This window comes from Cyprinodon tularosa, unplaced genomic scaffold (genome assembly GCF_016077235.1).
Source record: "Cyprinodon tularosa strain WSP-4 unplaced genomic scaffold, ASM1607723v1 ctg1021, whole genome shotgun sequence".
NCBI lineage: Eukaryota > Metazoa > Chordata > Actinopteri > Cyprinodontiformes > Cyprinodontidae > Cyprinodon > Cyprinodon tularosa.
In genome coordinates this window covers 11,949-84,037 of record NW_024037807.1, presented here as the reverse complement: position 1 = coordinate 84,037, position 72,089 = coordinate 11,949, and the positions used below count along the sequence as shown (strand labels likewise).

At 44.2% G+C, this 72,089-nt stretch overlaps 1 long non-coding RNA gene across 1 annotated transcript; it reads left to right on the top strand.

Moving 5' to 3' along the window:
• The first annotated feature begins 45,823 nt into the window (after positions 1 to 45,823).
• LOC119780043 lies at positions 45,824 to 46,391 on the top strand. The gene is made up of 3 exons (XR_005280331.1): positions 45,824 to 45,883; positions 45,978 to 46,186; positions 46,257 to 46,391. It is a non-coding gene; the product is annotated as an uncharacterized LOC119780043 (long non-coding RNA).
• The last annotated feature ends 25,698 nt before the right edge of the window (positions 46,392 to 72,089 follow it).

Genomic DNA, 72,089 nt, shown 5'->3' with positions numbered 1-72,089 from the left:
CCATCTCATCCCTCTGAGAAAACTTCCCACTGCTTTTCAGACAGCTCTTCTTCTAACCAAGCACGTTTTCAGGTTACACGGCACTCCACAGGAGATTCTGTCTGACAGAGGACCACAATTCACAGCCCAGGTTTGGAAACATTTTTGTTCAGCTCTTGAAGCCAAAATCTCACTAACTTCTGGTTACCACCCTCAGTCTAACGGCCAAACGGAACGCATGAATCAGGAGCTGGAGTTCACCCTCAGGTGCTTCACTTCCACCAACCCGGCTGACTGGAGTCAGTACCTGCATTGGGTGGAGTATGCACACAATGCGCATGTCTCTTCTGCTACCGGTCTCTCCCCCTTTGAAATCTCCTGAGGCCTACCAGCCTCCGTTATTTCCTGCTGATGAGAAGGAATTCTCAGTCCCTTCAGTCCAACACCACATCCGCCGATGTCGCAAAGTCTGGAGCAACACTGTTGCAACTCTGAACCGTTCATCAGAACAGAACCGCCGATTAGTAGAACGGAAAAGACGTCCAGCTCCCACCTACTCACCAGGGAAGCAGGTTTGGCTTTCCACCAGAGACATACCATTGAAATCTATGTCAAGAAAGTTGTCTCCCCGTTTCATTGGCCCATACAAGATCGACACCATCATCAATCCTTCTGCTGTCCGTTTACATCTCCGTCCTTCATTCCGGATCCATCAAACTTTCCACGTGTCCTAGATCAAACCCGTCCTGACCAGTCCTCTTTGCCCTCCTTCCGACTCCCCTCCTACCCCCCGATACATTGATGGGCATCCTGCATACTCCGTTCGCCGGATCGTAGACTCCCTTCGCCGTGCCGAGGTTGGCAGTACCTGGTCGACTGGGAGGGCTACGGTCCGGGGGACCGAACTTGGGTTGCCGGTTCTTTTATTTTAGACCCTGCTCTTATTTCAGATTACCATGCTTCTCTCCCTTCCTGTTTTTTTGGACCACCAGGTGGCGGTCGTTGAGGCGGGGGTACTGTTGGGATCTGGAGGCTTTGTCCACCTTCTCCACCAGAGGGCGCACGAGATCTCCTGAGGGCATGAGCTGACTGCGACACCTCTCTTCCATCTGCTCATCAGGGAAGCCCTATTTAAGGAGGAGGAGGCTTACACTTCCCTGCCAGAGTGTTTGCCAGTAATGGTAAAGCGAGACATGAGCCAACCAACCTGATCTGTATCTCTGATTTTTGTGAACCTGCCTGACCCTGTTTCTCTCTGCCTCACAGACCGAGTCCTGTCTGAAAACCTGAAATCCTGGAGATTTATCTCTGTCTGGAATCTGCCTGCCTGCAGTCAGTTAAGCCTCTGCCTTTGCCCTCAGCCCTCTGCCTGCCCACTAGCCTCTGGACCCTCAAGGTTACCCCCCTGCATCTCAGTTCCACCTTTTAGAAGGTATTTACCCCATCATCTGAAAACTGCAGTTAACCTGGATAAACCCTAACTCCTCTGTCCTCCTCAGTGGTGTTCCTCCCGTGACCTGTCTGCCGAGCCAAGAACCTGTTCTGAATAACTATAAATTTGTAAATAAACCTTTGAACTTTTTCTCTGTTTCATGAGTGTTTCTGCATGTGGGTTAGACGCCCAGAACCCAACATGACAGTTTTTTTCCCACATCAGTGCCTGAGGTGGGAAAACTGAAGCTTAACAGGTACGTACGTCTGAAAAAAGAACTTCAGGATGGTCTCTTTGGATGCTCTTTCAGAGAGAGGGAAAGACACAGAACTTCTTACCTGTATCTTATATATGTCAGCGCGAGTTACTTGGGGAAAAATCAGACAGAATTATTCATCAACATTTCTCCCTCTGACACAAGCGTCTTTCTGAAACTGTTTCAGAAAGTTTCTGAAAATGTTTCACAGCCATGTCAGAGAGATGCTCCTCTGTTGCACATTCATCTATGTGCATATATTGTATCTCATAAATCTGACTAGTAACAAGCGGAAAAACTTTAAAAAAGCAAGTGAAACATGCGGACATCCAAATAAACAAAAATCAGTCATTGTGTTGTGATATCTCCATTACCTGTGCTCGCTGGCTGTCCTCTAATTGCTTTCATAACAGGGGAGGCGGAGAGCTTGGCCTTTTGTTAATCCATTATTCTTTCCACCACACTACTATCTCTTGACATCTCAGTTCCTTATGAAACTCATATTTAACATTTCTCGCTTGGGGGCTTATTTTAAACTTGATATTGCTTACATATTGTCAAACCTCTGACCTCAGGTCCTGCTTGTCTTTGCTGATGGAGGAACAGCTTTTAAGAAAAATAACATTGTGCTCTGTGAAAAAATCAGATCTTGTCTCACTTTTAATTGCTCCATCTCTGAACTGTCAACCTGCCACACATTGCAGAGTTGGAGACTGATTGCTGCCATTCTGCAAACTACTGGGAATTTCGGGAAGCAAATAAAGCAGGAGTTTCTGGAGAAGTTCATGCACTAGACTAGACTAGAACTAGAACTAGAAATAGGCTTCTTGTTGCCGCATGTAACCCCCGGAAACTGAACAGAGACAATTTCCCCTGGATTTTCTCCAGCTGGATAAAACTACATTTATTAGCTTCTTGCTGCAGCGACATTACATGTAGTTTTATTACAAGTGTATTGTTTCTCTGGAGCACTTTACCAAGAAAGCAGTTTAGTCATATAGAAGCAGCTGCAAGATAAGAATAGATGAAGATGAGACAGACAGCTGACTGGCAAAATAAATAGCCTCATAAATCCCCTCCACTAGCGACTGCTGGCATATGTGCGTGTGTGGAGGTTTGTTCGCATGGCCCCAGGGAGATAAGTTATTGGTCATAACAGAAGTCGGTTACTAGCTCAGTATCTGTCTGCATTCCTCAACGAGTCGAAACAACACAAAAACAAGCATCCCTTTCCACAGAGACAACTCGAGTGGCAGCCGTCACAAGGATGTACTTAAAGTGGCATCTTGTCTCATTTTATCCCATCATGCTCTCTGGTAACGTCTGGTAGTAAAGTTTCAAAATCTGCATTTTGCAGATTTATGTGTCAGAGGTTTAAAGCAGCATTTAGCCATTGAGGTATTTCTATAATATCCAAAGCTTTTAACATGCTGATTAAGTATAGAGAACCTCCATTAGCAGAGTTAGAGAGGTTCTTCATTCTTATTTACTTAAGTAGCTTTTCTCTGTATCTTTATTTAAGTAGTTATGCCTCTGGTGATGTTTTTTCTTTTTACATATCCCCACATTTGAACAAAATATCTTAGACCTAGACAGATTTATTTTGTAATTTTGTATATACGAGTGTATACAAAAGGAAATTTAGTTTGAAACAGCTCTAGAGAATTTCATTTTTTAAAGTGCAGCTTTGAAAAACAGTAATAAATACCTACAAAATTAGAAATATATATAATTTAGTAGTATATATATATGAATGTATATTTACAGTTCTAACATATTTTTTTATATATAAATAAAATAATCAATTTTACACAACATTCAGAAGCCTACAGGCTATATTAGATCACAGGCGAGTGTTATTCCCAATCAGGAAGAAATATATTAGTGAAGGCATCAGAGCTACAGTAGCAGTTGACAAACTTTATATTAATGGTCAGTTGTTCAGGGATCAGAAGATCACTCCTTGGCTTTATAAGATGCACAACGGGTGGATTTAAAGCATGTGACACCTGATTAAAGTTTATAGAACATTTTACGGTGATAAATGAAATATATGCACAGCTCTAGAGCACGTTTACACGGAATGACTGTCAGTTATAGCTGGGTACAGAATGCATGGGCTGGGGTTTTTCTTCTTTCACCTTTTCTTACTCATTGCACTCTCTTAATTTTCTGTCTTCCTTTTCCTTATTTGTCTGCTTCTTCCCTGTGGTTCACACAATCATAAGCACACGGTTTGATGCTACCTGGGTCTAGGTATAACTTGTTATTCAGAGGCATGTACTTTTCATCTTCTCACTCACACCTATGGTGAATGTAAGGCTTGTGACATGGAATGTGCATGGAGCTGGCACCAGAGAGAAACTGCTTATTTTTAACCAGCTTAAAAGATTAAATGCAGATGTTGTCTTATTGCAAGAAACCCATAAATCAGCAGCAACTATAAGTGATCTTAACTCCCCTGAGTTCCCTGATGTGTTTGCAGCCTGCTATAACTTTAGACAGAGAGGAGTACCAATTTTAATCCACAAAAACCTCAGTTTTAATTTATTAGACAAAATTATAGATCCTAAAGGCAGATTCATCATAATTAAAATATCTATTCATAACCAAAAGTGGTGTATTGTCAGCATATATGGTCCAAATGTTGATGATTCCTCATTTTTCCACAAACTTTTTCATGCACTTTCAAAGCACTGGGACTGTTCTCTAATTATTGGGGATGATCTCAACTTTGGTCTAAATGCAGAAATGGACAGGTTGAATACAACAGGGACTCAGCGCAGTTGGCAATCATTAAATATAGTAAAACAATACATGAGTGATTTTGGTCTTTGCGATGCATGGCGATCTCTTCATCCTAACAGTAAGGAATACACTTTCTTTTCTAATGTCCATTATTCCTACTCTCGTTTGGACTATTTCCTAATCAGCAGCTCGCTGCTGTCTGATGTCTCAGATGCTGTAATCCCGCGGTTCTCAAAGTGTGTGGCGCGACCCACTGGTGGGGAATTGAGACGTGACAGGTGGGGCGCGCCAAGTTCCGGTGTGTGTGTGTGTGTGTGTGTGTGTGACTATAAATGTAGAATGTGTGAGAGCAAACTGTCCTTATAGCTGTATGTTGCCGCTTTTTAGACCAATCAAACCCACAAAGTAATCATTACTAGCCTACATGCAGTCTAATTAAAAGAACATTAGATATGAGAAAAATTTCACCTGGAACTGAAGTGCCAAAATAATGATTGACGTGACGTCGGCATATTATTTGTAACAGAATAAACTTTCGCGCCCCAGTGTTGCCAACTCAGCGACTTTGTCGCTATATTTCAGACCCCTCCAGCGACTCTTTTTCAAAAAAACAAATCTAGCGCCTTTTGGAGACTCTTACGTGAAAGCACGTATCGTTCCTTTTCTTGTCCTCCAGCGGCAGGTGCTGCCGTGGGGCGCCTCCCCCGTCCCAACCCCGTTCTCCCCCGCTATTGCAGGAGTCCCTATCAGCGCTGCAGTCAGAGCAGAGACACAGCATGTTTAACTTTTGCGTCCAGACTGCAAATAAAGCGCACATGCGCCGGGATTGACGGCGCAGGTTGATCATAAATAACTGAATTTGAAATATTTTATCTTAAATAAATAACGGCGTTTGATTCACACAGCCACATGTTCATGTTTCTGGTTAGGAGTGGAGAGCGAGTATCCACTCATCGGGCAGAGAGCTGTGTGCATTCTTCTTCCCTTTGCCACATCATATCTCTGTGAGATGGGCTTTTCAGCTGCTGCTTCAATGAAAACAAAATACAGATCTCAGCAGAACATTGAGCATGACTTGAGAGTGGCAGTATCAAGCCTGCAACCCCGTTTTGAGAAACTGCAATGCAAAACAGGCTCATTGCAGCCACTAATGCAGGGATAAATAGACCTGTCTTGCCAGATGGATTTCACTTCTTTTCTTTTATTAACAGATTGCAGAGTGGCACTTTAATTTTTTCTATCTTTGAGCTTGATACAAATTTTGACACAGCTGCATTTTTATTTTCTTTATTTTTGAGCTTGCTGTTATTTGATGTAGATTTGTATTTAGATACTACTTGTTACTTCAATAAAATTGGAACATTTTAAGATTGTTGAATATTTCATTAGCATTGTGTTGGGGCGATGGGGACAGGCGGGGCTTGAAAATTCCCCCTTGTCCAAAGTGGGGAATTACAGAAAAAGTTTGAGAACCACTGCTGTAATCCATCCTATTGCTGTCAGTGATCATGCTCCTGTTACTTTAACCCTAATAAATAAAAAAAAATAGCCCCACAAAACAAGAGCTGGAGATTAAATATATCACTGCTTAAAGATGAAGAGTTTCTCAAAATTTTCTGCTTGCAGTGCTTGCAGATCACAGGTTTTGAGTTTCCCTTCCGACTTGGTGGAGGCAGAGCTTGCTGATCACAGGTTTGAGTTTCCCTTCCTTGACAGGTTAGATCCTCCAGGGTTCTTCAGAGATCCAACTAACTGGTTTCCATCTGAGAAACTCTTCCAGGTCTCAGGGTTCAGGCAGGTTCAACCTGGGAGGCAGAGAAGACAAAAACAGATTAGGTTCTGGTTTTCAGGGAGTCAAGATTCAGACAGGCGGGTTGCTCAGGCTTGCTAACCATAACTGGCAAAACACTCTGGTGCTGGACTGTTGCTCTGTCTCTCCTTAAATGCTGGTCTCCTGATGAGCAAACGGGCCGCTGGTGTGAAGTCAGCTCCAGCTCCAGGAGACCTAGAACGCCCTCTGCTGGAGAAAGGTGGACAGACCCCCAGATCCCCACAGAAACACAAACTCTAAGAAAGGGCGCCCCCTGGTGGGCAAGCCTCAGGATCCCAACAGAGCCCCCCCCCCCTCAAGGGCGGATTCCAGACACCCTCAGAACAGTCCATAACAAAAAAAAAAACCACCCAGGGTGGGCGGAGGGGGCACCAGGCAAGGAGGGCAAGAAAGAACAAAAAACAAAAACTGAGTCCAAAACAAAAAACGACCCACTTAATGTGGGTGATAGCAAAAAAATCTCAGAAGTTTTGCTAGGTAGAGTCTCTGGAGGTAGGCCGTGGGTTCTAATGCAAGGAAGGGTCTCAGGAGGCCGGCCGTGGAGCCGAAGGCTAGGCAGAGTCTCTGGTAGCCGGCCGTGGGGCCGGCAGTGAGGCAGAGTCTCAGGTGGCCGGCAGCGAGGCAGAGTCTCAGGTGGCCGGCTGCGGGGTCGAAGGCAAGGCCGAAGTTCCAGGGGCCGGCTGCGGGGCCGGAGACATGGCAGACGCTCAGGAGGCCGGCCGTTGGGCCGGAGACAAAGCAGAGTCTTAGGAGACTGGCCGCGGGGCCGGGGATGGGGCCGAGTCTTTGGTGAACGGCCGCAGGGCCGGAGGCGAGCCAGATGCTCTGGAGGCCGGCCGCGGGGCCGGAGGCGAGGCTGACGCTCTGGAGGCCGGCCGCTGGGTCGGAGGCATGGCAGAGGTTCTCGAGGCCGGCCACATGGCCGGAGACGAAACAGAGTCTTAGGTGACCGGCCGCGGGGACGGGGACGGAGCTGGGTCTTTGAAGACCGGTCGCAGAACCGAAGGCTTGGCGGGGGTTCTGGAGGTCGACCGCGGGTCAGGCGACGTAAGAGGGTGACATCTCCGCCGCTGCAGAATCTTCAGAGGAGGACGACGTCTCTGCCGCTGCAAGAAACTAGGAGGAGGACGACGTCCCAATTTCAGCAGGTAGCCCCAAGGGGAACGCCGTCCTCTCTTCAGCGGCTCAGCAAGAGTCTCAGAGGGGGCCGCGGACTGCGGCTCTGGAAGGGGGTCCGAGGAGGCCGTCGACTGCGGCTCAGGAACAGGTTCAGAAGGGACCGCCGACTGCGGCTCCGGATCAGGAACAGCGGAGCCCGCCGATTGCGACTCCGGATCAGGAACAGAGGAGCCCGCCGATTGCGACTCCGGATCAGGAACAGAGGAACCCGCCGACTGCTGTTCCGGATCAGGAACAGAGGAGCCCGCCGATTGCGGCTCCAATTCAGAAACAGGGGAAACCGCCCATGGCGGCACAGGTTCAGCCCCTGAGGTGGCTAGAAGCGCCCACAGAGGGCACTTGGATTCTTGGAGCGCCCGCTGAAGGGCTCCTGGAGGTGTAATTCCACAAACCCCGAATTCTGACACCTCTTTAAAAATCTCCTCCGGGGTCTCTGGACGGCACAGAGCAAGCTCAGGGGTCTCTGGACGGCACAGAGCAGGCTCAGGGGTCTCTGGACGGCTCAAAGCTGATTCTAGATGGCTCAGGGCTGGCTCAGGGATCTCTAGACGGCTCAGAACTGGTTCAGGGGTCTCTAGACGGCTCAGAGCGGGCTCACGGCGACGCCGTCTCTTACGCCGGGAGGTCTTAGGAGCTGGGCTAATGAGTTCTGGTTTTAGGCTAAGTGGTTTTGAAACGGATTCTGACGCTAGACTAGGGCTGGGCGATATAGAAAAAAAGCTTATCGATAAATAAAAATGCATATTGATCGATATCGATAATTATTGAAAAGATTTGAAACCATATTTTATGTGCAGCTCTGCCTGGACTTTTTATAATATTGCTAAATGATTTAATTTTAATAAAAAACACAAACACAGACTTCGAATTAAATCTTTATTTAACCAACTTTTTTAACCATAACAGAATTGTTTTAAAGAAAAATAACTTAAGAGACCTGAGTTATGTTATTAAATACTGACAAAGAATGAACTAAAGTGACCAGAAAAGTGACCAAAATAAATATAACAAATAAATAAATGCCCCCCCACCGCCGCCCCCGTTTCCTGCTTTAACCTGAGTTATTACTTTGAAGTTTCTGGCCCCTCAGCATTTTTATCTCAATTGTTAGAACTACGTGGGAAACTGCCCAGAACTGAAAATATATATATATATTTTCCGAAGATTCCTCGGAGGAGAGTCGCACCGGGGCCTACACAGCTCGTACTCCTGCGGCTGTGAGCGGCTGAGATGATAAAAAAAAAGTTGGTTTCATTATCAGACTGGTTTTCACTGGTTCCCGACACATTTTCCAGATGACTGTGGTTTGTTTTTGGTCCGACTTGCCATGACCGAAATACTGCCAGACTGCCGAACTACAAAAACCTTTCTTTGAAACAATTTCCTCCGCCTCTCCTTGCTGCACAGCTTCATGTGCTCTGTGTTGTAGTTTGAGAGGGCGGCGCTTGGTGACGGCATGCCTGGGTCCGCAATTGTGATTGGTTGGGAGGAAGTAGTGACTAGCATAAACCTACATGCTAGGCTACAATTTGAAGGAAGGAAAACTGCGTTTCTTTTTTATCAAACTTTTATCGACCCTCTTTTTTTCTATTGCGCCACATGTCTATCGATTGATATATATCGTTATTGAATTATCGCCCAGCCCTATAATAAACTGTTAAACTGTCCATCCCTGTGTCCGTCAGTGGTGTTCTGCATAACTGGGTCTCCATTTGTGAACCCATCATGACAGAACACTGCGGCCAGACTCAAGGCCCAGCAGATCACCTCACCCGTCGTTTGGAGGAGCAGGATGCTCAACTACAAGGACAAACCCAAACGCTCCGTGAGTTATACCATCTAGTTGGAACTCATAATCAAATGCTACAGAGTTGTGCTAATTTCCTGAATAGCGCTAATGCTGCTCCACAATCACTTCCGGGTCCAGTCCCTCCTCCGAGGTCACAGGCTGTGACGTCATCAGAGTTCCGTCCTAGTCTCCCAGAGAAATTCTCCGGTAACATGAAAGATTGCAAAGGATTTTTATTTCAGTGCCGGTTGATCTTTCAGAACTCCCCTGGTAGTTTTTCCACGGATCACAAGAAGATAACTTTCATTCTCTCTCAGTTAACAGGAAGAGCCTTGGAATGGGCTCAGGCAAGATTTGCCGCCGACGACAGTTTAAATTGCTATTTTTCTGACTTCATTGCTGAATTTACCCAGGTCTTCAACCAGGAAACTGACCAAACAATTGATTCTAGAGCTCTTTTCAACATTAAACAGGGAAATTCTTCGGTGGCTGAATTCTCAATTAACTTCCGGGTTAAGGCGGCGGCTTCCGGATGGAACCAAAGCGCCCTGAAAGGAGCCTTTTTCATGGCATTAAACGAACAGATCAAAGATGAACTCGCAACCCTCGACGAACCTGCCTCCCTCGAAGATTTAATTCGCCTCTCCATCAGACTAGATAATAGAATTCGAGCCAGAAACAGTTCTAAGAAGCAGAGCAATTTTTCTTCTGCCTCACATAACGTGACTGTTTGTTCTCCCTCTACAGAGCAGATGCCCACTCAGAGGTCTAAGCCCCAGTCTCTACCTTTGCCTGTTCAGGCCTCTCATTCGGGCGAAAGGGATTTCGAACCAATGCAGGTGGGACACACCAGGCTCACTCCTGAGGAGAGACAGAGGCGTTTTTTAAGTAAACTATCTATCTACTGTGGTGAGAGTGGACACTTCATCGCCTCATGCCCGGCAAAATCAAAAGCCGGGGCCCGCCAGAGGATCTGAGGAGTCTGGCGGGCCAAATAAACACAATGAAATCTGCTCGATTGTTGCTGCCTGCCACGCTTTTTTGTGATAACCAAAGCCTCTCGTTCTCCGCTTTCATCGACTCAGGCTGTGAACGTAACCTAATCGACTCTAACCTCGTCCAGCAACTCCAAATTAAGACCGTTCCTCTCTCTCAGCCTCTCAGTGTGTCCGCTATAGACGGAAAGAGACTCCATCGAGTTACCCACCAAACCCAGCCCCTCGAGCTACTTCTGTCATGTAATCACCGAGAGGCAATAACATTCTTTGTTTTTCCCTCTGCATGTTCCCCGCTAGTTCTCGGGTTCGAGTGGTTGGAGAAGCATAACCCTCACATTAACTGGACTAAACGTCACCTGGAATCATGGTCTACTACGTGCCACGAAACATGCCTTCGTTCTGCTGCCCCTATGGTGGGGCCTCCTAGAGGTGGGGGGGAGATGGACTCTCCTGACCTTTCTTCAGTTCCCTCTGAGTACCATGATTTAGCCCCTGTCTTCAGTAAGGTCAGTGCGACGTCCCTACCTCCACACAGACCATACGATTGCGCCATTGAACTTTTACCTGGTGCTCCTCTTCCTAGCAGCAGATTGTATAACATTTCCAAGCCCGAAAGAGAAACTATGGAAAAATACATCAACGAATAATTCGTCCTTCATCCTCTCCATTGGGCGCCGGTTTCTTCTTTGTGGGCAAGAAGGATGGTTCCCTGAGACCTTGTATTGATTATCGAGGTTTGAACCAGATCACGATTAAAAATAAATACCCACTGCCTCTTCTCGCCTCTGCTTTTGAACCAGTACAGGGTGCAACAGTGTTTTCCAAGCTGGATTTAAGAAACGCCTATCATCTTCTTAGGATACGAGAAGGCGATGAATGGAAAACCGCCTTTAAAACACCCTTGGGCCAATTCGAATACCTTGTAATGCCCTTTGGTCTAACAAACGCTCCAGCCTGCTTCCAGGCCCTAGTAAATGATGTTCTCAGAGATTTCCTCAACGTCTTTGTTTTTGTGTACATTGATGACATCCTCATTTATTCCAAGGACCTCCATGAATACAAGAAACATGTTCGTCTTGTCTTACAGAGACTACTGGAGAATAAGCTGTTCGTGAAAGCCGGGAAATGCGAATTTCATCAACCTTCAGTCACCTTTTTGGGGTTTGTGCTCGAGGGCGGCCAGGTAAAACCTTCAGAGGACAAAATCAAAGCAGTCTTAGACTGGCCAGTTCCTGAGAACCGAAAACAACTGCAGAGGTTTTTAGGGTTCGCTAACTTCTATCGTCGATTCATAAGAAACTACAGTCAAACCGCCCTTCCTTTAACCTACCTGACTTCTGTAAAACAAACTTTTCAGTGGACTCCCGAGGCTCAAGCAGCATTCGAAAGGTTAAAATCCTTATTTTCCAGAGCTCCTGTCCTTATCCAACCAGATCCCGCAAAGCAGTTTATCCTAGAGGTGGATGCTTCAGATTCCGGTGTTGGAGCCGTTCTTTCCCAGAGGCTCGACTCAGACCAAAAGATACACCCATGTGCTTTCTTCTCCCGTAGGCTTTCATCCGCTGAACAGAATTATGATGTGGGTGATCGAGAGCTCATGGCTATCAAGCTGGCATTGGAAGAATGGAGGCATTGGCTGGAGGGAGCTGAGCACCCGGTTCTTGTGTGGACAGACCACAAAAACCTGGCTTACATCCAGTCGACTAAACAGGCTAATCCTCGCCAATCCAGGTGGTCAATCTTCTTCTCCCGCTTCAACCTAATCATTTCCTACGGACCCGGATCCAAGAACGTGAAGCCCGATTCTCTCTCTCGTCTCTACTCCGTCGATCATCCTGAGACACCTGAACCAGTCCTCCCGGCTTCATGTACAGTAGGAGTGGTCAACTGGGAGATAACCGACCTCATCAACTCAGCCCTGGCCACTGAACCCGATCCAGGTAACGGTCCATCTAACCATACATATGTCCCATCTTCTGTCAGGTCCCGTCTTATCCAGTGGATGCATGCCGCCAAATTCACCGCTCATCCTGGAGTGAGTAGAACAGTTGCTCTCATCTCCAGACGTTTCTGGTGGCCCACTCTCCACAAGGACGTTAAGGAGTATGTGTTGGCTTGCCCTACATGTGCCCGTAACAAAGCCTCACACCAGCCTCCTTCTGGCCTGCTTCAACCACTTCCTGTTCCCTCGCGTCCATGGTCCCATATCGCCATTGATTTCGTCACCGGTCTCCCTGTCTCTCGAGGTATGTCCACCATACTAACCATTGTTGACCGTTTCTCGAAATCCTGCCATCTACTTCCCCTCAGAAAACTTCCCACGGCCTTCCAGACAGCTCAGCTTCTTATTAAACATGTTTTCCGGCTTCATGGCATCCCCCAAGAAATCCTCTCGGACAGAGGTCCCCAATTCATCTCTCAGGTATGGAAGGCTTTCTGTTCTGCTCTCGGCTGCAAACCCTCTCTCACCTCAGGTTACCACCCCCAATCGAATGGTCAGACTGAACGCATGAACCAACAGCTGGAATCCACCCTCCGCTGCCTCACGTCAAATAACCCCTTGGATTGGAGTCAATTCCTTCCGTGGATTGAATATGCCCACAATTCTCTCCGTTCTGCATCCACTGGACAATCCCCATTCCAGGTCAGTCTCGGATATCAACCACCTCTTTTCCCCGCAGATGAGAGAGAGATATCGGTGCTGTCCGTCAATCAACACATCCGTCGCTGTCAAAGGATTTGGAGGGAGACCATCGCCACACTCAACCAGTCATCTGCATCCGCTAAACGTTTCGCCGACGCCAAGAGACGTCCTGCCCTCGAGTACTCTGAGGGTCAGGAGGTGTGGCTCTCCACTCGAGACATCCCCCTCAAGGGGATGTCTCGAAAACTCTCCCCGAGATTCATTGGTCCTTTCAGAATCTCTCGAGTCATCAACCCATCAGCTGTCCGTCTCCAACTACCTCAGTCCCTCCGAATCCACCCTACATTCCACGTCTCCCAGATCAAGCCTGTTTCTTCGAGCCCTCTGTGCCCACCGTCCGACTCCCCACCACCCGCCCTGGAGGTCGATGGCCATCCGGCCTTCACAGTGCGCCGCATTGTGGACTCCGGTCGACGAGGTCGCGGATGGCAGTACCTCTTCGACTGGGAGGGCTACGGACCGGAGGATTGTCAGTGGGTCCCAGGCTCGTACATCCTCGACCCTGCGCTCATCGAGGAGTACGAGCGTTCCTGCCCATCTACCTCTTCCGGACCGCCAAGGGGCGGTCGTTGAGGGGGGGGGTACTGTTGGGAGCTGGAGAAAATCCCATCTTTCTCCAGCAGAGTCCGCCGTGGATCCTCTGAGGGAGCCTCCTGCACAGCTGCAGCTCATCAAGATCATCAGAGGATCCACTACATAAGCTGTCTTCAGACCTTGCCTCAACGCCGCAGTGTTGTTCCAGTTGGTCAGCGCTAAAGCCTAGATCCTCAGTGTATCTCCATGACTTTGAATCCAGGTTGGATTCTAACTACTGTCTCTGTTTTCCAGGAAACCCGTGCCTCCTCTGTGAAAGCTCTGGAAGAGCTAACCTGCCGAACCGACCCTCTGAGCCAAACCCTGAAGATTCACAGAGAACCCCCAAGCAGCTCTGGACTAGAGCTGGGAAATCTAAGCCAAGGTCTGTTCAAGCTAAGACGTGAGACGCTGAAGCAGCAAACGGACTCTGCTGATAAACTCTTCTCCAGAACCAACAGTGACTCTCCCAAAGAAAACCTCAAGAACCCTCAAGGTACAATCAGTGCACCTTTGGAAATCAAACCCTGTCAACAGTCAATAACTGTGCTGTCTCTCACGCAGACTCCGGTGAAACCAGAATCCAGGCCCGAACCAGAATCAGTACATTCTGTGTGTGTGTGATTAATAAACTGTTAAACTTTCCATCCCTGTGTCCGTCAGTGGTGTTCTGCATAACTGGGTCTCCATTTGTGAACCCATCATGACATTAATAAAAGGCTTTGCTGTAAAGGGAACTGTGAGAAAAGGTGCTGGTTGTGAGCCAGCAGTTCTTCTCCCCTGTGCAGAGGCTGACGTTTGCAAATCCCTGTCTGTGTTTGATCATTTCGTCCTCTTAAACTCTTAAACTCACATTTCTCTGGATTTAAACCCAACAGGAAGCGATTTCCATCTTTCTAGGTCCTCTTCTATTTTTTTTTAAAGAGGGGTGTGGTTCAGTTTTGATAACTCAGCTATGACACAGTAATTCCCAAATATTTGATATTTCCTGATTGCAATTGTAGACCTGAGGGATTCTGTAGAGAGCAATTAATTTGTAGTATTATAGATTTAGATCAATTTATAGAGTATTCTGAGACTTTTGAGAAAGATTCTAGTAAACTAATCACTTGAGAGAGGCAAGTGTTAGGGTGCTGGAGATAAAGTAATACATCATCTGCGTAAAGACTAATTTTATGCTCTAATTTCATGCCCTTTATACCTTTAACCACATTTGTTTGTCTGATTGAAGCAGCTAGAGGCTCAATGAAAATTGTTGGGATCCTGAGGCTTGCCCACCAGGGGGTGCCGAGGATCCCTTTCTTAGGGTTTGTGTTTCTGTGGGGATCCGGGGGTCTGTCCACCTTTCTCCAGCAGAGGGCGTTCTAGGTCTCCTGGAGCTGGAGCTGACTTCACACCTGCGGCTCGTTTGCTCATCAGGAGACCAGCATTTAAGGAGAGACAGAGCAACACTCCAGCGCCAGAGTGTTTTGCCAGTTATGGTTAGCAAGCCTGAGCCAACCCACCTGTCTGAATCTTGACTCCCTGAAAACCTGAACCAGAAACTAATCTGTTTTTGTCTTTTCTGCCTCCCAGGTTGAACCTGCCTGAACCCTGAGACCTGGAAGAGTTTCTCAGATGGAAACCAGTTAGTTGGATCTCTGAAGAACCCTGGAGGATCTAACCTTTCAAGGACCTGCCTGCCTACTCTCTGAAGAACCTGGAAGGGAAACTCAAACCTGTGATCTGCAAGCTCTGCCCCCACCAAGCCCTCAGCCTGCCGACAGCCCCTGGACCTCCCTGGTTTCTCCCCTCTGCCGCTCAGCTCAATCTCCTGAATAGTGAACCCAGTCGTGACCAGTCCTGGATCTGATAACCCCAGACCTGTTATTGTTCAAACCCTTTAATAAACCCTTGAACTTTTTCCCAGTCTCAGAGTGTAATCTGCACATGGGCTAGAATCCAAACCCCTCATGACAGAACACTCTGGCCAAACACTAGCCCTGCGGAGTCACTCTGGAAGATGTCGGATCAACAACCAGCCCACATTCGGAACCATGTCTCCGCCCCCCGTGAATTAGACATCCGTCATCTAAATCCAACCGCACCCAGCAGGAAATAGCCCTGTATCCCCAGAGCGTTACACCAGAGACTGAATCCGTTCAACTTCCGGTACAAGATATTAATCCCCCACTCAGGTCAGAACCCAGTCCTTCATTTCCAGAATTCCGTCCTTCACTTCCTGAAAGATATTTCGGCAATCCTAGTAAGTGCAAATAATTTTTGTTCCATTTTCTGCTCTTTTTTAAGCAGTCTCAGTCTAGTTTTCCTAATGACACGGAAAGAATAGCCTTTATTTTGTCACTACTGTCCGGAAAATCCCTTGAATGGGCGGAAACCAGATTTTCGTCTGAGTCAAGTTTTAGTTGCACTTTTTGGGAATTTGTTCACGAGTTCAAACAAGTCTTTAATCAAGACTCTGAGAAGTCCACTGAACCTCGTAGATTATTGGATTTCAAACAGGGAAAAAGAACCGTTGTAGATTTCTCTATCGACTTCCGGGTTAAAGCGGCTACTTCCGGTTGGAACGATTCTGCACTCAGATGCGCCTATTTTCATGCTCTAGATGAATCCCTTAAGAGTGAACTGGTTACTTTCGATGTAGCTACAACCTTAGATGAACTTATACTGTATTCTATACAGGTGCTGGTCATAAAATTAGAATATCATGAAAAAGTAGATTGATTTCAGTAATTCCATTTAAAAAGTGAAACTTGTATATTATATTCATACATTACATACAAACTCATATATTTCAGATGTTTATTTTGTTTAATTTTGATGATTACAAATGACAACAAATGAAAATCTCAAATTCATCATAACAGAAAATTAGAATATTACTGAAGACCAATAAAAACAAAGGATTTATAGAAATGTTGGCCAACTGAAAACTATGAACATGAAAAGTATGAGCATGTACAGCACTCAGTATTTAGTTGGGCCTCCTTTGGCCTGTATTACTGCAGCAATGCGGCGTGGCATGGAGTCGATCAGTCTGTGGCACTGCTCAGGTGTTATGATAGCCCAGGTTGCTCTAATAGTGGCTTTTAGCTCTTCTGAATTGTTGGGTCTGGTGTATTGCATCTTCTTCTTCACAATACCCCATAGATTTTCTATGGGGTTAAGGTCAGGAGAGTTTGCTGGCCAATTAAGAACAGGGATACCATGGTCCTTCAACCAGGTACTGGTAGCTTTGGCACTGTGTGCAGGTGCCAAGTCCTGTTGGAAAATTAAATCTGCATCTCCAAAAAGTTGGTCAGCTGCAGGAAGCATGAAGTGCTCTAAAACTTCCTGGTATGTGGCTGCGTTGACCCTGGACCTCAGAAAACACAATGGACCAACACCAGCAGATGACATGGCACCCCAAACCATCACTGACTGTGGAAACTTTACACTGGACTTCAAGCAACGTGGATGAAGTGCCTCTCTTCTTTTCCTCCAGACTCTGGGACCTTGATTTCCAAAGGAAATGCAAAATTTACTTTCATCAGAGAACATGACTTTGGACCACTCACCAGCAGTCCAGTCCTGTTTCTCTTTAGCCCAGGCAAGACGCTTCTGACGCTGTCTGTGGTTCAAGAGTGGCTTGACACAAGGAATGCGACAGCAGAAACCCATGTCTTTCATACGTCTGTGTGTGGTGGTTCTTGAAGCACTCACTCCAGCTGCAGTCCACTCTTTGTGAATCTCCCCCACATTTTTGAATGGGTTTTGTTTCACAATCCTCTCCAGGGTGTGGTTATCTCTCTTGCTTGTACACTTTTTTCGACCACATCTTTTCCTTCCCTTCGCCTCTCTATTAATGTGCTTGGACACTGAGCTCTGTGAACAGCCAGCCTCTTTAGCGATGACCTTTTGTGTCTTGCCCTCCTTGTGCAAGGTGTCGATGGTCGTCTTTTGGACAACTGTCAAGTCAGCAGTCTTCCCCATGATTGTGTAGCCTATAGAACTAGACTGAAAGACCATTTAAAGGCTTTTGCAGGTGGTTTGAGTTAATTAGCTGATTAGAGTGTGGCACCAGGGGCCATCAATTTTGAACCTTTTCACAATATTCTAATTTTCTGATATGATGAATTTGAGATTTTCATTTGTTGTCATTTGTAAACATCAAAATTAAACAAAATAAACATCTGAAATATATAAGTTTGTATGTAATGTATGAATATAATATACAAGTTTCACTTTTTAAATGGAATTACTGAAATCAATCTACTTTTTCATGATATTCTAATTTTATGACCAGCACCTGTACTTGTAGATAACAGACTACGAGCCAGATCCAAAACTGTTCAGCTTCCGGTTCAGAACTCTTTCCCATTTGCATCAGGTCAGACTTTGTAAACACCTCCGCGATCAACAATTAGCACCATCCACCAAAAAACTTAAAATAGGTCCAGTATTTTTACCCCAGACAGTCAGAGCTCCCCAATTCCAGGAGTCAGACCTCTGGAATTTCTTCTATAGAGATTGGGATGATCTCTTCCCCTTCTTGCCACCTCATTTCCCTCTCAGCCAGCCAGATCAAGCATCAGCATCCATTATAGAACCAGTAAATCTAGCATCAGAACCCGTTAGAATATCTGTCCCCTTAGTTTCTGAGCCGTCTGATTTTCTTGCCTCAAAATCGGTTCACGTACCAACCAGTCTAGCGTAGGGCTGGGCGATAATTCAATAACGATATATATCGATCGATAGACATGTGGCGCAATAGAAAAAAAGAGGGTCGATAAAAGTTCGATAAAAAAGAAACACAGTTTTCCTTCCTTCTCATTGTAGCCTAGCATGTAGGTTTATGCTAGTCACTACTTCCTCCCAACCAATCACAATTGCGGACCCAGGCATGCCGTCACCAAGCGCCGCCCTCTCAAACTACAACACAGAGCACATGAAGCTGTGCAGCAAGGAGAGGCGGAGGAAATTGTTTCAAAGAAAGGTTTTTGTAGTTCGGCAGTCTGGCAGTATTTCGGTCATGGCAAGTCGGACCAAAAACAAACCACAGTCATCTGGAAAATGTGTCGGGAACCAGTGAAAACCAGTCTGATAATGAAACCAACTTTTTTTTATCATCTCAGCCGCTCACAGCCGCAAGAGTACTAGCTGTGTAGGCCCCGGTGCGGCTCTCCTCCGAGGAATCTTCGGAAAATATATATATATTTTCAGTTCTGGGCAGTTTCCCACGTAGTTCTAACAATTGAGATAAAAATGCTGAGGGGCCAGAAACTTCAAAGTAATAACTCAGGTTAAAGCAGGAAACGGGGGCGGCGGTGGGGGGGCATTTATTTATTTGTTATATTTATTTTGGTCACTTTTCTGGTCACTTTAGTTCATTCTTTGTCAGTATTTAATAACATAACTCAGGTCTCTTAAGTTATTTTTCTTTAAAACAATTCTGTTATGGTTAAAAAGTTGGTTAAATAAAGATTTAATTCGAAGTCTGTGTTTGTGTTTTTTATTAAAATTAAATCATTTAGCAATATTATAAAAAGTCCAGGCAGAGCTGCAAATAAAATATGGTTTCAAATCTTTTCAATAATTATCGATATCGATCAATATGCATTTTATTTATCGATAAGCTTTTTTTCTATATCGCCCAGCCCTAGTTTATTAATCACACACACACAGAATGTACTGATTCTGGTTCGGGCCTGGATTCTGGTTTCACCGGAGTCTGCGTGAGAGACAGCACAGTTATTGACTTTTGACAGGGTTTGATTTCCAAAGGTGCACTGATTGTACCTTGAGGGTTCTTGAGGTTTTCTTTGGGAGAGTCACTGTTGGTTCTGGAGAAGAGTTTATCAGCAGAGTCCGTTTGCTGCTTCAGCGTCTCACGTCTTAGCTTGAACAGACCTTGGCTTAGATTTCCCAGCTCTAGTCCAGAGCTGCTTGGGGGTTCTCTGTGAATCTTCAGGGTTTGGCTCAGAGGGTCGGCTCGGCAGGTTAGCTCTTCCAGAGCTTTCACAGAGGAGGCACGGGTTTCCTGGAAAACAGAGACAGTAGTTAGAATCCAACATGGAGATACACTGAGGATCTAGGCTTTAGCGCTGATCAACTGGAACAACACTGCGGCGTTGAGGCAAGGTCTGAAGACAGCTTATGTAGTGGATCCTCTGATGATCTTGATGAGCTGCAGCTGTGCAGGAGGCTCCCTCAGAGGATCCACGGCGGACTCTGCTGGAGAAAGATGGGATTTTCTCCAGCTCCCAACAGTACCCCCCCCTCAACGACCGCCCCTTGGCTAGTCCAGAGCTGCTTGGGGGTTCTCTGTGAATCTTCAGGGTTTGGCTCAGAGGGTCGGTTCGGCAGGTTAGCTCTTCCAGAGCTTTCACAGAGGAGGCACGGGTTTCCTGGAAAACAGAGACAGTAGTTAGAATCCAACCTGGATTCAAAGTCATGGAGATACACTGAGGATCTAGGCTTTAGCGCTGACCAACTGGAACAACACTGCGGCGTTGAGGCAAGGTCTGAAGACAGCTTATGTAGTGGATCCTCTGATGATCTTGATGAGCTGCAGCTGTGCAGGAGGCTCCCTCAGAGGATCCACGGCGGACTCTGCTGGAGAAAGATGGGATTTTCTCCAGCTCCCAACAATTAACAGTTTACAACATAATAGGGCGGGTCTTAAACAGAAAACCCTGTAATGATTATCTGGCAGGATGCAGGTCATAAGACAGTGTGAAATGACCATCTGGCTGTATGCAAGTCACACAACAGTGTGACTTTGCCTCATGACCTACTGGATGCAGGTCATAAAAGTTTATGACCCTCCTGATTGAATCACAGGACAGAAATGTAGCATCTTATTTCTTCAATGTTTCATATGCCCACACATTAATTTTATAATTGTAACTCTAACATTTCCCCCCTGTTATACATAAAGAACATCAGCATATAGCACTTCTAAAAAGATTTTCACTACATACATCATGAATGCATTGCAGATAGGGAATTCAGTAATCAAAGTTTAATATGCAAAACACAACAATATTAAAAGGAAAATTCAAGCAAAAAGGCAAAATTTATTAAGAATGTAAAAAGAAAAAAATCTGTCCCTTGAGTAGGCAAAAACTCTCCAATAGAGAAAAATTCCTCCTCAACCCCTCCCTAGGAGGCGATCATTATCCCTGTAAAAGATTACAAAGCTTCATCATTATCTTCATCAGCATCTTGGCGGAGTTTAATATAAGTTACAGCTGAATACTGGATTAGAGTGGATACTATCATTCTCTGAATCATTGACTGGAGACATGGTATTAAGCAACAAATAAAAAGGCAAAATATGAAAAATAATCCTACAAGTGGTAAAGCTATCTTCATCAGCACCTGCCACCATGATCCCATGGTGAACCAACTTGTCCATGGTGCTGGACTTGCACCAGAGGTGTGATGGTCAACATACCTCATTAAATCTTCAACTCATCCAGAGCGGTCTGTATGAGTACAAATATAACAGTCCATTTTATTCAAACCTTCAGCAACGTGCTTGGAATGTTGCCACCTCATATTGGCACCACAGGAATGACTTGCTGTGGATCCATCAAAAACCATTCTGGTTTTTCCTTTGTTTCTGGCAGTCAGCTTGAGTCCCTAGGAACACCAGTCCAACGGTCATCACCAGGCAGCAAAACCACTTTGGTTTTTCCCATCTTCACCAGCCCCTCCAAGGAAACACCCACTAACCGGACTCTAAAAGACTGGGTTAGGTTGGTTTCTTCACCAGCCTTGAGACGAGTGGTCCTAAAAAACCAAACCCCTTTGAAGCTGGACTTCACCACAGATTTCTAGATTCTTCCATCTCTAAATTTCTTTGGAAGGACAAACCCCCTCATATCAGCTTAAAGACATTACAAAAAACTAAAGACAGAGGGGGACTAGATTTACCTAACTTCCAAAACTACTACTTAGCAAATAGATTACAATACATCTCTAAATGGATAAAACATAATGCCTTAGATGAGCCCCGGATAGACACAGAACAGGAAATATGCAGTAATATAATCATTTCAGATTTGCCGTTTATTAGCTCTAAGATCAAACGGCACTCATATTTTAAAAATATTAACATCAGCTCTTCCCTGACAGCATGGTGGGAATTTCTAAAAATAACGAAGTCATCACTTATCCCGTGCAGTCGTACTCGCATTCTAAAAAACAATAATGTGATAAACTTTCCGTACTGGAAGAATAAAGGTATTACATATCTGGATAATTTATTTGAAGGTATGGAGTTTATCACATTTGCTAGAATAAATTTGCAATATGGCATTAACAAAAATAAATTCTTAGAATATGAGCAAATTAAAGCTATAATTAGAAATTAATTTAAGCATATTGATGGAGGTTTAAAAATTCCAACTAAAATATCAGAGTTTCTAGAGATAACCCCCTCCAAACTACTGTCTAAATTATACAGGACACTGACTAAACTGGATGATACAATATCTCTTCCTATTACTAAATGGGAGGAGGATTTATCAGTCAGCTTTGAACAAAACATCTGGGCTCAGATATGTCTAAGAACTTTTAACATGACTAGAAACCCCAATTTACAATTAATACAACACAAAATCCTCCACAGAGTGCACTATACAGGTCAAAGATTATTCAAGATGGGTTTTGCGCAATCTAACATCTGTCCACAGTGCACAGGCAATCAATTTGATAATTATTTTCACGCGTTATGGTTATGCACGTCGGTTCAGAGATTCTGGGTACAGGTATGTAAGGATCTATCACTGTGCCTGGGTTGTAAAATCCCACTTTCCCCTCCAGTTTGCTTGCTGGGTGACTTTGAGGGAAGCTCTATGGAAAAAAAATCAGTTTGCATGGCCTTCACTGCATTATGTATCGCAAAGAAAACTATCCTGGGCGCCGGGCATCGGTTCTTTTGTGGTGCTGGCCGGAGTGCTTCTGTTCTGCAGGGTGTGCCTCGTCTTTCGGTGCTGGGTTTCGGTGGTTGGCAATGGCGCTTGGCATGGTTGCATTGTCTGGAGGGGTGCATGGGTGGTCGTGCCTGTGGCCTGGGTTCATGTGTGTCTGTTGAAGGGCTGTCTTCAACAAGGGGGAATTTTTTGTGTGTGTTGGAGGGGGGGTGTGAGCGGGGGAATCAGAGCTTGGAATGGGACTTGGGATTTGTGCTTTGCTGTGTTGTGTGGCCTTCTTCTTCTTCGGATTGGTGTTGTAGGACCGGTGTCAGGGGGGTCAATCGGGGGCCGGTGTCAGGGTGGGGGTGTTGGTGCCGGCGCCGGGGGTCCGGGGTGGGTCTGGGATCCCTGGGGCACGTTGCCCTCGGGCGGGGGCCCCGGTTGGGTTTCGGGGGTTCGGGTTCTGCTTGGGGTCTGGGCCGGTGTACGCCCGGCTGTCTGTCCCTGCTGCCGAGGCCTCTGGTGTGCCGGGGTGCCTCAGGGCCTGTTGGGCTGGGGGGGCATGGACATTATCACCTATGGCACATGCTTACACCTTCAGGGGTTTGCACTCTGTAAGTGGGGGAAGGGGAGGGAGGGGGAGTAGGAATTATCTTGGCCTGGATGTCTTTTGTCGCTTGTGTGGTGAGTAGTTTGAATGTTATTGTAGGGGAGGGATTAGATCTCCGGAGGGGGGGTGGGGGGTGGTGATAGAGGGAAGAGGATTTCAGAAGGGCTTCGGGTCTGCCTCCCTGTCTCGGTCCTGGTCCGTGCTGTCCCCTGGTGGGACTTCATCCGGGGTGGTGGCTCTGCGTGTTGTGCGTGGGCTGACCGGCCGGGGTTGTCCCCCCCATATTTATTTATTTATTTATGTATTTATTTACTTATTATCATTTTTTTCTTTCCTTTTTTTGTATTATTATTATCATAAATGTTTCGTTTATTTATTTATTTATTTATTCATTGATTTTTTTTGTGGATGGACAGGATGGGGGGAGGGTGGTGGTGTCGGTCCTGTGCCCGGCTGGCTGGTGGGTCCCTGTTGTCCTGACTCCCCCTTGCCGCAGCATGTCAGTTGTACCTAATCAATTTCTAGCCGCAGCATGCTGTGATAGGAGCTGCCGTTTGCGGATGTTAGAACACTGAGTTAGTAGTTGTTTCTTTGTCAATGATGACAATGGTTGTTGGAGCTGCCATAATTCCCATAGTCTCTGCATGTAACCTCTCTCACTGGGGACACTTGTATAGTAGCACTTCATCAGTATCAAGTTTTCTGCTCTAGTCCATCTATGTCTTGTTCCAGTAGCCAATTTGTCATCAAGTTGCCCTGGTTCCCTAGCAACCTTGTTAACCCGGGCGACGTTCCGAGCCGGTATGGCTCTTGTATTTGCGGTTTCACTCATGCCTGAGGTAGGCCACTAAGCACAAAGGACCTTGCCTAAGGGTCCACCTGGATGTCCATGCCAGGAATCGAACCCCGGTCACCTGTGTCATCAGTGTTACCTACCGAGCTATCCAGTTGCGCTATGTATATATATATATATATATATATATATATATATGTATATATATATATATATATATATATATATATATATATATATATATATATATATATATATAATTTATTTTTTTATTTTTTTTATTTATTTTCTTTCGGTGGGGGGAGCGGTTGCGGGCGGGTCGGTGTCTGCTTGCCGTTTTTTTTTTGCTGGGGGGGATTGGCATGTCTGTTTTCTTGGGGGGGGCGGCCCCGTTGGTTGGGGGTCCTGCTGGTGGCGCGCCGCTGGTGTGTGGGGGTCTAGGCGACTCCGGCAGGGGTGGTGTTGGGGGGCTGGTGTGGATGGGCTGGCTGCGCTGATTTGGTTTTTGGGTGGGTTTTCCCACTTGGAGGCATGGTGGAGCTGCTTTGTTCCCGCTGATCACGGCTGGTGTGGCTACAGGGCGGGTGGGGGGTGGAGTGGCTCCGGCCGGTGCGCGTCGGGGGGCTGGGGTGGCGGAGTTGCTTCGGCCGCGTGTCGGGGTCTGGTGCGGTTGGCGGAGGGGGTGTGGGTGGCGTACACGGCTGGGCTGCTCTGGCTTCATCCATTGGGGGTGCGGCATGGTTCGCTACGCTCTGGCTTTGTGCTGCCCGCGGCGGCTGCGGCGGCTGCGGTCTGCTCTTCTTGCGGTTGGGCGCCGGGTGGCTTTTCTGCTCTTGGGTTAATTCTGTGCACGGTGTGTTGTGTTGCGCGCTGTTGGCATCTGTCTTGGTGGGGTGGGGCCGCTCTTTTGGCCTGGGGGGCATTTTGCGGGGGTTCGCGGTGGATGCGCGTGTGCCCCGCTGTGGGCGTGGCCGCCTGTGTGTTTTGCGTGGGTGGTGTGGTCGCATTGTGTGGTGCGGCCAGTCGCCGGGGCTTGGTGCCGGGCGGCGGGGCGTGTTTCGGCGCTCTGTGGGGCCGGGGTGTTTTGGTCGGTGCCGTGGGGGGGCCGGTGTTCGGTGCCCGGCCCTACTTCAGGGTGGCCGGCTGCCGGAGGAGCCCGCAGGCTCGTCTCCGCGGCTCTCCGGGGCACCGGCATGGCGGTGGCTGGGGCGCTTCTTCGGAGCTGTCTCTCCTCCTCCCTTGGTGGGGGTCTGATTTCCGGGGCTGGCCCCTCCTTGGTGCCTCTTTGGGTCCCTTTGGGCACCTGGGGCTTTGGGTCTCCCGGCGCTGGACTCAGTGCTCTGGGGGGTGTGCCTCTCCAGCTCTCCACAACCACTATTGAGCATTTTTTCTACGGATAAACTTTATATGCACAAGTGCACCCTCACAAACAATTACAGGTGCTTGGCTCTAGGTACTCAGAGATTCACTTCCATACAGAAAGCCCACACTCATATCTTTAGGTAACACAGAGTACATGTCAGACTTTATAATATTACTTTAGCGATAGTTTAAACTTTATTGTATATGTCGTACCATGTCTTTCGGTTGTGCTGTTCTTTTTTCATCTTGTTACAGGAAATGAAGTAGACTAAAAATGTTTTGTCATTGTCTCCTTTCTATCTCTACCCTTTCTTTTTTATCTTTTCTCTTTTTTTTCTTTTTTCCTTTTCTTCTTCTGTTTTACTGCTCTATTTACATTGCAGTGTCCATATAAACTGTAAAACTTCCTGCATAATTATAATAAAGCAATTTATATGCATGAAACAAGCGGAGCAATATGGCAATTGCCATACTGCTACACTTGTGAAAGTAAAACATGTTGGGCTTTTTTTGGCATCAAAACAATTATTCTTATTGCCACATTGCCAGACAGGACGCTGTAAAAAAAAAAAAAAAAAAAAAAAAAAAAAAAAAAAAAAAGCCTAAAGGCAGTGGGGAAGAAATTGATATGGAACCTGCTGGATCTGCATCGAATGCTTTGAAACCTCTTCCCAGAGGGCAGCATGGAGAACAGTCCATGGTGGGAGTGTGAGGAGTCATTTATGATGTTTTAGACTCTGGACATGCAGCGCTGGGATGAAATGTCTTTAATGGAGGGGAGAGGAGCCCCCATGATCCTCTCTGCTGTTCTCACCTTCTTTCAGTCTAAGGCACTGCAGCCTCCACACCACACAGTGAGACAGCTGGTCAGAATGCTCTCTATGGTGCTTCTGTAGAAGGTGGTGAGGATGGGTAGGGGCAGGTGGGCTCTCCTCATCCTCCGCAAGAAGTACATGCGCTTTTTGCCCTTTTGAGGTGGTGTTTACATTCCAGGTGAGGGTGTCTGTGATGTGCACCCCCAGGAATTTGGTGATGCTGACCACCTCCACAGCTGAGGAGCTGATGAGCAGTGGAGCATGGTTAGGCCGGTTCTTCCTGAAGTCCAAGATGAACCCCTTCGTCTTCTCCACATTCAAGATCAGGCTGGGGAGAGCCAAGATGGCGGCTAGCGGTTAGACGGTGTTCGGAACTTTCCTCCAACCTTTCCTCTTTTCCCGTCAGAACAGATATATTTGTAATGTCTTCAACCTCAACAACAAAACGCAAAACCGAAGGTCATCTGGTGCTTACTCCTACAAAGTCACCATCTACCAAGAAAGGTAAAATGGAGCAAGCCACAGCAGATAACGTGATTGCGGTGCTGAAGCTAGCTATTGAGGAGCAAGGGACATCTATTGGAAAATCTATCGATGACTCTTCTATTAATTTTCTCTCCGCTGACATACAAGATATTAAAAACACTCTGCAAACCATGGTCAGCCGAGTCAGCAAAGCTGAAGAAAAGATTCAAGCGTTGGAAAACAAAGTGCTGGAGCTCACACGTGAGAAGAAGCGGTGGAATCTGTGTCTCCGCGGCATGCCTGAAGAAGAGACGGAGGATGCTCGGCTCAAGGTGGTGGAGGTGTGTCAGAATATTATTCCAAACTACAAAGAGAAGCTTCCGGAGGTGATTGATTCAGTACATCGGCTAGGCAGAAAACATCCAACCAAACCACAACCTCGAGATATCATCCTCCAGTTTTCTATGAAGCATTTTCGAAACATGATCTGGAAAATGGCAAAGAACTCTGGCTATCTGAAGGAAAGAAATCTCCTGTTCAAAGAAGACCTCTCTGTGGAAGACCATGAGAAACGGAGCCGTGTTGCCAATAATCCAACAAGCCTGAAAGGATAAGAAGATCACATACTTTGTAGGAGGACGTGCTTTTGTGGACCGCAAGGAAATTGAATAACTGTTTCGTTGGTTTCCATTCAACTTATTATGGAGGAAGAGTTCCATGTTCCCAGTTAAGTTCGACTTAAAACCCCAATACTTATCTTGTTTAGTTTTTTTTTTCTACTATGTTAAAGTTCTTCTCAGTTAATGCTCGAGGACTGAGGGATATCACTAAAAGAAAAGCTAAAATCCCGGTTGCAAAAAATTGTGGTGCTGATTTTTGTTTATTTCAAGAGACTCATTCCATTGAAAGTGACTATAAACGTTGGAAAGCTCAGTGGGGAGAAGATCTATGGAAGGCCCATAGAACTCACCGTGCAGCAGGTACATTAACTTTGAAGCACAAATTCAATAGCAGCATTATTTCCACCGACCCAGCTGGACACTATATTCTCTCAGTTATCAAATGTGATAATTTTTTCTTTCTTATTGGTAACATTTATGGGTACAACAACGCCAAGGATAATATCAGGTTGTTTGAAATTTTAAATTCCAGTATTGAAGCTTTTATGAAAAAATTTAATGATATTAAGATAATTTTAGGAGATTTCAACATTACTGTGAATGATGAGGTTGACCGATGGCATAGCAAGCAAAGAATAAATTCTCAGATTGTTGACTTTATGAATGAGCAAAGTTTAATAGATATTTGGAGGGTAAATAATCCAAACACAAAAAACTTTACATGGAAAAACAAAGCTGTCTCCCACACTCAAGAATCGATTTTTGGTTAATTTCTTACTCCTTACAGCACTCTAATTGCAAAGCTGAGATTATTCAAGCACCCCTTACTGATCATAAAGGCACTCTATTAGAAATTTGTATTTATGCTGATATAAGTACTAAAAGATACCCTGCATATTGGAAAATGAATAACTCACTTCTTAATGACAAATTAGTTTATTTAACAATTCAAAACAAAGTTATATAGCACTTCAAATTTAACCTGACAACAGCCAGATGCATGTCTCGCTCCGCCCAGCTCCACTCACATACATCTGGGAACCCGCTCATTGAAAGTGATTTCCCCAACCGAATTTATGGTCTGTCCAATCAGGACGCAGGGTGGGTGTGTCCTGGAGTGGAGAAGCGACCGTGAGATTCCAACAACAATGGCGGCTCGCATTGAGGAAGCAAGCGTTAGCATTGATGCTGCTATTTCTTCTGTGTTGTCCAATCTATCTGATATTGTTTCATTAAAAGAACATCAGAGAACGGCTTTGAAGGCTTTTGTTGGTGGAAACGATGTTTTCGCCCTTCTCCCGACCGGATTTGGCAAGAGCTTGATCTACCAAATGGCTCCTCCTCTCACAGCGTCACGGGTTAGCTTCGGTGTGAGTGGTTGAAATAGCACGTCAATAAAGATGACAGAAAAGTGGCTTATCCAATCATATGCAAGGAGTTTTGATAAGGCCCAGCCTTCAGTAAAGGCAATTCCTATGGCGGGTTCCCAGATGTATGTGAGCGGAGCTAGGCGGAGTGAGACATGCATCTGGCTGTTGTCAGGTTACTTCAAATTAGCACAATCTGAAAATAATTATGGACGTTATTGGGAGCTTTTAAAATATGAGTTAAGAAAGATCTTAAGTAAAGCTGGGGCAAATAAAATAAAAAATAGCATAAAGGAGGAAACCTCACTGATCTCGGAGTAGATATCATTATCATTTATTCTTCCTGAAAATCTATCTGAACTACAAAAAGCTAAATTACAAAGCCTTCAGCTTAAACTTGATCAAATTTATATAAAAAAAAGCAAAAGGAGCTTAAATACGTTCGCGGGCCAAATGGTTAGAAGAAGGAGAACAAAACTTTAGCTACTTCTTAAAACTTGAAAAACAAAGACAAACAAAAAATGGTATTACTAAACTTAATTCCAATGGCACAATAATTGATGATCCCAAAATGATTGCCAATATATGTGAAACCTTATATAAATCAATCAATCAATCTAGACATTCTCCAGAAGAACATAACTATTTCTTTAATTCCTTTAATGGCAAAAAAACTATTGGTGACCAAAACAAAATATTATGTGAATCTCCAATAACACCAAAAGAAATTAAAGAAGCTACCAATAGTCTCAAATCCAATAAATCTCCTGGTACAGATGGGCTTAAATCAGAATTTTATAAGATGTTCTCAGAAGAACTCACTACATTTCTACACTCTGTATTTATTGAATTTTGGATAATTGGCATCCTATCTCTTTACTTAACAATATTTACAAAATTTTAGCAAGTTGTTTGGCAAAAAAAATGTAAACAGTTCTTAATGATATTCTAGAAGAATCTCAGAATGGCTTTATGGCTGGAAGGCATATTATTGATAATATAAGATTGGTTCTTGATATCTTAGATTATCCAGAAATGGTTTTAGCGAACAGCTTTATTTTATTTTTAGATTTTCAAAAGGCCTTTGACTCCATAGAACATGAGTTTATCTTCAAAGCCCTTAGCTTATTTGGCTTTGGAGAGAATTTTCAACAATCAATTCGCACACTCTACGCATTTGGAAATAGCTCAATAAAATTGCCCCATGGTACTACCAAAAGATTTGAAATAAAACGTGGGATTTTCAGGGATGCCCTGTTTCACATTTTTTGTTTCTTCTACCATGCAAATTCTAGCTACTTTTATTAAAAATATTGATCTCAAAGGCATGCAAATTTCAGGAAAAACTATACTCTTGAGTCAACTAAGTTGATGATACAACTTTATTTCTACAGGATAAGGATCAAATAAATGTTGCACTTAAACTTTTAAATAAATTTTCTGTAGCCTCTGGTCTTCAACTTAACTTATCCAAGTGTGAACTTCTTCCAATAAGTACTTGTAATGATTTAACTCTATCTGGAATTCCTGTGAAGTCTGAAATTAAATATCTTGGGGTAACATTAGTGAAAGAGCAGACAGAAAGAGTTAACAAAAACTTTGATCCGATTATACCCTCCTGCCAACAAAGATTTAATCGTTGGTTACAGAGAGACCTGACTATCACTGGTCAGGTCCTGCTGGCCAAAACTGAAGGTCTTTCTCGACTTGTCTATGCTAGTTCAGCCCTTAATGTACCAAATAGCCGTTGCACTGAAATTGTTCAAATACTTTTTGATTTTATCTGGGGAAAAAAGCCTCATCTTATTAAGAAAAATGTTATTATTAATAGATTAAACTCAGGTGGATTTAATGTTTTGGACTTCAGTACCCTACATTCTACATTCAAAGTTAGGTGGATCCAAAGAGACTCTTTAAGTCCTTGGGTGGGCTAGATTTTTTATTAAGATGTAACTACAACATGGAAAAGCTTCCAGTTAATTTGTCCTGCTTCCATAAGCAACTCCTTTTATCTGTCATGATGCGTTTTCTTTGAGTAAAGCCCAAGATGCAGAACACACACAGAGGCACTGGTAAAAGTCCAAGGAGTTTATTTTAAGACAAAGCACATAGATAATAATGAAACAATACAGGCAGGGGGCTGGTTCACTGGGGTCTGAGCAGGGAAAGGGAGATGGCTGGTGGCTGAGTTCATGAAAGGCTAAGCATTTAGCTTCAGGCTTAGCCTGGCAGTCCTGGGTTTGAGCTTAGCTCACAGCAGAGAACCTCAGGGGAAACACGAAGGATATCTCTGGCTGAGTTTCCAGCTCTAGTAGGGAACAACAGGGGATTTAACTCAGAGGATTCTTCAGGCTGAGCGTCCAGCTATCAGCAGGGAACATCAGGGGAAAATCCACTTGGGAACCTCTAGGGAAACTCCACTTTGAAGTCGTCAGGTTCCAACCATGTAGGAATCTTCGGGTTGGCTCACCAGGGCAGATAGCAGGTTAAGCTCGCCTAGAGCTTCTGGCTGGAGACTGGTTTCCTGTGATGCAGCTCTCCCAGAGCTGCAGGCCAGAGACAGGTTACCAGTGAGGCAGCTCTTCCAGGGCTTCACGAGGAGGCAGGAGGTTAAGCTCATCCAGAGCTTCACAAGGAGACAGGAGGTTAAGCTCATCCAGAGCTTCACGAAGAGACTGGATTCCTGTGAGGCAGAAACAGGGAAGAATTTGAATCTGATCTCACACTAGAGATAACCTAGATTCTTCCAGTAAGTAACAGAGGCTCAGGTTGCTAACCAACTAAGATCAACACTGCGGCGTTGAGGCAAGATCTGAAGTCAGCTTAAATACTGTGGTCCTCCTGATTAGTAGATCAGCCACAGGTGTGTGGGAGGCTCAGCTCAGGAGGACCCACGGCGCACTCTGCTGGAGGCAGAGGGTAGTCTCCAGAACCTGACAGTGACTCCAGCCCTAAGAGAAAGAGACAAAGAGAGCAGAAGAGGATCCTCGGCGCCCTCTGGTGGGCAAGCCTCTGGTGGGCAAGCCACTGTGGTTCCGTCTCAGGAGCAGGCGACACCACCGACTGTGGTTCCACCTCAGGGACAGGCGACACCACTGACTGCGGTTCAGCCTCAGGAGCAGGTGGGACCACCGACTGTGGTTCCACCTCTGGAAACGGAGGAACCACCCATGGAGGCTCAAGTTCAGTCTCTGAGGTGGCTTGAGGCGTCGGTGAAGGGTTCTTGGCGATTAGTGGCCTCCGCTGAGGGACTCTTGGAGGCACATTTTCACCAGCACTAAATTCAGAAGCCCTCTTAATTTTTAGCTCAGGGGTCTCTGGACGGCACAGGGCAGGCTCAGGGGTCTCTGGACGGCACAGGGCAGGCTCAGGGGTCTCTGGATGGCACAGAGCTGACCCGGGGGTCTCTAGACAGCCAGAGCTGATTTAAGGCGACGCCTCTTTTTACGCCGAGGGGTCTTTGGAGCTAAACTGCCGGGATCACAGATTGAATCTGGCGACAAATAAACCGGTTGAAAAGTAAGGGTACCAGAATGAATAACATGATCTGAGGCTAAGGAATCAGGCACGGGGTCAGGTTTAAAACTATCCGGGTTAATAACTAGTTCAGGATCAGAATCTGGCTGGCGTGGAACTCTAACAGATGGACGTGAAACTGGTGGACTAATTTTGAGTCTCTTAACGGATGGAATTAAATGGTGGTCTAGAACATGGGAACTAAGGCTAATCCGGCGCGGAGAGGAGCTGAAACTGGTTTGTGATGCTGGATCTAATCCTATGGCTAGTTCAATGAGGTCCTCGAGGCTAGGTGGCTCGACGTAAAAAGAAAGCTCGGTTCTGACAGATTCATTAAGAGCTAAGAGGAAAGCGGACTTGAGTGCAGACTCGTTCCAACCAGAAACGGCTGCTCTACCCAGGAACTCGGACGAAAACTGGGCAACGGACCTATTACCCTGTTTAGTATTAAGTAGTTTGCCAGAAACGGAGAACTTAGAGACCTGACTAAAGGTTCTTTCTAACTCCTGGATGAATCTTTCAAAAGTGCAGTTTTCTCTAGTTCTAGGTGGAAATGTGGTCTCCGCCCATTCAAGAGCTTCACCAGACAAAAAAGAGATAACAAAAGCTATCCTATCCTTAGCATAAAGAAATTTTGAAGCATGGAAACTCAAAAATAATCAGCACTGGAAAAGAAATCCTTTAAGCTTTCTTGGATTACCTGAAAATCTCTCCGGCAGAGAAGGACCGGGTGACCAAAACGAGGGGTAGAATTCAGACCAGGGAGGAAGATTATCATCTTGACTAGGAGATGACGTCACCGCCGGTGACCCAGGAAGCGGAAGTGGATTCGGGGCAGGACGAGCCGTTGACCGTTTGTTTTAACAGTAACTCATGGAGGGTTTGTGTGTCATCCAGAGTCTGAGCGTCCTGTTTCTCAGTCCAACGGCGGAGGTGTTCTGCTGGGCTTTGAGTTTGGCCGCAGTGTTCTGTCATGATGGGTTTTCTTTGAGTAAAGCCCAAGATGCAGAACACACACAGAGGCACTGGTAAAAGTCCAAGGAGTTTATTTTAAGACAAAGCACATAGATAATAATGAAACAATACAGGCAGGGGGCTGGTTCACTGGGGTCTGAGCAGGGAAAGGGAGATGGCTGGTGGCTGAGTTCATGAAAGGCTAAGCATTTAGCTTCAGGCTTAGCCTGGCAGTCCTGGGTTTGAGCTTAGCTCACAGCAGAGAACCTCAGGGGAAACACGAAGGATATCTCTGGCTGAGTTTCCAGCTCTAGTAGGGAACAACAGGGGATTTAACTCAGAGGATTCTTCAGGCTGAGCGTCCAGCTATCAGCAGGGAACATCAGGGGAAAATCCACTTGGGAACCTCTAGGGAAACTCCACTTTGAAGTCGCCAGGTTCCAACCATGTAGGAATCTTCGGGTTGGCTCACCAGGGCAGATAGCAGGTTAAGCTCGCCTAGAGCTTCTGGCTGGAGACTGGTTTCCTGTGATGCAGCTCTCCCAGAGCTGCAGGCCAGAGACAGGTTACCAGTGAGGCAGCTCTTCCAGGGCTTCACGAGGAGGCAGGAGGTTAAGCTCATCCAGAGCTTCACGAAGAGACTGGATTCCTGTGAGGCAGAAACAGGGAAGAGTTAGAATCTGATCTCACACTAGAGATAACCTAGATTCTTCCAGTAAGTAACAGAGGCTCAGGTTGCTAACCAACTAAGATCAACACTGCGGCGTTGAGGCAAGATCTGAAGTCAGCTTAAATACTGTGGTCCTCCTGATTAGTAGATCAGCCACAGGTGTGTGGGAGGCTCAGCTCAGGAGGACCCACGGCGCACTCTGCTGGAGGCAGAGGGTAGTCTCCAGAACCTGACAGTGACTCCAGCCCTAAGAGAAAGAGACAAAGAGAGCAGAAGAGGATCCTCGGCGCCCTCTGGTGGGCAAGCCTCTGGTGGGCAAGCCACTGTGGTTCCGTCTCAGGAGCAGGCGACACCACCGACTGTGGTTCCACCTCAGGGACAGGCGACACCACTGACTGCGGTTCAGCCTCAGGAGCAGGTGGGACCACCGACTGTGGTTCCACCTCTGGAAACGGAGGAACCACCCATGGAGGCTCAAGTTCAGTCTCTGAGGTGGCTTGAGGCGTCGGTGAAGGGTTCTTGGCGATTAGTGGCCTCCGCTGAGGGACTCTTGGAGGCACATTTTCACCAACACTAAATTCAGAAGCCCTCTTAATTTTTAGCTCAGGGGTCTCTGGACGGCACAGGGCAGGCTCAGGGGTCTCTGGACGGCACAGGGCAGGCTCAGGGGTCTCTGGATGGCACAGAGCTGACCCGGGGGTCTCTAGACAGCACAGAGCTGATTTAAGGCGACGCCTCTTTTTACGCCGAGGGGTCTTTGGAGCTAAACTGCCGGGATCACAGATTGAATCTGGCGACAAATAAACCGGTTGAAAAGTAAGGGTACCAGAATGAATAACATGATCTGAGGCTAAGGAATCAGGCACGGGGTCAGGTTTAAAACTATCCGGGTTAATAACTAGTTCAGGATCAGAATCTGGCTGGCGTGGAACTCTAACAGATGGACGTGAAACTGGTGGACTAATTTTGAGTCTTTTAACGGATGGAATTAAATGGTGGTCTAGAACATGGGAACTAAGGCTAATCCGGCGCGGAGAGGAGCTGAAACTGGTTTGTGATGCTGGATCTAATCCTATGGCTAGTTCAATGAGGTCCTCGAGGCTAGGTGGCTCGACGTAAAAAGAAAGCTCGGTTCTGACAGATTCATTAAGAGCTAAGAGGAAAGCGGACTTGAGTGCAGACTCGTTCCAACCAGAAACGGCTGCTCTACCCAGGAACTCGGACGAAAACTGGGCAACGGACCTATTACCCTGTTTAGTATTAAGTAGTTTGCCAGAAACGGAGAACTTAGAGACCTGACTAAAGGTTCTTTCTAACTCCTGGATGAATCTTTCAAAAGTGCAGTTTTCTCTAGTTCTAGGTGGAAATGTGGTCTCCGCCCATTCAAGAGCTTCACCAGACAAAAAAGAGATAACAAAAGCTATCCTATCCTTAGCATAAAGAAATTTTGAAGCATGGAAACTCAAAAATAATCAGCACTGGAAAAGAAATCCTTTAAGCTTTCTTGGATTACCTGAAAATCTCTCCGGCAGAGAAGGACCGGGTGACCAAAACGAGGGGTAGAATTCAGACCAGGGAGGAAGATTATCATCTTGACTAGGAGATGACGTCACCGCCGGTGACCCAGGAAGCGGAAGTGGATTCGGGGCAGGACGAGCCGTTGACCGTTTGTTTTAACAGTAACTCATGGAGGGTTTGTGTGTCATCCAGAGTCTGAGCGTCCTGTTTCTCAGTCCAACGGCGGAGGTGTTCTGCTGGGCTTTGAGTTTGGCCGCAGTGTTCTGTCATGATGGGTTTTCTTTGAGTAAAGCCCAAGATGCAGAACACACACAGAGGCACTGGTAAAAGTCCAAGGAGTTTATTTTAAGACAAAGCACATAGATAATAATGAAACAATACAGGCAGGGGGCTGGTTCACTGGGGTCTGAGCAGGGAAAGGGAGATGGCTGGTGGCTGAGTTCATGAAAGGCTAAGCATTTAGCTTCAGGCTTAGCCTGGCAGTCCTGGGTTTGAGCTTAGCTCACAGCAGAGAACCTCAGGGGAAACACGAAGGATATCTCTGGCTGAGTTTCCAGCTCTAGTAGGGAACAACAGGGGATTTAACTCAGAGGATTCTTCAGGCTGAGCGTCCAGCTATCAGCAGGGAACATCAGGGGAAAATCCACTTGGGAACCTCTAGGGAAACTCCACTTTGAAGTCGCCAGGTTCCAACCATGTAGGAATCTTCGGGTTGGCTCACCAGGGCAGATAGCAGGTTAAGCTCGCCTAGAGCTTCTGGCTGGAGACTGGTTTCCTGTGATGCAGCTCTCCCAGAGCTGCAGGCCAGAGACAGGTTACCAGTGAGGCAGCTCTTCCAGGGCTTCACGAGGAGGCAGGAGGTTAAGCTCATCCAGAGCTTCACGAAGAGACTGGATTCCTGTGAGGCAGAAACAGGGAAGAGTTAGAATCTGATCTCACACTAGAGATAACCTAGATTCTTCCAGTAAGTAACAGAGGCTCAGGTTGCTAACCAACTAAGATCAACACTGCGGCGTTGAGGCAAGATCTGAAGTCAGCTTAAATACTGTGGTCCTCCTGATTAGTAGATCAGCCACAGGTGTGTGGGAGGCTCAGCTCAGGAGGACCCACGGCGCACTCTGCTGGAGGCAGAGGGTAGTCTCCAGAACCTGACAGTGACTCCAGCCCTAAGAGAAAGAGACAAAGAGAGCAGAAGTGGATCCTCGGCGCCCTCTGGTGGGCAAGCCTGAGGATCCCAACATTATCCTGGACTTTGGTTTATAAACACAACTTTTCCCCTCATAACTGTTATATTTGGAATAACCAAAATATTTGCTTCAAGCATAAATCCCTATTTTTTCAGAAATGGGTGGATAAAAATAGCCTATTTGTAAAACAACTATTTACAGTTTTTTACAGTCGCTAGGACCCATTTTTCAATACTTAAGTCACTTTTTCAAAACTCTTCACACAGTTCTCCAAACCAACTTTCAGCTTGGCACAGCAGTTCATTTCACATTCAAAATGCACTAAAACTAACAAATCACTTCATACATATCTCAAATCAACACATTCTTCCATAACACTAGCAAAGGTTGACAGCCAACAAACACACTTTGTCACCCACAAAACAATGACCTAAAAAACACTAACAACATGTAGCATTATACAATCTCGGTTAATAATTCACTGCAATAGAGGTTACTGGAATGAATCAGACATGATGTAGAATGCTTCAATATATTTTATGTCTTTTATTTGTTTTTAGGAGTAATTCCAAAACACAAGAATTTGTATTCACATCATCCACTGATACAGATACAATAGTAATGCTAATCTACTCGGTCTTCTCCATTTGGCCACAGGTTCTCATCCACATCACATCTTATGTCATCTAGGGCAATACACCTAGGAAAGAATCTTCTGGCATGCCTGATCCATCCCTGACAATCTTCTGCTGATATGTCCAGGCATCCAGCATTCATTGCGTCCAGGAGGGACATTTGATTATGTGGATGGTGGTCATAAACCTTCCACCTCCATGAGGAAAAGAATTCCTCTATGGGGTTGAGGAATGGAGAGTAAGGTGGGAGGAAAAGTGACACCATTCTGGGATGGGCTGCAAACCACTCGGTGACTGCACGAGAGTGGTGAAATGCCACATTGTCCCATACAATTATAAATGTTGGTGGATTTCTTCTCTCTGCATCCCTTTCCTCACCTAGCACAACCCTTCCATAGAGATCATGCAGGAACGCAAGGAGACGTTCAGTGTTGTATGGCCCAATTTGTGGTTTGTGTAACAGCAGTCCATCAGTGGATATTGCTGCGCACATTGTGATGTTGGCACCCCTCTGGCCCGGGACATCCACTGTGGCTCTCTTCCCAATCACATTCCTTCCTCGTCGCCGTGTTTTTGGCCAGGTTGAAACCTGCCTCATCCACAAAGATGAAAATGTGGGGCGTTTGCCTGCCTTCAATCTCCATGACTCTCTATAATAAATCCACAAGGCAACATAAGCTGTTACAGTAGTAAACATTACCTAAAAAAAATTTCTTTGTGTGTGTTTTGTTCAAAAACAGTTCTGTATTTTATTGTGATCTTACCTGGACATATTGGTTCCTGAGTTGCTTGACATGTTCAGAGTTCCTCTCAAAAGGCACAGTGTACAACTGTTTCATCCTTACCTGATGTTTTTTCAGGACTCTAGAAATAGTTGTGATGCTTACACTGTGAATATTTGCAAAAGTAATGTTGTCTGCCAAAACTGTGTCTCGAATCTCAGTGAGTTTTATGCCATTGTTTCTGATGACCATATCAACAATGGCAGTTTCCTGCACATCAGTGAGCATCCTTCCTCTCCCACCTGTGTGAGGTAACCGTTGAGTCCTAAGCAGAAATGCTGAAGCAATTACACACAAGTCTATTTACTTCTGTAATGTGCAACTCAGTCAAATGCCCTTGCAGAATACAAGTTACCTGTTGGTTTGCCGGAAAACTCTAACAATAGATGCCACTGTTGAGCGTTGCAGATTTGGCTGCACTCTCTGACCAGCCTCTCTCATTGAGAGACCATGATTTACTACATGATCAATTACCGTAGCTCTGATCTCATCTGAAACTACAGCTCTTGGTCTTCCTCTTATTCTTCTTCCACCACACATACGTATTCCTCGCCCCCTCCCAGCCCCTCTTCTTCCTCTTTCAGCCACTTCTCTGTTTCTGGCTGGGTCCATGTTTACATCACAATACAAAACTATTCAGCAGTTGTCTCCTTTTGTAATGAAATTGAAAGAGTAACACTGCATGAAAAGTGAGATTTTCGTCCCCGTAAACCCCGTAAACTCCCGCAGATCTGCCTGATTTTCGTCAGTTTCCGACAATTTGCAACCCGTGCTTGTCCGCGTTTGTCGTGCCACAAATTGTCGAAAACGTACCATGACGTATGTGGAGAGCGATCAGCTGTACTAATGGCCCTAATTAGCATATGAATGCAGCAAACCCGCGCGGCTGGCCAGGTCTGGCTTGAATAACCTTCTCAGTATTGGCTGAAACCACTATTCTCAAACAAATGAAATCGCTCGTGATTGGCAGCAAAACCACACGTGGCCACGCCAGGCTTTAATTTTCTTACTGAGTATTGGACGGAACCACTTCTTTTTAAACAAGTAAAGTCGCTCGTGATTGGTTGGCATATATATATATATATATATTTACATATAAATTTACATATATTTATTCATATATATATATATATATATATATATATATATATATATATATATATATATATATATATATATATATATATATATATATACACTATATTGCCAAAAGTATTTGCTCACCCATCCAAATTATTGGAATCAGGTGTTCCAATCACTTCCATGGCCACAGGTGTATAAATTCAAGCACCTAGGCATGCAGACTGTTTTTACAAACATTTGTGAAAGAATGGGTCGCTCTCAGGAGCTCAGTGAATTCCAGCGTGGAACTGTGATAGGATGCCACCTGTGCAACAAATCCAGTCGTGAAATTTCCTCGCTCCTAAATATTCCACAGTCAACTGTCAGCTGTATTATAAGAAAATGGAAGTGTTTGGGAACGACAGCAACTCAGCCACGAAGTGGTAGGCCACGTAAACTGACGGAGCGGGGTCAGCGGATGCTGACGCGCATAGTGCGAAGAGGTCGCCAACTTTCTGCAGAGTCAATCACTACAGACCTCCAAACTTCATGTAGCTCAAGAACAGTGCGCAGAGAGCTTCATGGAATGGGTTTCCATGGGCGAGCAGCTGCATCCAAGCCATACATCACCAAGTGCAATGCAAAGCGTCGGATGCGGTGGTGTAAAGCACGCCGCCACTGGACTCTAGAGCAGTGGAGACGCGTTCTCTGGAGTGACGAATCGCGCTTCTCCATCTGGCAATCTGATGGACGGGTCTGGGTTTGGCGGTTGCCAGGAGAACAGTACTTGTCTGACTGCATTGTGCCAAGTGTAAAGTTTGGTGGAGGGGGGATTATGGTGTGGGGTTGTTTTTCAGGAGCTGGGCTTGGCCCCTTAGTTCCAGTGAAAGGAACTCTGAATGCTTCAGCATACCAAGACATTTTGGACAATTCCATGCTCCCAACTTTGTGGGAACAGTTTGGAGCTGGCCCCTTCCTCTTCCAACATGACTGTGCACCAGTGCACAAAGCAAGGTCCATAAAGACATGGATGACAGAGTCTGGTGTGGATGAACTTGACTGGCCTGCACAGAGTCCTGACCTCAACCCGATAGAACACCTTTGGGATGAATTAGAGCGGAGACTGAGAGCCAGGCCTTCTCGTCCAACATCAGTGTGCGACCTCACAAATGCGCTTCTGGAAGAATGGTCAAAAATTCCCATAAACACACTCCTAAACCTTGTGGACAGCCTTCCCAGAAGAGTTGAAGCTGTTCTAGCTGCAAAGGGTGGACCGACGTCATATTGAACCCTATGGATTAGGAACGGGATGTCACTTAAGCTCATATGTGAGTCAAGGCAGGTGAGCAAATACTTTTGGCAATATAGTGTATATATTCATTCATATATTTATTCATTCATATATTTATTCATTCATATGGTGTGTATTTATGTTATCCTACACTACTACACAATTATTATGCTACCATCAAGGACATGAATGAATTTATACAGGAAATAAAGATTTGCCGGGAAGCTGTTTATGCAAAGAGAGAGCTTTATTAAAACACACACAACTATATACAACGCGTATCCAAACACATGCGTTTCTAAAAATTAAAACTCCGTGAACGGTCCGTTTGCTTCCTCTGGGTTGGAGGTAACTGGCAGCATTCCCTCCGAGGCAGGTCCGATGTGCAGACGCCTACTGTGCGTGGCCCTGTACTTTGGCACTGCTTCTAACCGGGACTGCAGCTTAACACAGAGTTCAGTGAGATCCGGCCTACGAAATGGCGGCGACCGTACAATCCATCCAGAGACACCGCCGAGGAAGGCGGACTTCCAGAGTTCCACTTCCTCATCTGCTAGCACACTCTGCCTCGCTTTCAGCAGCTGAAAAAAAAAACAATGAATCAGCGCACTGCGTATGGACACAACACATCTATTAATGCACCTGAAAAATAGTCACCAAATAAAGTCTTACCCTCTTTCTTCTGGCCCGACTCCGAGCAGAATGCCTCCGCACGCAGCGTGTGGCTGGCTGCTTATATCTGAAGCTCCTGCGTACCGTCTGAAAATACGTCTTACAGGCAGCTGGAAAACAATTAAATGAGAGTGGTATGAATAAAAAATCAAACGCAAGTCACAGTAACAAGGAAGGAGAAAACATTAAAACAAGTCACTTACACACAATGTCGTCTTAATCAACATCGTGCAAATCTGGACTTGCCGAGATGGGAGGTCTGTGAAAACAAAATGTAAAGCTATGATCGGTATCCATCCGTATCCATTTCCTTTTACCGCAGAATGAAAGCATATTCTTTAAATCTTACCCTTGCTCCGGTTCATAGCGCCTGCAATTAGTCTCCGAGTTGTTAAGACGGCGTACTGCTTTCTGTGAATCACAAAAAATACACTTTAGTAAAGCTTGTTCTTGCAAGGCTACTATTAGCCGCTATTAGCCGTAGCTCAGGCTAGGCCGCTTTTAGCTTAGCAGGCAGTAATCGAACATATATTTACCGCTAGCATCTCTTCTTTGAGTTCGTCTTGTTCGATGCAGAGTCGCCATCGTGTCCAAGAGGAGTTTTACCCCGAAATTTAGAAGCTCCAGACCGCCTGCACAAAGCAAAGCATACATCCTCCACTGTGGCTGCACACCGCCGCTCTGAGTTTCTTGGAGATCGTACAGAGCATGCGCGAGATGAACCAGGGTGTCCGCGGATCAATAAAAATAATTAAAAAATCATTCTTTTTTTTTTTTTTATCAAGGCCTTAATTGGCACTAAAATTATTTAAATATGTTTATCGAAGTATTTATAATTCTTTAATAAAAAATGCTTATAAAAACAATTTCGTCAGATATATTATATCGCTCCAGGCGGAGAAAAAGCTAGAGGATATATTTATATACGTATATATGTGTGTGTGTGTGTGTATGTGTGTATGTTTATGTACATACAGGAGTCATGGAACTGTGCTTACAGCTCCTTCATATTTCGTGTACAATAATAACTTGTGTACATGGTTCTTGTTGATGGCATTAAAATCATTTCAAATAGCATTAAAATAGCATTAAATTAGAGTCACTCATTCCTGTATGAACCCTGTGAGCGCTTAATTTAATATGACATATTAAAAAAATCCCACCATCATCCAGCATACGTTCAGTTTCTGCCCAAATATATATATATATATATTTTTTTAGATTTTTGTAACGGGGATAAGGATAATTCAAAACTGCTTTTTTTTTAATGAACTTGTTCACTACTTCCAAACTCAGCATCTCTTTTCATTCCTGTAATAAGAAGTTTCTTTTGAATGGATTTGATTAAAGTTTAAGTCCCTCGGTATAAAATAAATATTTTGATGGAGATGAGAAATCTGCTTTCTCGTTGGTGAATAACCAATAGTTTGGATCCAATGATTTAAATAAACGGTGTTAGTTTTTTTTTTTTTTATATATATATATATAAGAATTGTGCTATAATTTCTAGTCACCGATCTGTTGCTGCTATATTTTAATTTGACGAACCGGAATTTGTCGATGTTCTTTTTCCTGTTTGGTGCGATTGCAATTGCGGATCTTGACCTGGCCGGACCTTATGACCACAGTGTACCAATCTTCTCATGGCTACTTCCAACAGGATAATGCGCCATGTTATAAAGTAAATCATCTCAGACTCATTTCTTGAAACTTTTCCACTTAAGTAATTGTGAATTGAGCATATTGACAGACAACATTTTATTTTTTATCTTAAATGCAATTTTTTTTTATATAATTACTGCTCTAAATGTATTGCTCTGTCAGCTAAAGATCTGTTTTGGTCTCTATACTTTAATTAAATAAATCAATTCAAGCTAAAATGTAAGAGGCTATACTAAGCCTGATCTCTTTGTGTCAGAGAATTTCTTACCCAGAAAGATGTCACTTGGGGTAAAACCCCCCCTGCAACCCTGATTTGCATTTGTATAGCTCACAGCATGTTCATTTACATGTTAAAGCCTCCCCTAGAATTCCATGGGGGGGGGGGCATGGGGGGAACACTGCCTAAGAGAGTCCACGTCAATTTCTGACAATTTACGGGAGTTTTCGGCGAAGCCTGCAAATTGTCGAAAACTGCCGCTAACCTGAAGTTCCACGACAATCTACAGTGCCGCATATTGACGAAAATCCCACTTTTCATGCAGTGTAACACCTGTGTAGATGTTAATCTACAATGAGAATCAGCTGTGGTTGGTCCAATTGTCCACTTATTTTTATAGCATTTAATTTTAAGATGTAAAATATATTTCATTAAAATATTCCTGTAGAAATGTAGCAAATTGCTGTCTTATTCAGTTTTGTATTATGTTATTGTTTTGAACATAAGTTTAACAGTTTTGAAAACAGTATGTAAGCATGTGCAAATTGTCCTGTAGGTACACAGAGTTTTGGCGGTTGTTGTGTCGAAGTGAGAAAAGAATTAATGTAATTTGAAAGATTTAGTCATTGAATGCATTTTGTGCCAAAGCAATGATAAATGATCCACAGTTTAGCCCACATATACTTCTGTTGTGCTCACTGTGTGAAGAGTTTTGAAAAAGTGACCTAAGTATTGAGAAATGTGTCCTAGCGACTGTAAAAAACTGTAATAGAGATGATCAACTGTTTAATTATGGTGAATTTCCTGGTGAATATAACTTCCCTGTGACCCCTAAAGAATTTGCCGTTGTTTTCGATGCTATTCCTGCAGGTTTGAAATTTCTTATGTCAACATCAGGTAAAACCCAGGTCCAGCATCCCAGATTTCCAGAATTATTTATTAGGAATTCAGATCCATTTCTTAGAATTAAAACAGGAAATAAACATATAAGAGAAATAATCCAGAGGAATACTATTAGCAAACCTGCCTCAACCTTTTTTTGGAACAATCTATTTTCACATATCAATTGGGAACAAACATGGTTATTGCCAAGAAAAATGTTTGTTTCTACTAAAATACGGGTAGTGTCCCTTAAAATTTTGCACAGGTGTTATCCTGTTAATTCAGTACTGAACAAATATATTCCAAATATTGATCCACTTTGTTCCTTGTGTCACATCGAACAAGAAACATTAACCCACCTTTTTTGGGAATGCTCTTTTAGCAAAGTTTTTTGGTGTGACTTCAATAATTTTGTTAATGGGAAATGCAATATACTTATTGCGCTGAATGTTGTTGTGCCATATGCCATGGTCATACTTTTTGGACATAGGGTTAGTTAGCAGTTTTGGTGAATAATAGCAGGGGGACTTCAGCAGCCCCCCCTTTTTCAGCCAAAACAGTCACAAGCAAGTCACACGGAAGTCACAGAGGTGTGACCAACAACCAACACCCCTCTGTGAGGACAGAGAAAACCACAGACCACACAGGATTCTGCCTCTTTTGCCTCTTTTGCTCTTCTCTCTTTCTCCCTCTTCTGATCCAGCCTGCTTCTGCTCCTGCGCTCAAAGCTGGGGCCCACTGTGGCCCACAGTGGAGATGCAGGCCCCAGGGGAACCAGATCCCCAGAACCATCAAGGATGAGTCAGAACTCTTCAGAACCTAACTGCTGCAAACAGAACTTTTGCAACACATTTCTCTCGAGTTTCAGAACTTACAGAGCCAAACTGGATGAGAACCATATCCTTGGGGGTGAGACTGAGAGGACCCCTGCTGTGAGACTGAGACAAAGGAACCCCTGACTGCAGAGCTGCAAAACTGGATGAAACTCAAGCTTTCCAAACGGACATGGAAAAAGGTTTGCAGGTCTGGCATGATTAGGGACAGAACAAGCAATGTGTCTTTTGATGATGCTAATCATATCGTGTGTCTACTGCTGAGTAAAGACAACGCTAATTGATGCTAAAGAATGGACTGCATGCTACGCTATGCTACAGGAATATGTGTTGAGCTGTTGCTAAAGCTTAGACAAGCTTTATTCACTAAGGATTTAAACACTGATATAACATTAGTGTTCATATGTTCCTCAAATGCTCATTACATTTCCATTACCAAGTATGACCAAGAGTCATTTAGTGGAAGCCTGATGTCTATTCACTGCTAGCTATTTCAAAGAGGGTAAAGAATCATTTAGCTAAAGGTTATTGGTTCTTGATTAAGCAAATCATTCAATAAAACATTATTTGGTCAAATAATGTTTTATTCACCTCATGGATTTGCATTGTGAATTGGTCTGAAAACATTCCAATTTCTTTAAAATTAGTGAAAAGCTAATTTGATCACATTCCAAATTCTTCCAGATAAACTTTGGTTTCAAAAACAGAATCCATCTTAAACTGTAATATGTTTTTCAACCGTTTTCCCTTTCCTCTTTGTACATAGTAGTTAATTTAGTTTAGTTGAGTTTTACTAGTCTTAGTTGAGAGTGCTAAACTGAAATATGTTTGACTTGGAGCTGAATGATTTTTGTTAATAAAATCTTATATTTTGAACAGAAGTTGTGGTGAATTTATTCCATGTATGTGCAGAATTAACTGTTTGACCATGATTAGTGCTCGAATCACTCTTTCATCTATTGTTCTAACACACAGTTAGTAGGACTGTGTGTCATAAATAGTATATAACAGCCGAAATAATATCTGAAATAATATCTGATTAAATAACCCCTACAGGGGAGGGCAATAAACATCTTAAAGTATCAGAAACATAAATTCCCAGCGGGCTGGGAATAGAATTTAACTATAGAATCACAACAATGTTAAACATGTTCTGTTTGGTATTTCCAGGGGCAGTATGTCTGGGAAAGAATATATTATACATTTTCTTATTCTGTTAGCCAAGTTCCACATATTTGTTTGTAAATTTACTAAAAACAAACCCAACCTCACTGTTTTTAGAGCTTATGTAAGTTGTTTTTTGGACTCCTTAAAAATATGCACCAACTCTAAAGCTATGAAACTTATAACCCTAAGTGGTGAACTTAATTTGTAATCTATTTTTTTCTGTTTCATGGAATTCTATAGTTCTGTTACTGTTCGGATCTGGAGGTCTGTCCACTTTCTCCACCAGAGGGCGTACGAGATCTCCTGGAGCCAGAGCTGATTGCACCACCTGTCGCTCATCTGCTCATCAGGAGATCCGTATTTAAGGAGGCAGAGGACTTCTCTCCAGTGCCAGAGTGTTTGCCAGTAACGGTTAGCATGCCTGAGCCAACCAGCCTGTCTGAACCTCTGACTCCGTGAAAACCAGAACCTGAACCTTATCTGTTTTCTCCTCTCTGCTTCCTAGATTGAATCTGCCAGTAACCTGAAACTCTGAAGAGTTTCTCTGCCGGTGATCTGCCTGTCCATTCTCAGAAGAACTCTGGAGAACAATTCCTGTCTAAGATCTGCCTGCCTGCTGTCAGAAGATACTGGAAGGAAACTCAAATCTGTGATCTGCCTGCACTCAAATCAAGCTCTGCCTCCGCCTAGCCCTCAGCCTGCCGACTGGAACAGGTACTGCCCAGCACGCTCTCATCCTGCTAAATACCTGGACCTCCACTAACTCCTCTGTCCCCCTCTGCAGTAAACCCACTAGTGACCAGTCCTGGATCTGATTTATCTGTGTGCTTTTCAGAACCCACTCGTGACCAGACGAGTTCCCCTCTGGATCAGTTCATTTATTGTGTTCAATCTTCTCAATAAACCTTTGAACTTTTCTGCATGTGGGTTAGACACGTTAAACCAAACATGACAGTTACCCCAGTACCTAGAGCATACTACTGTCTGCAATTGTATATTCTTTATTTGTAAATTAAAGTTTGCTAAAAAAAAAAATAAAAATAAAATAAAAATAAATTCAAGATCAGGCTGTTATCTTTGCACCAGCCCACCAGCTGCTCCACCTCCTCTTCACCATGATATTGGTGGTGAACCTGTGGATGCAGTGAGGTTCATATTGGTAATGACTGTTATGTTTTAGCATGGAGAATCTGGTAATTCAAGCCGACACAGTATGACCTTTCAAGATTTATTGATGAAGGTGAGTATGTTGCAGACAGGAAGAGAGGCAGGTCCTGGACATAAGCAGGACAGTCCAACAGTACATGCAGAGAACTGACCCAAAGAAGCTGACAGCACCAGGCTAGACTTAAGTTGAGAGGGTTAGCCAAGGTCAACTGCAGAAAAGATCTGCCACTGGAAGAACCAGGAGTAATCGTCAGATATGGCCTGTAGCCATTTGAAAGGTCAGACAGGGCCTGTTGCTGCCATCAAGGTTAGACATGGCATGTAGCTGTCCAGAAGGTCAGACATGGCATGTAGTTTTCCAGAAAGTCAGACGGGGCCTGTTGCTGCCCAGAAGGTCAGACTTGGCATTTAGCTGTCAAGAAGGTCAGATGTGGCTTGCAGCTAACCAGAATGTCAGATGTGTCCTACAGCTTCCCAGAAGGTCAGATGTGGCCTGTAGCTGCCCAGAAGGTCTAACATGGCCTGTAGGTCACCAGAATATCAGACGTAAACTTGTAGCTGTTCAGAAGGTTAGACGTGGCCTGCAGCTGCCGAGGTCAGACAAGGCCAGGTCACCAGAATGTCAAACATCAACTTGTAGCTGCCTAGACAGTCAGAAGTGGTCTATAGCTGCCCAGAAGGTCAGACTTAGCTTGTATCTACCCAGAAGGTCCCTCTCTGGTCCCTCGATCTTGGTCTCTGCTTTGATTCTACTCTGGCCACTTGAATAATATGCCTTTTTCGTGGCATTGGAGGTGTGGCTGGCCAGACAGAGCAGCATTGCATGGACTAGTTTCTCAGGACAGGATATTTCCAATTCTTGCATTGAATTGAATCCTTCCACTGGCTCTTTGTTGTTCAATTCAATTCAAGTCAGTTTATTTATATAGAGCCAATTCACAACACCCTAACCACACCTTAAAGGAATAGTACACCCAAAACATGATTAGCCTTCATTTTCTACTCACCCCCATGCTGAACAACACCCTGGAGTACTTTTTTGATATCTCAAATGCATCTGGAGATCTGGGAGGCTTCTTGCTGTCTGCTGACATTCAAATAATGGAGGTCTATTGTGCCCGAGACAGAAAGGTCCATAAAAGTCCACAAAAACGTGTCAATATTCCTCCATACTGCTCGTCCAATGTATTCCAAGTGTCCTGAGTGGGTAGCATCCAGAATTTACTCGAAACGAAGTCATTTAGAATGTTTTTAGAGCATAAACAGTAGTGTATAGGATTTCCTGAAAGCGCGCGCCGGCGCGTTCATGACGCTACGGAAGCCGGCAGACCAAACCAGATGAAAGTGCACATTCAGCGTCTGTTCTTCCAATAATGCAAGCGTAGAAGAAGAAATGTGCCGTTTACCTGTGCAAAGAAAGAAACAACGAAAGAAAAATGTGTGAGGACTTCAGTGTTGAGGAAGAGCATGAGTTCTTTGCCGAGCTGAATGCGCTGGTTTGGTCTGCCGGCTTCCGTAGACTCGTGAACGCGCATGTGCGCGCTTTCAGGAAATCTTAAACACTACTGTTTATGCTCTAAAAACATTCTAAATGACTTCGTTTCGAGTAAATTCTGGATGCTACCCACTCAGGAAACTTGGAATACATTGGACGAGCAGTATGGAGGAATATTGACACGTTTTTGTGGACTTTTATGGACCTTTCTGTCTCGGGCACAATAGACCTCCATTATTTGAATGTCAGCAGACAGCAAGAAGCCTCCCAGATCTCCAGATGCATTTGAGATATCAAAAAAGTACTCCAGAGTGTTGTTCAGCATGGGGGTGAGTAGAAAATGAAGGCTAATCATGTTTTGGGTGTACTATTCCTTTAAGCTTTCCTCATGGCTCTGATTGGTTGTCTCTGACCCACAGTGAGGTTGCAGAAAGGGAGGTGCAAAAGGAAAGACAAAGACCACTGGAAAGAGGAAAAGTTTGAGTGTATGATCTGGTGAATTGTACCTTGAGATGATATGTGTTGTGAATGGGCGCTATAAGAAGAAACTGAATTGAATTGAAAAGAAGCTTGTTTTTTTTTCACCCTCATTTTCTGTCTAATATTCTTCTGTCGGGACAAAGTGACAGTGTGGCAAAATTTAAGAAATATTTTTTTATTTTCAAAAGTGAGGCTGACCTAACTTTAGCAAAGCTGAAGGTTTTGAGCCTAAACATATTTGGATTTGTATAGCTTTATCAAACTTTAATAACTCTCAGTTTTGTCTGAAAAAGATCAATCCCAGGTTAGTATGCTACCACCATCATGCATTACTGTCTGTCAGGGTTTGAGGACCCAAATGCAGAGGCAGGGAGGCAGTGATGAGTTTTCTATTGATTTAATGAATGGTTCACAAACAACTGAGAATCCAAAAATCCAAAAAACATCCAACACGGAAAAAAAGTAAAACAAACCAGAGCCATGGAGACTTCAGGGGGGAAACAATCACGACGCGGTTAGACACAGTAAGGCATAGATAGACAAAGTTAGACAAGGAACCAGCACTGAGGAACTGCACAAGGAGAGTATTTATGTATAACTGAACAAAGAGAGGACTAACAAGCAGATTGGGAGCAGGTGTGAAGAGAGCAGTCTAAGGAGGTAGGGAAAAAGGAGACCAACACAAGAGGGCAACAGAGGGCAACAAATAAAAACCTGAGAACTGAAATATAACCAGAAAAGACAACAAAATAAGAATTAAACCATTAAACTAGAAAACATGGAGCAAAGTTAAACTGACTACTCAAAAGAAAACATAACAGAACCAAGACTGTGACACTGTCAGTTTTAACAGTGATTGCCGTGATTATTTTCTGAAAGCATATTTTCTGGAATCCCTGGTCTTGAAGTGAAACTGTTACCTTAAAATGTTCAGCTGTTGTAGGTGAACCCAAAAGTTAGTTAATCACAAGGCTATAATGCAGAAGGTATGTCTGAGGAGAAAACCTGATTTGTTTCAACTTATGGAGATCAGAGATTTTTGTGACATGTCAAAACAAGCTGATAAACTCTAATTATATTATGGCCAGTGCCAAACTTAGACTCAGCCATCTGATTACCAGGTGAAAAGGTGAGACATATCATTCTAGACCCAATGCCTCCAGTCCAGCATTGATGTGCTTCACACCAAAGCCATGCATTGAATTGCAATCAGTGATGTAATGCATGGATTCAGCTACTAATTTCTAGAGCTAATTTTATGGAGGTGGATTTGTATTTAAATAGTTCTCATTTCCAGTCACTCAATCTTGTTGTGATATCACCATCTTTTTAATGTGGAATATTTAGCAAAGAAATGTTATAAAAGGATGTATTGCTCAGGTAGCAGTATAGCTGTAAAGTTAACTGAAGTCCTCAGAATGAGCCAGTCTTTCACAATGTTTGTAGGCAGTCTGTAGCTGAGATTCTGTGGAGTAAAATCAAATGACCTGGGTGGAGGAGCCAGTATTGACAATAAACATTATTTAAACTGAAGGGAGGTACAAAAAGAAAAAGAAAAAAATTTGTTTTCAAAGTCAGTTTTTTCTCTCTCAAGTAGCCGCTGGTTCTCTGGGAAACACTTAGAAGATCCAATCAGGTGAAATCCTACAGAGGGAGATTAAAAAACCAAAAATGCTGCTGTGACCAAGACGAAAAGGTGGGAGGTGGAGAGGCGAGAGCAGCGTGTGACCCTGAGAGTGAAACATAACGTGTCCTTATAAAACCTAGAGTATACGGATTATCAGCTCATCATAATTAACTGCATGCGGTGTTAAATTTCCAAAAAGAATTTCTCTTTACCATAGAAAAACAGATTAGTTTGACCAAATCATTCAAATGCTGTTGCTAGTCATGTATCCTTAAGCAACAAGCCTTAAATAGCCGCCTGTTTTCTGGTTATAAATAAAAACCTTTCATATGTATCTCTGCTGAAGGAGCAGCAGATACTCCTTTTTCTGCATTGCAGCAATCCTGTCAGGCGCTCTGCGGCAGTGTATACAAAGTAATGTGGGATGTCAAATGACTAGAACAGTACTTGATGGCACAGTCTTGCTCTCAGGAGTGTGTTTAGTTTCTGAAGTGTCAATCTATCTGGCATAGAAGTGTGTTGCTGTCAAAGCCTTTAATGCAGCACCTATAGGTTGTGTGACTGAGACAGGCTTAATTGCACCGAGGAATGCTCACAGAGCGAAAGTTTGGATCAATGAGCTTATCTGGATTTTTTACTTGGAGGAAAAGATCAATAATACTTTCACATCTGTGCAAAGAACTGCTGTGCAAAGGCTATTAAATGGAGATAGAATAACGCTGAGACCATCGGGTAATTTTTCTGCTGTCATCTCCAGCTGACTACAACCGTGACTCATCCACGCTTATTGTTTACCTCTCCAGCTTAAAGTTCGGAATAAATCCAATCTTTGCTTGGAATCTGATCTTTGAAAAGATTTTTTAAAGAAAGATACAAACTCCTGGCTTTGAAAAAAGCTGAAATCTTTTAAAGTTATGAGCTTTTGAAATCATCGTTGAGTTTCCAGATGATTGAAAATTCTTTTCAAGTAGTGATGCTCAAGTAGGAACAGCATAGGAATTTCCAGATAGCAAACACCCCACAAGATGAGAGAACCTGCAGGTGAAGGTACTGTCTTATTTTGTATGTTTTTATTTCAAACTGCACACTGCAACATTGTATTGACCATTTTAAAAGGATAATTAGGTGAGCAGGAGGGACAGGTGCACGTTTGCGGAAACTGTAATGAGTTGCTGTTAATCAAAGAAAAAAAGAAAAAAAACGAATTAACTTCCAACCGGCTTTGCATTGACGCTTCCAACCAAAGTATTTGGCAGTTTTGCTCCACCACAGTGATAAACGCAAAACAACAGCGTTGGTGACGACACTCAAAAGATGTTTATCCAAACTGAGGCTAGAGTATAGGAACCAGTGTCAAAACCAAGAAGCCAATTCAGAACCAGAATTCAGACCATGCTCAACCCTAGGAACTAACTGCTCTCCCAAACGGACAATTACTCCTGGCGTAGCATCAATTTATTGATTCATTGATTAGATTGATAGCTTCATGGGTAAAGGAAAAACTCAAACTAAACATGATCTTATTAAAATGACAGGAACAATTGTTACTGTGTTTGAGAGACTGAGCGCAAAGTTTGACTCTGTGTGAACACATGGGTACAGTTACACCAGTCCTATCAGGACCACAAGTTTATGGACATGGAACATCTGCAGCTTGTTAGGGTTTTTTATTTCCTTTTTCTTTGCAAATGTGCCCTTCATTTGGATCCCAAAGATAGGAGACAATGGAAAAATTATGTATTAAGATGACAACGCTGACTGATCATCATCCCTCTTTCTCTTCTCACATTATTTCACTAGCGCCTCTAAAAGCAGATTGTAAATAATGTGGTTAGAAGTTTGTGAATTGCTGTTTATGTTTGCATTAGTTTTCTCCAGTTTAGTTTGTTACTGAGGCAAGTTCCTGTCATTTGAACCAGTTGCTTATTTTATTCGGCATGTTCTATTCATACAGGAAGTTCTTTTCATCTATCGTCTTCGCCTTGGTTCACTCTGCAAACTAAGCACCACCTTCATTGTAAACATAATGTCACCGAATGAATTGTTGGGATAACTCATAATAATATGAAACAACCTGAGCCTCTCTGTCATGTTGGGTCTAAGGAGCTTAACCCAAATGCAGAACACCACGGAGACAGAGTAAAAGTTAACAACTGTTTATTAGCAGAGGGCTTAGCAGCGGCAGAGCTTGGCTTCAGACTAGTGAGGTTCAGACCTTGAGTTAATCTCCTAGTTCTCTCCGGAGAACTGGCTTGCTGATTCAGACAGCTGATCTTCAGGTTTGGCTTCACAGAGCAGGCAGGCAGGTTTCTAACTATGAGATCCTCCAGAGCTCCAGGCTTCGATCAGGTCTTTCTAGGAAGCAGAGAAGACAAAGACTGGTTAGGAGCAAGATTACTCCTTAGAGTAATCAGAGATTCAGGTATGCAGGTTTGGCTCAGGTTTGCTAACCATAACTGGTCTAACACTCCGGCACTGAAGGGAAGTTCAGCCGCTGTTTATAAAGCTGGTTTCCTGATGAGATGATCAGCCGCAGGTGTGCTGGTGGCTTCAGCTCAGGAGACCGGGGGGCGCCCTCAGCTGGAGAAAGGTGGCAGATCTCCAGATCCCAACGGTATCCCCCCCTCAACGACCGCCTCCAGGCGGTCCAGAGGAAGTGGAAGGCAGAGAGTCTCTATATTCATCTATCAATGACGGGTCCAAGATGAAGGACCCCGGAACCAAGGTGCGGTCCTCCGGACCGTAGCCCTCCCAGTCGACGAGGTACTGCCAACCACGGCCCCGACGATGGGAGTCCACGATACGGCGAACGGTGAATGCCGGGTGGCCATCAATGTCCCGGGCGGGTGGAGGGGAGTCGGACGGAGGGCACAGAGGACTGGTGAGAACAGGCTTAATCTGTGAGACATGGAAGGTGTGATGGATGCTTAGAGAAGGTGGCAGGTGCAGACGGACAGCAGACGGGTTGACGATGGAAGCAATCTTGTATGGTCCAATGAATCTGGGGGATAATTTACGAGACATTGATTTGAGAGGGATGTCACGTGTGGAGAGCCATACCTCTTGTCCAGGTGAGTATTCAGGTGCAGGGCGTCGTTTTCTGTCAGAGAATTTCTTATTTTGAGCAGCAGTCCGGTTCAGAGCAGAGACAGTTTCGTTCCAAACCTTGTGGCAACGGCGGATGTGTTGGTGGACGGACTGAACAGAGATTTCCTTCTCATCTGCTGGGAAGAGTGGTGGTTGATATCCTATGGAAACTTGAAAAGTCCGGTTGCGGCAGATTTTTGCGAGTTGTGAGCATACTCAACCCAAGATAAGTACTGGCTCCAATCGGTCGGATTAGTAGATGTCAGGCAACGGAGAGTGGATTCTAACTCCTGATTCATCCTTTCAGTCTGGCCATTGGATTGCGGGTGATATCCTGAAGTGAGAGAAACTTTGGAGTTGAGAGCAGTACAGAAACATTTCCAAACCTGGGCGGTGAACTGGGGACCTCGATCGGACAGGATTTCTTGTGGTATCCCATGGAGTCGGAACACATGCTTAACCAAAAGCTGAGCGGTCTGGAAAGCAGTGGGGAGTTTCCTAAGGGGAACCAGATGACAGGCCTTAGAGAAGCGGTCAATTATGGTGAGAATGGTAGACATATCCTTGGACACGGGGAGACCGGTGCTATATGGGACCATGGACGGGACGGAACAGGCAGAGGTTGAAGCAGACCAGAAGGAGGTTGGTGGGTTGGCTTGTTTCTGGCACAGATGGGACAGGCCAGCACGTACTCCTTCACGTCCTTGTGAAGGGACGGCCACCAGAAACGCCAGGTGATTAGAGAGATGGTTCTACTGATTCCTGGATGGGCTGAGAATTTAGATGCATACATCCATTGGATGAGTCGGGATCTGACAGAGGTGGGAACATACGTCTTGTTAGGAGGTCCACTTCCTGGGTCAGGTTCAGAAGCCAAGGCCAGATTAATCAGGTCAGTGATTTCCCAGGAAACAACTCCAACTGTGCAAGAGGCAGGAAGAACAGGTTCAGGAGTATCAGGCTTATCGGGAGGGTACAGGCGAGAAAGAGAGTCGGGCTTAATGTTCTTGGATCCGGGTCTGTGAGAAATAATCAGGTTAAACCTTGAAAAGAACAGAGACCAACGGGACTGGCGTAGATTAGACCTTTTTAGTGACTGGATGTATGACAGGTTTTTATGATCCGTCCGAACCAAGACAGGGTGTTCCGCGCCTTCAAGCCAATGTCGCCACTCCTCCAGCACTAGCTTGATAGCTAGTAGTTCTCTGTCACCAACATCATAGTTTTGCTCTGCTGGAGAAAGCCTGCGTGAGAAAAAGGCGCATGGATGAGTTTATGGTCTGAATCGGACTGTTGAGATAGCACAGCACCCACTCCAGAATCAGATGCATCCACCTCTGATATGAATTGTTTAGAGGGGTCAAGTTGGATGAGTATGGGTGCGCTGTAAAAAAGAGCCTTTAATTTGTTAAATGCAGCATCAGCCACTGCAGACCAGTGGAATGTCTTCTTAACAGAAGTCAGAGCTGTGAGAGGTTGAGCAGTTTGGCTGTAGTTCCTGATAAATCTTCTGTAGAAGTTAGCAAACCCCAGGAATATTTGAAGCTGCTTGCGATTCTCGGGTGTCGGCCAATTCAAAACTGCTCTTATTTTGTCTTCAGATGGCTTCACCTGCCTGCCCTCGAGCACAAACCCTAGAAAAGTGACAGAAGGTTGGTGAAACTCACATTTCTCAGCTTTTACGAAAAGTTTATTTTCAGGCAGTCTTTGAAGGACCAGACGGACATGTTTCTTGTGGTCAGACAGGTTCTTGGAGTAGATCAGGATGTCATCGATGTACACAAAGACAAAAACGTTGAGGAAATCTCTTAACACCTCATTTACAAGAGCTTGGAAACAGGCAGGAGCGTTTGTCAGACCAAAAGGCATAACCAAATATTCTAATTGGCCAATGGGGGTCTTGAAAGCCGTCTTCCATTCATCTCCCTCCCTTATTCTGAGAAGATGATAGGCGTTTCGTAAATCAAGCTTGGTAAACACCGTAGCCCCCTGAACAGGTTCAAAAGCAGATGCTAGTAGTGGTAAGGGATACTTATTTTTGATGGTTATTTGATTTAGCCCTCTGTAGTCTATACAGGGTCGAAGAGAACCATCCTTCTTACCCACGAAGAAAAAGCCAGCACCGAGAGGGGATGAAGACAGTGATTCCAGCAGCTACTGACTCATTGATGTATTTCTCCATCGTCTCTCTCTCAGGTTTGGAGATATTGAAAAGTCGACTGCTAGGAAGGGGAGCCCCTGGTAACAGATCTATGGCACAGTCGTATGGTCTGTGAGGTGGAAGAGACATTGCACTGACCTTGCGGAAGACTGGTGCCAAGTCATGATATTCGGACGGGACGGAAGAAAGATCAGGGGGGCAATCTCCCCCCTACACCTTGGAGACTGAACAGCAGGTGCTGCAGAACGAAGACAGGAGACGTGACAGGAGGCCGACCAAGACTCAATGTGACGTTTTGCCCAGTTGATGTGAGGATTATGAAGTTCTAACCACTCGTATCCCAGCACTAGAGACGAACAGGCAGAGGGAAAAACAAAAAAAGTTAAAGCCTCCCTGTGATTGCCAGAGATCAGGAGTTCTAGAGGCAGTGTCTGATGTGTAACTTGATGTAGCCTCTTTCCATCAATGGCTGAGACTCGGAGAGGCTTCTTCAGAGGGATAGTCTCTATTTTCAGCCGTTGAACCAGATTAGAGACAATTAGATTTCTCTCACAACCAGAATCAATGAAGGCGGATAGAGTGAGAGTCTGGTCGGAAAAGAACAGGGTAGCTGGAAGCAAAAGGTGAGGAGATTTCTCAGATCGTAGATGGTCCGTCAGACTCCTCACATCCTCTGACGGACCCCGGCTTTTGATTTAGCTGGGCAGGAAGAAATAAAATGGCCGGGCTCACCACAATACAAACAGATTCCCCTTGAATCTTCGTTGTCTCTCCTTATTAAAGAGTCTTGTATGCCCAATCTGCATGGGTTTGACCTCAGACCTCTCTGTGGATGGGGAGAAAAAGTGAGTAATGTGAACAGGAGCAGTTGCAGATTGGTTATTATTCCTGGGTCTCGGGCTGGACTCTGGGGATTTAGAAAAAACAGAAGAGCTGTTAGTTGCTGAAGCAGCTACAGAAAAAATGTGGCTTCTTTGCCTTTAACTGGTTCTGGCTCGAAGTCTATTATCCAGATGAATAGTTAGCCTGATTAAATCTTCCAAACTAGTTGGTTCATCCAGTGTGGCAAGTTCGTCCTTGATATCTTCATTTAGAGCCATAAAATAGGCGCTCTTAAGCGCGCATTCATTCCATCCAGAAGCTGCGGCTTTGACCCGGAAGTTAATAGAAAAATCTGCTACAGTCTGATTTCCTTGTCTTAGATTGAGTAGAGCTCGAGAGTCAATGGATTTATCCAGGTCTTGATAAAAGACTTGAGAAAACTCATTTAAGAATTGCACAAACGTGCACTGAAAACTGGATTCTGAGGCCAACCTAGCCTCTGCCCATTCAAGTTGAGAAAGGATAAAGGCAATCTTTCTCTTATCGTTTGAAAAACTGGAAGGTGAGTGTTCAAAAATTAATCTGCACTGGAACAAAAATCCTTTACATTTGCTCGGAATACCTGATTTCTCCGGAAGTGACGGACGGAATTCCGGAAGTGACGAGACAGGCTCTGACCTTTGATGCGGACTTGGCTCCGGAACCGGAAGTTGAGCAGGTGCAGCGTTAGCATTTCTAACATAGCCTGCAAATTCCTGAAAAGTTCGATTCTGATGTTCAAAACGTGTGTTTAACTCACGGAGGGTTAGTTCGTGTCCTTGAATTTGAGTTGCTTGTTCCTCAATCATCCTCCGGAGGTGATCTGCTGGGTTTTGTTTTTGGCCAGAGTGTTCTGTCATGTTGGGTCTAAGGAGCATAACCCAAATGCAGAACACCACGGAGACAGAGTAAAAGTTAACAACTGTTTATTGAGAGAGCACACAATAAAGTTATTTGAACTGATGCCACAACGGGTCCAAGACTGGTATCAAAGGGTTCTCTGCAGAGAGGGACAGTTTGGTTAGCCAAGAAGCAGGAGAGTCTTGACAAAGCTTGGAGTTGATCTGTACCTGATGGTGGTTCAGACTGAGCGTTGGAGAGAGGGAACCAGAAGGGTCCAGAGACTGAAGGTACAGCAGAGGGCTTAGCAGCGGCAGAGCTTGGCTTCAGACTAGCTTTACTTTTGACCTAAATCTGACAGCTTGAATGGCAGTTCTACTAAATACATATGAAATGTATGTAAAATTCAATTCAATTCAGTTTATTTATATAGCGCCAAATTCACAACACACTTTACAGTTCAACCAGATCATACAGTCAAATTGATACAAAGTTTTTATCTAAGGAAAACCAGTTGATTGCATTGACTTATTGACTCAAATACAATCCCTCAGACTAAGCATGCTTGTAGCGACAGTGGAGAGGAAAAACTCCCTTTTAACAGGAAGAAACCTCCAGTAGAACCAGGCTCAGTGTGAGCGGCCATCTGCTGAGGCCGACTGGGGTTCAAGGAGACAGAAGCAGAGACACAAAAAGCAGCAGTAAAAAGCGGTGCCTTCCAGGAAACACAGAGCCAGGCAGACGAGCTCCGAACCAACTCCCATGTCAGTTCTCAATGTAAGAAGCAATACACTGCAAAAACATTCTAGAAATGAGTAACAATGTCATACTGCAGGTCTGGTGTCTGTCTCTCTCTCTTCTCTGCAGGGTGTGATGGGCAGGTGCAGGTCATCTCGATTAATTTTGGAGCCTACTTAAGGAGCTGGGACCAGGAGGAGGGCGTCAGTTCTTTCTCGCTACCAGCGTGGTATATGACCGACCAGTTTTCTAGATTCGTGTTCAAACCTGATCTAATCCTGTGTCTCTGTTTTTCCCTTCTAGCCACCAACCAAGCCAGTTTGCCGCAGCCCTCCTCCAGGAGCCCACCTGCCTGTCCACCCTCCTACAAACCATCACCTGAGGAGTGCAGAGTCAGTTGCTCCTGGACCCTGGACACATCCTTCCTAGCTCAAGACAACCTCAAGCCCCGTGAGTTCAGCATCCTCCACCTTCCCTCCACCTCAGATCAGTTGTTCACCATCAACCATCTTTTCCCTAGGCTGTACCAGGAAGACCCTGCCAGACTCCATTTTCTGTTCCTTGTTTCAATAAACTTTTCCTTAAACTGATCTAACTGTCTCCGTGGTTGCCCTGATTCAGAGTCGTTCTTCTCTCACTATGACAAACAATGTCTTTAACTAAGTATATTTACCCTTAATTTGAGTAAGTAAATACATTTTGCCAGCATAATTCTTCCTAAAATAATTATGCACTTGAAATAAGACAATGCAATTGTTTTTTTTTATCTTATTTTGAATATAAAACCTCTTCTTCCATTGGCAAAGTTGTACCACTTAAATCAAATGTATGTAAATCCCTTTATTGTCCCACAATGGGGAAATTTACTTTCTGCATTTAAGCCGTCCCTTTGGGGAGCAGAAGGCTGCCATTGTGTGGCCCCCCAGGGAGCAGTGTGAGGTTAAGGATCGAACTTTCTCAGGGCACAAGCGCACTGCTCTAACCACTTGGCCAACACTCCCCTGACCTCCTCAATTCAGCTAAAAATGAGGTTCTTTTAAAAAAAAAGTTTTATATAGATTTATATTTTTTTATATTGTACAGGAAATCACCCATTATTCTACAATTCAGCAAGCAACAATAATTCTGATAATTGTACTTAAAGTACTTCAAGAAAGGTTTAGTGTTATTTCTATGGGTGGACCTGCCTCTCAGCCATTGACCGGCCCACAGCGACCCTGCTGGAGGAAGCAGGAGAAGATGGATGGATGAGACATAGTGAGGCCTCTTTTTTGATAACGATACCTGATACTTGATTACAACTGTTTTTGCTTTTTTTTTTTCTTCAGTTTTTTGCTTTCACTTCACAGTAAAGAGACTGGATTTTTACCTAAACCAAAGATGCTTCTCATTCTCAAAAAAACCCCAAAAAAAAACAACTATTAGCCACTCTCTCACAGAGGCTACAGCTCCAGATACGTCCTCTGTAGCTCATTCTGTTGTAGAAAGTGTCAGGATGTGCATGTGGGTGTGGGCACCACCTTAACAGGTGTTTTGCATGACTGGAGAACATTTGCCTGATGTCGTGTGCAGATACTAATTGTGTCCAAACCCGTCTATTTATCATAAATACCAGATGCCATAAAGCTGCAATAAAAAAAGCTTTTACACAGGCCTAGAACAGCTGGGAGGTAGATTGATCTGTAAATGCTGTTTAAAGACGTGCAGCTTGAAAATGTTATTTCATAAAGTAAGCATAGAGTCACAGAACTCTGTTGTTTTTTGTTACCACCAGTTTAACATCATATTTTTGGATTGAAAATTAAATCTATCTTTGTAGACCAACATCAAGCTGTAACAGTTTTATGGCAGAACTCTTGGATACTACCTTTATAGAGAATGAAGCCTGGGTTATGCTTGATGCAGCCATCTTCCGCACATAATAATAATAATAATAATAAATCCAATTTTGTACCGCACTTTTCATTAAGAAAAATCTCAAAGTGCTACACAGTGCAAATAAAATCAAAGATAAAAATCAACCATAAAAATCATGTGGTCAATAAAATCAAAGATAAAAATAAACAACATAAAAATCATGTGGTCAATAAAATCAAAGATAAAAATAAACAACATAAAAATCATGTGGAGGCAGAATAGGCTTGCTTAAATAAAAAAGTCTTCAAGCCTCTTTTAAAATCATTCAATGGTTGTGGAGCTCTCAGATGATCTGGGAGAGAGTTCCAGAGACGGGGGGCAGCGACAGCGAAGGCCCGATCTCCCATGGACCTTAATCTGGAGCGAGGAAGGTGAAGGAAGTTGCAGTCTTGTGATCGAAGAGATCTGGTGGATGAATGTGGAGTGAGAAGGTCCTTCAGATAATCCGGTGAGGATCCGTTTAAACACTGATGGGTGATGAGCGCGATTTTGTATTGAACTCTGCAGGTGATGGGAAGCCAGTGAAGGTCATGCAGAATAGGTGTAATATGGGCAAATTTGCGGGCCCTCAAGAGAATCCTGGCTGCGCTGTTTTGAATGTATTGGAGCTTCTGAAGATGTTTTTTATGGATTCCAACAAACAGAGAGTGTACAAACATAACGACACATTTGCAGCATATACACTTGGTTTTCTTCAATTGTACCCAATATTCAGGTAAATTAGGAGGCTAGCCTACAGAAGGCACAGACCACAAGCTAACGACACTAATAGAAGTAGAAAACAGTGCTGTTATCAGTGACAGTCATCAGACTGAGGAGCAAATTCAGCCATCATGTGTGCGATCTAAATTTGCATAGCAGTAGAACCTTAGGATCCCTCCTTTAAACCGTCCACTCTCTGATTTAAGTCTAATTTCAATTTAAATTCAGTTCATCTGCAACATCTATAAACAAAGGTGATGATGGCAGCAGCACAGCTGATATTTCTCTCCAGGATGCAGTCACAGCCAAACAGGAACAGACCAGATGAAGCTACTATGAGAAAAAGCAGAGAGAGCAGAACGTTAGAGTTTGAACTAATAGATTCTGCAGAGTGGGAGAATAGAGATAGAATGAAGCAGAATGATGAAAAAGGGGTTCCTATGTCCTCCAGCAGTCTAAGCCTATAGCAACATAACTATAGAGATAGCTCAGGATAACCTGAGCCACTCTAACTATAAGCTTGATCAAAAAGGAAAGTTTTAAGCCTAGCCTTAAAAGTAGACAGGGTGTCTGCCTCACTGACTAAAACTGGTAGTTGGTTCCACAGGAGAGGAGCCTGATAACTAAAAGATCTGCCTCCCATTCTATTTTTAGAAATTCTAGGAACCACTAGTAAACCTGCAGATTGAGAGCGAAGTGTTCTTTTAATAATATAAGGAACAATTAGAACTCTTCAAATCAAATGGAGCTTGGCCATTTAAGGCTTTATGTCAGGAGAAGGATTTTAAATTCTATTCTGGATTTCACGGAAAACCAATGAAGTGAGCAGAGGATAGGAGAGATATGATCTCTCTTTTTCATCGGAACTCTGGCTGCAGCATTTTGGATCAGCCGAACGTTTTTAACTAAATTTTTTTGACTTCCTGATAGTAAATATTTAAAATAGTTCAGTCTTGAATTAACAAATGTATGGACTAGTTTCTCAGGACAGGATATTTCCAATTTTGCATTGAATTGAATGCTTCCACTGTTTCTCTGTTGTTCAATTCAATTCAGTTTATTTCTATAGCGCCAATTCACAACACGTCATCTCAAGGCACTTTAAAGTTCAACCAGATCATACAGTCAAATTGATTCAAAGTTTTTTCATCTAAGGAAAACCAGTTGATTGCATTGACTCAAATACACTCCCTCACACTAAGCATGCTTTTAGCGACAGTGGAGAGGAAAAACTCCCTTTTAACTGAAAGAAACCTCCAGCAGAACCAGGCTCAGTGTGAGCGGCAATCTGCTGAGTCCGACTGGGGTTCAAGAAGACAGAAGCAGAGACACAAAAAGCAGCTGTAAAATGCGGCCCCGTCCAGGAAACACACAGCCAGGCAGACGAGCACCGAGCCAGCTCCCATATCAGAGGATGAAGAGAGCACATGCAGCCAGTCACAGTCAGAGAAACAGGACTACACAGGAAAACAGGCCAATCTCCAGCATCTATAAGCAAGGGTGTTGATGGCAGCAGCACAGCTGATATTTCTCTCTAGGATAGTGTCACAGCCAAACAGGAACAGACGAGGCAAAGTGTTAGAGTTATGATTATAAAACTATGCTACATTTGTGTGCTGTGATTCAATCAAGAGGGTTGTAGACTTTTGTGACCTGCATCCTCCTATCCTGTGATTCAATCATTAGGTCATGAGGCAAAGTCACACGGTTGCATCCTGCTATTGTCATGATGGGTAAACAGAGAGGCCCAAAATGCAGAACACTGACGACTCAGAGGGAAAGTTTAAACAGTTTATTGAGGAACAAACATGAATGAATGAACAGTTGAACTGGTTCTGGTCTGGGACTGGTTCACTGGAGTCTGTGAGAGAGACAGTACTGTTAGCGGAGGCTTGGTTGGGATTGATCTTGGTTGTGTTCAGGCTTGTACCTTGAGGTGCGTAGAAGTGGCTTTGGGAGCGGAACTGTTGGGTCCCGAGATGACTTGGTTTTGCAGAGTCTGTAAGCTGTTTCAGCGTCTTACTTCTAGAGATGAATTTGACCTTGGCTTGAGTTTTTAGCTCGGTATCCAGAGCTGCTTGGAAATCCAGAGTGTAAGTCTTCAGGTTTGGCTCGGAGGGCAGGCTCGGCAGGTTAAGCTCTTCCAGAGCTTCACAGGAGAAAAACAGGTAACCTGGAAGCAGAGACAAAAAGGGTTTGAATCCAAACAGGACTCAGAGATAACTAAGTTCTCAGAGGATCTATGGCTTAGGTGCTAACCAACTGATTAAGACACTGCGGCGTCGAGGCAAGGTCTGAAGACAGCTTATGTAGTCTGGTCCTCCAGATGAGATGATCAGCAGCAGGTGCGCAGACAGCTCAGCTGAGAGGATCCAGGGCGGACTCTGCTGGAGAAAGTTGGTATTTCTCCAGCTCCCAACAGCTATGATTCAATCAAGAAGAGCATTTTGTCCTATGACCAGATCAATTGCCTTGTCAGAAGAACACTGTTCTGTAACCCAACCCATGTGTAATGATCTGCTAATAAAAGGCTTCTGCTGCGGAGACCGGGAGAGGGCAGATGTAGCTGAACGTGACTCTCTCCTCTTGCAGGAGCCAAAAAAACCTATTCTGTCTGGACTCAGTTTCTTTTTATCATGAACCTACAATTTTGAACGTAACATTTTTGGTGCCGAAACTACGGGAGTCAAGATCCAATTGTCCAGGACCGTGCGGGACCAAGGCCAAAAAACTGTTGACAGCCGTCCACCCTTTGCCGGACGGAGCCAATAGGTTGGTCCAGCCCTGCCCTGGACATCCTGGTGATGACTCAAGCTGAGGACTGATCTGCACAGAAAGGGTAGGCCTAAATCTTTTGATCAAAACTTGGTCTGGGACCATGTGAAAACTGTAACCAGTTGTAGTCGCAAGAATATTTGACGAAACCAAGTTTTGTTGATAGATCTGGGATCTGGGTATTCTGTGCATTTGAGTCTGGGACTCTGTGTTGTTCTCGAGATAGTAAGGTTTGCAGCTGCAGCAGGAATATTTGACAAAACCAAGTTTTGTTGACAGATCTGGGATCTGGATATGCGGTGCGTGCGAGGGCCTGGAGCTGGAGACTCCAAAGTGTACACGATAAATGTTTTTTGTCTATGTTGGTTAAAATAGAAAAATAAATATTAGGCCTTAGAATAGGTGTGTGTGACTGTGTGAAAGTGTGTTAGGAAACAATCAAAGTTCTGTTGTTTCATACTAAAACAGCAGGAATCAATACAGTATAACTCTTGTGGATGCAGAGGCAAGAATTTCTCACCTGAAAAGGTAGAAGCAGAAATTACCACAACAGTGTTTGGGTGCTGTCCTGCTGAATAAACATCCAGTGCGTAGAATACCCTAGGTGTTTGTACTGGACTAAATTCTTTAAAAATGGGACAAGGTAGTAGTAAGAAGGAAATGCCAGGTGATGTTAGATGGATGGTGGCGTGTTGTGGTGGTGACCCAGAGTTTGCCAGAAAGTGGATTGAGAAGGAGGACTGGGATGGAAAGTTGAGAATTGAGCCGCTGACGAAGATTCAGCAGAAGGTGGAGATGAAGTTGGTGTATAAATCAAAAAGAAAACAAGCTAAATACAGAAAAGAATTAGAAGAGTTAAATAAGTGGATTATGCAAGCAAAAAATAGGGAAAGCCAAATACAACAGAAGAAGGATAGAAAGAAAGCTACAATTGCTGCTGTAAAACTTAAAGCTGATGAAGAAACTGCTGTATCCCGAATGCTTCCTGAATATCCTGACCCTAATCAAATTCAAGGGGGTGATGGGGTTCAAGCAGTGGCATCAGCTGTACAGGAAGGTGGACATGAACCCCATCACAGTGAATATGAACACAGCCATGCCACTGTTCCTCCTCCAGTAGCCCCACCATCGTATAATTATATTGGAGGAGCAGGAGCAAGCCCCCCTCCATATCGTCCTCTATGGATGGTATGGAACTCAGTGCCCCTGACCCTTGTGAGCATGAATTAAGAAAATCAAAAAGGGATGTCAAGCTGAATTCAAAGTATTACAATAATGATTATCAAATAGAGGCTTGTAAAAAACAAGAACAGAACCAAGATCCTGGGGGTGGGGATGTGCTTTTCCAATGTTAGAGGTGGCCAACCCTCGTTGAGGTCAACGCACGGGACCCCAAGATATTGACCCACTAGATCATAGACCCACTATTCTTGTGTATAGGCCATGGACAGATGCAGAGATGCAGACTGCCTGTCAAGGTTTAACTCCAGCCAGACAGAACCCAGTTAAATGGTCAGAGGATGTTAAAAACCTCATTGATACTTACAAATTAAATGGGGCAGAAATAGAAAAACCATGGCCAGAGTGTTTGCACTTCGTAAAATTACTCATGAGGATTATTCCAACATCTGATGGTTTGACCCCTTTTGAAATAGTGAATGGGAGACCTTTTGTTCTACCTCTATGGGAAGGACAGCCATGGTCAGAAAAAGAACAAGATGACATTGACCCGCTAACTAAGTGGATGCTGAAGCTTTTCAGTGACAAAACTGTTCGGAAAACATGTAATCTGCCCAGTGCTCCTTTTGTTTCCCCACAGGAAGGCCTGAAGCCTGGAGACCGAGTGCTGATTAAAGATCATCAAAAGGAAAACTTGGAAAGCTCCGAGGTGGGAAGGACCCACCTCGGTGGGGGTGCAAGTAACAACCCCCAACGCCGTGAAAATCCAGGAAAGAGACACTTGGATTCACCAGAGTCACTGTAAGCTAATTAAAAACTTTCCGCAGCGAGAAGCCCAGTTACCTTCACAGGAACCCCATAACTAAGGTACGGATCTGTGGTGAAGTCCAGCTTCAAAGGGGTTTGGTTTTTTAGAACCACTCGTCTCAATGTTGGTGAAGAAACCAACCTAACCCAGTCTTTTAGAGTCCGGTTAGTGGGTGTTTCCTTGGACGGACTGGCGAAGATATGAAAAACCAAAGGGGTTTTGCTGCCAGGTGATGACCGTTGGACTGGTGTTACTAGGGACTTCAAACTGACTGTCTGAAACAAAGGAGGAACAGAATGGTCTTTGATGGATCCACAGCAAGTCATCCTACAGTGCCAAAATGTGGTGGCAGCATTCCAAGCGTGTTGCTGAAGATTTGAACAAAACAGACTGTTATGTTTATACTCCTATTCCTACTTCTATAAATACAATATGAACTGAAAGATGCTGATGTTTTTTATGTTTAACAGGGGGGAAATGTTAGAGTTATGATTATAAAATTATGCTACATTTGTGTGCTCTGATTCAATCAAGAGGGTTGTAGACTTTTGTGACCTGCATCCTGCTATCCTGTGATTCAATCATTAGGTCATGAGGCAATGTCACATGGTTGCATCCTGCTGTGATTCAATCAAGAGGAGCATTTTGTCCTATGACCCAATCAATTGCCTTGTCAGAAGAACACTGTTCTATAACCCAACCCATGTGTTATGATCTGCTAATAAAAGGCTTCTGCTGTTGGGAGCTGGAGAAGTTCAATCTTCCTCCAGCAGAGTCCGCCATGGATCCTCCTGAGCTGAGCCTTCGACATACCTGAGGCGCATCTCATCATCAGAGGATTCACAGTATATAAGCTGCCTTCAGACCTTGCCTCGACGCTGCAGTGTTTAATCCAGTTTGGTTAGCACCTAAGCCTAGCATCTTATGAGAACCTTTGTTGCCTTTGAATCCAGATTGAATTCTAACTCTTTGTCTCTGCTTTCAGGAATCCTGTTTTTCTCCTGTGAAGCTCTGGAAGAGCTTAACCTGCCGAGCCTGCCCTCTGAGCCAAACCTGAAGACTCTACTCCTGATTCCCATGCAGCTCTGGACTAAGAGCTGGAAACTCAAAACCAAGGTCTGCCCTCTCGCTAGAAGTAAGACGCTGAAGCAGTTATCGGACTCTGCTGAACAAAACAATCTCTGGACCCAACAGTTCCTCTCTCAAGGCTTTAACCGGACTTCTCAAGGTAAAAACCAGAAACTCTCAAAATCAAACTCAACTGATCCAACGCTAACTGAACTGTCTCCTACACAGACTCCAGTGAACCAGCCTGCAGGCCTGAACCAGTACCAGTGTTATTTCCATGTGCTTTGTGAACAATAAACTTGTTAAACTTCTCTTCAGGCTCCGTGATGTTCTGCATCTTCGGCCTTTCAGTAACCCATCATGACAGAACACTGCGGCCAAACACAAGGCCCAGCAGATCACCTCCGCCGTCGATTGGAGGAGCAAGATACTCAAATCCAGGGACAAACTCAAACCCTCCGTGAGTTATATCGTGTGGTCGATTCTCATAATCATATGCTTCAGAGTTATGCTAACTACATGTGCAGTGCTAATGCCACGTCGGCAGCGCAACCATTTCCGGGTCCAGTTCCGCCTCCGAGGTCACCGGCTTTGACGTCATCATCTGAGTTCCGCCCAAGTCTACCTGAGAAGTTTTCTGGTAATATGAAGGACTGCAAAGGATTTTTGTTTCAATGCCGTTTAATATTTCAAAACTCTCCAGGCAGTTTTCCCACTGATTACAAGAAGATAACGTTTATTCTGTCCCAATTGACAGTGTTATGCCATATGCCATGATCATACTTTTTGGACAGTGGGAACCAGTGTCCATATTTCATCCTGATAGGATGACCAGAGAAGAAAACGCAGCTTTGGTGAATAACAGCTGGGGGACTTCAGCAGCCCCCCCTTTTTCAGCCAAAGCAGCCACATAGAAGTCACAGAGGTGTGACCAACCACCACCCCCCCTCTGTGAGGGCAGAACAAAACCACAGACCACACAGGATTCACTCTCTTTTGCCTCTCTTCACTTTTTCTCCCTCGTCTGATCCAGCCTGCTTCTGCTCCTGCGCTCAAAGCTGGGGCCCACTGTGGCCCACAGTGGAGATGCAGGCCCCAGGGAAACCAGATCCCCAGAACCATCAAGGATGAGTCAGAACTCTTCAGAACCTAACTGCTGCAAACAGAACTTTTGCAACACATTTCTCTTGAGTTTCAGAACTTACAGAGCCAAACTGGATGAAGACCATGCCCTGGTGTGAGACTGAGGGGACCCCTGCTGTGAGACTGAGACAATGAACCCCTGACTGCAGAGCTGCAAAACTGGATGAAACTCAAGCTTTCCAAACGGACATGGAAAAAGGTTTGCAGGTCTGGCATGATTAGGGACAGGAAAAGCAATATGTCTTTTGATGATGCTAATCATATCGTGTGTTTACTGCTGAGTAAAGACAACGCTAATTGATGCTAAAGAATGGACTGCATGCTACGCTATGCTACTGGAATATATGTTGAGCTGTTGCTAAAGCTTAGACAAGCTTTATTCACTAAGGAAATAACATTAGTGTTTATGTGTTCCTCAAATGCTCATTACATTTCCATTACCAAGTCTGACCAAGAGTCATTTAGTGGAATCCTGATGTCTATTCGCTGCTAGCTATTTCAAAGAGGGTAAAGAATCATTTAACTAAAGGTTTTTGGTTCTTGATTAAGCAAATCATTTAATAAAACATTATTTGGCCAAATAATGTTTTATTCACCTCATGGATTTGCATTGTGAATTGGTCTGAAAACATTCCAATTTCTTAAAAATTAGTGAAAAGCTAATTTGATTATATCCCAAATTCTTCCAGATAAACTTTGGTTCTAAACACAAGATCCATCTTTAACTGCAATATGGTTTTCAACCGTTTTCCCCTTCCTCTTTGTACATAGTAGTTAGTTTAGTTTAGTTGAGTTTTACTAGTCTTAGTTGAGAGTGCTAAACTGAAATATGTTTGACTTGGAGCTGAATGATTTTTGTTAATAAACTCTTATATTTTGAATAGAAGTTGTGGTGAATTTATTCCATGTATGTGCAGAAATAACTGTTTGACCATGATTAGTGCTCGAATCACTCTTTCATCTATTGTTCCAACACACAGTTAGTAGGACTGTATGTCATAAACAGTATATAACAGCTGAAATAATATCTGATTAAATAAGATCTTTTACCACCCCTACAGGGGAGGGCAATAAACATCTTAAAGTATCAGAAACATAAATTCCCAGCGGGCTGGGAATAGAATTTAACTATAGAATCACAACAACAGGAAGAGCCCTGGAATGGGCTCAGGCAAGGTTTGCCTCCGAAGAAAGCCTCAATTGTCAATATACAGATTTTGTCTCTGAATTTTCTCAAGTATTCAACCAAGAAACTGATCAAACCATTGACTCTCGTGCTCTTTTTAACCTTAAACAGGGAAATTCTTCAGTAGCGGAGTTCTCCATTAACTTCCGGGTCAAAGCTGCAGCTTCTGGATGGATTCAAAGCGCTTTAAAGGGCGCATAATTTATGGCTTTGAACGAAAGCATCAAGGATGAACTAGCAACCCTCGACGAACCTGCAACACTCAAAGAATTAATCCGCCTGACAATTAAGCTGGATAACAGGCTCCGAGCTAGAAACAGCTCCAAGTCTAGGAATCTGGGTACCTTTGCCTCTGCCCCTGCTTCAAATAATGTGACTGTTTTTTCTGCTCCCACAGAACATTTGTCCAAACCGAGACCTAAGATCCAGTCTCTCCCTTTGCCTGTTCAGGCCTCTCATACTGGAGAGACGGAATTAGAACCCATGCAGGTTGGACATACTAGGCTGACTCCAGAGGAAAGACAAAGACGTTTTTTGAGCAAACTGTGCATCTACTGTGGTGAGAGTGGTCACTTCATCGCCTCATGCCCAGCTAAATCAAAAGCCGGGGCCCGTCAGAGGTTCTGAGGAGTCTGGCGGGCCATGTTAACTCTGAAAAATCTCCTCGTCTGATGCTTCCTGCCACTTTATTTTTCTCAGATCAAAACCTCTCTTTTTCTGCTTTCATTGATTCAGGCTGTGAAAGAAATTTAATTGACTCCAATCTTGTCCAGCAGCTTCAAATAGAAACCGTTCCTCTAACCCAGCCTCTTTGTGTCTCTGCTATTGATGGGAAGAAGCTCCACCAGGTCAGCCATCAAACCCAACCTCTCGAGCTGCTAATCTCAGGTAATCATCGAGAAACCTTAACATTTTTTGTTTTTCCTTCCGCATGTTCCCCTCTGGTGCTTGGTTTTGAATGGCTGGAAAAACATAATCCCCATATTAACTGGACTGATTGTCATGTGGAATCCTGGTCAACTTTATGTCATGAAACATGCCTCCGTTCGGCAGCTCCCGCTGTGGGGTCTCCTAGAGGTGGGGGGGAGATGGACTCTCCTGATCTTACTTCTGTCCCTTCCGAGTACCATGATTTGGCTCCTGTCTTCAGTAAGGTCAGTGCTACGTCCCTTCCACCACACTGAGTTTAATCCGTGTTTAATCCAGTTTGGTTAGCACCTAAGCCTAGCATTTTCTGAGAACCTTTGTTGCCTTTGAATCCAGATTGGATTCTAACTCTTTGTCTCTGCTTTCAGGAATCCTGTTTTTCTCCTGTGAAGCTCTGGAAGAGCTTAACCTGCAGAGCCTGCCCTCTGAGCCAAACCTGAAGACTCTTCTCTGGATTCCCATGCAGCTCTGGACTAAGAGCTGGAAACTCAAAACCAAGGTCTGCCCTCTCGCTAGAAGTAAGACGCTGAAGCAGTTATCGGACTCTGCTGAACAAAACAATCTCTGGACCCAACAGTTCCTCTCTCAAGGCTTTAACCAGACTTCTCAAGGTACAAACCAGAAACTCTCAAAATCAAACTCAACTGATCCAACGCTAACTGAACTGAACTGAGTCACGTTCAGCAGATGTAGCTGAACGTGACTCTCTCCTCTTGCAGGAGCCAAAAAACCCTATTCTGTGTGGACTCAGTTTCTTTTTATCATTAGCCTACAATTTTGAACGTAACACAAAGCTACTATGAGAAAAAGCAGAGAGAGCAGAACGTTAGAGATTAAACTAACAGATTCTGCAGATTGGGAGAATAGAGGCAGAATGAAGCAAAATGATGAAATGAGGGTCCTCCAGCAGTCTAAGCCTATAGCAGCATAACTACAGAGATAGCTCAGGATAACCTGAGTCACTCTAAGCTTTATCAAAAAGGAAAGTTTTAAGCCAACCCTTGAAAGTAGACAGGGTGTCTGCCTCACGGACTAAAACTGGTAGTTGGTTCCACAGGAGAGGATCCTGATAACTAAAAGATCTGCCTCCCATTCTACTTTTAGAAATTCTAGGAACCACTAGTAAACCTGCAGATTGAGAGTGAAGTGCTCTGTTAGGAACATAAGGAACAATCAGATCTCTGATATCAGATGGAGCTTGGCCATTTAAGGCTTTATATGTGAGAAGGAGGATTTTAAATTTTATTCTGGATTTAACAGGAAGCCAATGAAGAGAAGCCAGGATAGAAAAGATATGATCTCTCTTTTTCATTTTCATCAGAACTCTACCTGCAGCAATTTGGATCAGCTGAAGGCTTTTAACTACAGTTTGTGGACTTCCTGATAGTAAAGAATTCCAATAGTCCAGCCTTGAAGTAACTAATGCATGGACTAGTTTCTTAGCATCAATCCTGGACAGGAGATTTCTAATTTTTGCAATATTCCTCTGATGAAAGAAGGAAATTCTAGAAACCTTTTTGATATGGGATTTAAATGATTCTGATCGAGGTCCTGATCAAAAACAACACCAAGATTTTTTACTTTATTTTCTGTAATCAGTTTAACCCCATCCAAATTAAGTGACTGACTAATCAGCTTATTTGTCAAAGACTCTGGTACAAAGACTATAACTTCTGTTTTGTCTGCATTCAGGAGGAGAAAGTTAAGAGTCATTCAGGTTTTTATGTCTTCAAGACATGCCTATAATCTATGTAATGGGTTAGCTTCATCTGGATTTATAGACAGATATAGCTGAGTATCATCAGCATAACAGTGAAAATTAATTCCTTGCTGTTTAATAATTCTACGATTGGGAGCATATATAAAGTAAAGAGAATTGGTCCTAGAACTGATCCCTGTGGTACTCCACAGGTAACCTTTGAGCATATGGAAGATTTGTCATTAACGTGAACAAACTAAATTCTAGAGATAGATAATATTTATACCAGTCTAGTGTTATTATAATATTATGGTCAACTGTATCAAATAAAGCACTGAGATCCAACAGGACGAGCACAGATACAAGTCCATTATCTGAGGCCATGAGAATATCATTAGTGACTTTCACCAGAGCTGTTTCAGTTCTATGATGAGCTCTAAAGCCAGACCGAAACTCTTTAAAAAGTTCATTATGGTGTAAGTGATCGCACATAGTTTGGCAACTACTTTCTCAAGAATTTTAGATAAGAAAGGAAGATTGGATATAGGTCTATAATTAACCAAGTCATCTGGGTCAAAAGACGCTTTCTTAAGCAGAGGTTTAATTACAGCAACCTTAAGCCTTTGTTACATATCCCTGTAACAGAGATAGATTAATCACATCTAAAATGGATGAGAAGATCAAAAGGATTACCTCCTTAAATAACCTGGTTGGAACTGGATCTAACATACAAGTTGAAGGCTTAGATGAAGACAAT